The 51,271-nt window shown below is 39.0% G+C and overlaps 1 protein-coding gene and 1 pseudogene across 1 annotated transcript; both read left to right on the forward strand.

Annotated features, from left to right (window-relative positions):
- The first annotated feature begins 8,498 nt into the window (after window positions 1–8,498).
- Window positions 8,499–34,449, forward strand: LOC117430113 (alpha-1-syntrophin-like). Its single transcript, XM_059004147.1, has 8 exons — window positions 8,499–8,834; window positions 14,440–14,625; window positions 25,288–25,495; window positions 25,999–26,197; window positions 27,296–27,426; window positions 28,137–28,333; window positions 29,144–29,331; window positions 30,393–34,449. The coding sequence occupies exons 1-8, from the start codon at window positions 8,543–8,545 to the stop codon at window positions 30,483–30,485; spliced, it is 1,494 nt and encodes a 497-aa protein (XP_058860130.1). The 5' UTR covers window positions 8,499–8,542; the 3' UTR covers window positions 30,486–34,449.
- A 3,767-nt stretch (window positions 34,450–38,216) lies between these two features.
- On the forward strand, window positions 38,217–48,496 carry LOC117425873 (large neutral amino acids transporter small subunit 1-like; annotated as a pseudogene).
- Window positions 48,497–51,271: the final 2,775 nt, after the last annotated feature.

A 51,271-nucleotide genomic window follows, 5' to 3' on the forward strand; every position in this document is an offset into this window, starting at 1 on the left:
ATACCGCTTTGTAGTTCTCCACATACATAACGAAAAACTGACAAAAATTGAAAAATGTGACATTTTGAAACACGAAATGCTGTACTACTATTATGGCTTCCGGTAGACTTTTGAGATATAATTTTGTAGTTACTTTGATTACATGATGTTAAATAAAAGATATAAATTATGTTCATATCGTTTTTTTTTTTTTATTACGTCTCAATCATAAAATTCTAGGTGATGCAAAACATTTGGCCTTAGCTGTATGCATTACTATTTGTTTATTTATTTGATTTAAAAGTATGTTTTCAGGTTAGACCTCTTGAGATAAAAGTGCCAAAAGGCACAGGCACATGGAGAGACGTATGTCTTCACAGTAATCTGCATGTAAGTAAGCCATGTTTATAAAGCTTGAGCACCCATATGGAACATGACATATGGGCCTGAAATACAAGATAGTATGGCACTTATACATTGCATATATCACAACCTTTAATGCCAGACTGACACACATTTCATACAATATAAAAACACATGTGACAGCATTGAATACTGGAGATAGTTAATTCTGGCCATCATTATGGACAATGGCCAGAACTGGCCAGAAGAAGCCAGTTCATCTGCATTCAATATCATATTACAACATATTACAACGGATATGTAACATGGAAATAAAAAAAATCTGAAACAGGTGAAATTAAGTTAAATGATTGAAGTTTGTGCCTTCCAAGGGGAATCTTTTATAAGGGTTATCATTACAGCACCATGGAATTAAGCCCCAATATCTCACTTTGCCTTTTTCTATATGATTTATAATCATAACTCTCCAATTAATATTACTCCTAATTTATCATCTGTAAAATGTGTCTGGATTATCTGATGCTGGAGGTTTGTGATACGCATATCTTGTAGTATATGTCTCATAAAGTAAAATCACCCTTTCATATGTCATCTGAGTCTTATTTCAGGCAAAATATGTGCCATACATTTTATATAATATATGTCAGCAACCTACATTCGCTTTCCATGTGAGCTTTTTTTGTACAAGCAACTGCTTTAAAAGTTCAGACAGGAATGCTTTTCTGTTACCTCTGATTCCCACCAGTGACTGCATTCCTAAATACAATGATCCATTGAATAAGAATGACGATGTTGGATTGGGTCCAGCCCCTCACATGTTGTCCTTTGTGAACCGGATATGTGGATCCTCTGAGTAACCCTCATCACCCCCCGCGCGCACACACACACACACACACACACACACACACACACACACACACACACACACACACACACACACACACCCTTCCTATCTCCCCTGCCAGGCTGCCACCTGCTCTCCCAAGCTCAATGCACAGCTGTTGAGTTACAATAACAAATTAACACCCACTAACAGGGCCTATTACCTACCGGGCATGACGGAGTAAACCTATCACTGACTAATCAACACAGCCCTGCATGGCAGGCTCTGTGGCCTGAGCTCTGATCATCACTCATTCTGAGCCTCAGAAGCTGTCATTAACCCAGCTCTGCATCCCTGTTCATTACAAGAGGTGGAACGGGTGCAAAATGGATTTCCTTTTTTTCCCCACTGCGGTCCAACAGTCACCCAGGGCAAAAGTGTGTATGTGTCTTTGTCAGTGGTCAGTGAATATGCATTTATAAACAGTTATATAGGTGTGCAGTAAAAAGAGAATTTAGTTAGTTAAAAAAAAGGACTACACTCAATGCACTTTTAAAAAGTTATTATTAATAATATATATATGATAGACACAAAAGTGGCATTTAAAGACATTTAGAACTTTATTCTCAAAGCGTTTAAAACCAATAAAGTTACCAAACCACAAAAAAAAAACAACAACGTTGGTCTCATATATAGTGATACCTGAATAAACTGCTTACGAAAGAGAATTTGGAGCTGCTTAAGACTTTGTATTCAATTCTACTGAAAATATACATATGGTACTGGTTTAAACTGGTCTTAGCTGGTTATGCAGGGTTTTCACTTGATCACATCAAGAGGTTGCTACTGTACTAATCAAGGAAAGTAAATAATTCCTTGAACTGTTTTACAGTTACACTTAAAATATGTGTTAATGAAGTGGTTGTGTCCTGAGCTGTGTTTTCAGTAAACCTCTCTGGAATGCCCATCATGATGAGCTAAAGACAACATCATGCTGACTGTGGAATTTACTGTCACCGCAATTTGTCCTGAACACAAAAATGTCACAGTTCAATGATTTCCTCTATAACAATACCCTGACATGCACACATTATAATAGCACTTTTTTTTTTTGACAAACTAGCCAGTCATCACTGACATGTTGTTAAAGCTTTAAGTGAAAAAGGTAAAGGACTCCAGGTGTTTTTAACAAGCAATTCAATCAGGCTTTTATAATTGGATTTTTTAAATTTTTTTATGTGAATAGGAAAGTATCAAAATCCATGGCAATGCAAAGAACAGAGTACTGAAACTAAAGAAACTCCTGGTAGACAAGCAATTTGTCTTTTTCTGTAAAGTAGACTGTCGTCAAACCAAACCATTTGGGACTGGACCCTGTTAAGATCACTGATTCTCTCTGAGTACTGATCGCAATGTGTACTACTAAAAATGTCTTGTCTAGTCTTTGCTTTACGATTTTGATACCTATATTTCAGGGAAGACACAGAGACAGCTGTAAATGCTGTACATACTTTTCATAGATTTATGAGATAAAAGTTTGGTTTCTACAGCTTCTATCAGCATGCATTTGAGTGGTTCAGATTATAGGTCAATTCAGATGAACAGGGTTCAGATCTGCGATTCGTCTGCCACACCTGAAACAGAGACACACTAAAACATTTGTCTCCAGACTAAACACAAACATCCTGTAGTTTATTCAGGGTAATACATTGGTTCTGGTATCCCCACGGTCCTGTAAGTAAGCAAATTCCATTTTAACATAAACCAGCTGAAGTGGAACGGCTGTAGCCTCTGTCTTCAATAATTGTAGGCTTCCCTGTCCATTGGAATTAGATCAGTTGTAACTGGAAGCCCATAATTACTGCAGGGAGATGGAACCACTTTTTCAGGCATTTAGTTTAATCTCCAAGACCTATAAATCCAGAAACTTTATTAAACTAATAGGGTCTTTTACATGGTACTTTGCTGCTGAGTCATGGAATTGCAGATTATTTGTAAGACTAAACTATCAAGATCATGTTTCGTTTTCCACAAAGGAAGATATACATTTTGAAAAAATGCACGTAAATATGCTGAACAAACGATAAAAAGGTAAGCTCTTTTAAAACTACAAAATAATACACCATCTGGACCACCTAATTGAAGTGTGCTGAACACAATGCAACAAAGGGCAACCCTTAAAATGAAAACAATATTCTTTCAAAAACTATTTTGCAACAGAGGGGGTTCCAACGCGACAGACGTCTTGTTAAGTCTCGGGAGCCCCTGATGACAGCTGAGGAGCTCTCTCCAAAGGTTAATGTCATTACTACACCGGGGCAAGGGGAGACCCAGACAGACAGGGGAATAATAATTGACCAGATGGGTTGACTGGCCTGTTTGATCATGCAACCTCCCCCTCCATTCATCCCAACAAGCAAAGGTGCCGTAGGAGCAGCTGGCTAGGAGGTGGGGGGTTATTGGACGCATGGCAGGGTCATAGCTGGGAGCAGCCCTGGCTCGAGTCTCCCCCTGGCCCTGGAGAGCGAGGTGCAGAGGGGGGGACCACTTTCCATCTGACCGGGAAACAGGTGGGGATGGCTAACAGTCACAACGCTGCCACATGTTGCCTGGTCTAAGCCAGGCTGAGCCCAAGCAGGAAGCTGCAGTGAAGGGGGACTCTCAGACACACAGCCCATATGGCTTAGAGGAGAGCTCTGAGGGAGTTTGAAATTAATCACCAGACCTTCCCAACTGTCCCCTGTCTTGGGGGAATGGCCCCGATCTGGATGCATCTTGTAAGGGAAGCAATCAAAATCCCTTTTTTTTTATTAATTCGTACAGCCTCTTTAATTATTATGTTAGGACCAGATGGAATACATTTGTAGTTCTTTAGGTGCAGCTGTTATGAATTGGACAAGGATGGGGCTCTAAGTGCTACATTTACTAAGCATTTTGCCTTTTTTCCCCATTTTTTTTTTTTTATAACAAACTGCTTCAGAATAGATCATTGTTAAATACTGGAAACAAGGTTTAGGGATGCCCTGTCACTGGTTAGGAGTATTGTGCCCCACTTTTGTACATTCAGTTATTTTAATTTTTTTGTGTAATATTTTGGTGGAGCAAAAGCTCAGTAGACCTGCGCCCAATGTTTTTAATTGAATAGTGTGTGTGTGTACAATTACTTGCAGATATATATATGGAGTAGTGGTTAGGGCTCTGGACTCTTGACCGGAGGGTTGTGGGTTCAATCCCCAGTGGGGGACGCTGCTGTTGTACTCTTGAGTAAGGTATTTTACCTAGATTGCGCCAGTAAAAACCCAACTGTATAAATGGATAATTGTATGTAAAAATAATGTGATATCTTGTAACAATTGTAAGTCGCCCTGGATAAGGGTGTCTGCTAAGAAATAAATTATATATATATATATACTGTAATCTTCTTCTTGGCATCGTCATTAAAGTAGGCAGACCATTTTGATTTGAAACATTGCATTTCTCTTGTAATGCATAGTGATGGAAAGTATGGAACTACTTTTTCAGATAATGCTTTTTCTGTTGTGGCGTTTCCGTTCTCCAGTTGACTGAACTCCTTCATCCTATTGCTTTTAATTCCAGTTTGCTACATGCATCTTGTTTCCTGCTCACGCTATATTCTCTTCTGTATTTGGTTACATTTTAGTTTTGCTTTCCTGATCTGCAGAGATGTTTACAGCTGACATTGAGCAGGACCAGTCCTGTTTATTTCACAGAGGTCTAGTGGCTAGAGGACCTAAAGAGGGTGGCAGCTTGCATGCCTGCTGCTGAAACAACACAGCGCACAGGAGGCCAAATATGAGTTGTGCACCACAGTAACCCAGGACTTGCTTTTTAGGGAAAACATAATGTTTGCAATTTTAAATATTGATTACAAAAATGTACTAATTAGCCCGGGATAAGATTAAGTCAACATTAACTTTGTTTGCTATGCTTTCTAATGCTTGCAGTTTGCATTCATTGTACTGTCATCAGCAACCATGCTTTTTTTTTTTTACCATGCTTTACTATACTTACCTACGATTTATCTTGCTTGTATGTTTTACTGTGCAATTTGTATTTATTTATTTTTTTACTACACTACACTTATAAAGGACCTGGCAAGGATGGTGCAATCAAATGCTTTGAGCAGAAGATACCATCCTTTCAATACTAACCTGAGAGCCACCTGTCTGATTACAGCTATAACGCAGTCACTTTCCAGATTGAAAGGCCTGCTTTTTATACTCAGTCTGAGGAATGCATTGAAAAGAAAATAATGAAAGATGTTCATATTGATTCCTACAGCAGGGTGCAGTCTAATTTGGCATGATTTGTTTGCTGGTTTCTTTTCATGATTACCTAGATGGTGGTTTAGTACGCGCCCCGCTTTTCTTTTGAGTGGTAAACGGGACAATAGAAAACAGGATGATACATTGATGATTCCTTTGTGGTAATATATTGCACATTTTGCTTATGTCAATAAACAGGGGGAAAAGCCTTAACATGTGCAGTAAAGAAAGGGTTAATATTAAACTAATTTGATGATCTCAAGGGCAGGGCGGCAGAGCTGTGAGGCAAATCTCAGTACTAATATTGTAAAATGATAATTGGCACACTGTGCATTTACATATTAATCAAAAACGGTGATTAGCATTTTAGGAAAATGAGTTACCTGACACCTGTCAACCTGAAGGTCAATCACAGCAATACATGTTGTGCATATGCTGCCATCTAGTGGATATACTTAAAACCCCAAATCTGTGCAGACATTTTAATGGGTACAGCTTGGATACATCATTTGTTCAGTTCTAATTTAGAAACACGAAAATGATGCAAATCTAATAAAGGTATCCCACTGAAGAGATATTCAGAAAGTAGAGCTCTCTTTTTGTGTTAGTGTGAGTCGTGACATAATTCAAATAAAATATACCAACATATACATGCAGTGCAATCTGCTTTCTTCACCACAAACATACAAAAAAAAAATGAACCCACAACCGCAAAAACACATATTGGTTTTCTGTATGTTGACACTCTAGTGATTTAATAATACATAGAAACCCTAAAAATAAAGACCTTTTGCTGTAATATATCCGTGCGTATGGCTATTTCTTAATGTCTACAAAATTCTTAAAAAGCAGAGCAACAGCGCCCCCTTCTGATTTAAAAATAAGTAGCAACACGTCAAAGACCAAAGGCTCTGTAGAAATGATATTACACTGATCACAACGGCAACCTGCTGTGTTTATTTATTTAAAACCTGCCACTTAACCAGGCCTGTTAGTGGTCCGATTGTTAAACTGTACAAAAAAACAGTAAGGGTTTCCATTAAGGGCTAAATTGTATTTGGTATTAAAAAATGATTGCTGGTAAATCTGTAATCCTGTCCACATTTTAAACAATACTTGACAGCAGGTCTTAAGAATGCCATCCATTAGACAATACTGTTGCTAGATTCGTTCACAGGTGTTGTACAAGGACACACCACTGTCAAAAACACTAGCAAAAAGTAAAGGCACAAAAAATGTACTTCCCTCCTATTAGGTTTTATACGATTTTCACTGCCCTGTTTATCATTGAGCTAAGCACATAGTTCATTGCGGGGACTATAATGCCTGTGGGGAAACGTGCAAGACAATGTCAGTGGTGTAGCTTCATAGATGTTTCAAAGTTAATTAGAAATAAAAGCTGAACAAAACAGCAAGGGCTGGGTAAGGCATAATGAGGCTAATTAGACGCAGAAAATGTATTTTAAGGTTTAGTTCACATATTATAAAAATACTATCGTGCCATCCAAAAACGCTGGTTTCCTATAATATACTATGTGCTGCAATATACTATTGGAAATTATAGTGTTATATTATATATACACTACACCTGTATCAATACGATAGGTCGACTTCCCATTACCTGTTAAGTATTATCCATTTGGCTGAGTATAAAGGTGATGTAATAAACTGGCCAGCAGATGGTGGTAGAGATTTGAAATGCTATTAGTATTAGTCGGCTGCCAAATCCCACAACTAGAAAAGGTTTTCTAACATACAGATTTTAAATGTATTAATAGATATTGTTTGTATACCTATAACTAATAGTTTATATAACAACTAATAGTTTGAAGGCACCAGCCTTATACAAGTTTAATCATGATGATAAATTTGCACAGTCATTTTGTAGTTTAGCATGCTTTTCCATGGTAACCATAGTTTTTACCGTGAGTTATCACCATACTTCTCTATTATGCATTATTACATGTTTGCAGTGCTTTTACAATATCAGGTCAAGGCTTTGTTATACTGGTGTGTCCTTTTACAAAGAAACACTTCCCCTTTTCCACTTGCTGTAAGGCAGGTCCTATAGAGAGACAGGAGAAAGGGATACTCAGGGGTCCTGGGATTCTAAATATGGTCCAGCCACAGCCTACTATTTCACCTGCTGCACCACAGAATCTTTCCTAGGAGGGAAGTCTTCCTTTACTTCTCAGGAATCTGCTGTTCCTTACACAGCCTTCCTGTCTAAATCCATGCACTCAGACACACTACACCCAGGTTACAGTGCTCTGTAGCAGCCCATGCGATGCTTAAAAATCAAGGGGTCTGGAGGTCAAACTCCTTAACAGGGTTGGCCCCAATCAGCCTGTACTCAGTTCATTAAAGCTAACTCCTGTCATCTAATTGCCCCTTTTAAATTATGACTTAACGAGAATGATTATGTTACACACCCGCTCTCCCCTTCACTACAAAGTTTGTCCAACTGAAGCTAGACCTTTTTTTGGTTTGTCTGTTGTAACATTGTACCGTGTATTCGTTTATTGTGTTCTAAGTACTGTACTGGGGAATTATTGCAAATTCAAGCAAAAGGACAAACAATATTCCCTTTTAAAAATAATCGCACAATTCCATTATTTGGTCACTGAAACCTTGAGGCACCAGGATGGAGATCCATAGGCTACATACAACACACATTACCCACACACTACATAAACTTACCCACTTGTGTTCAAAACTGTGAACGCCCAATATTCTCAGTTCCCAACGATACTGCGTAACAATTATAAAGTTTTTAAAATAAATGTCACCTCTCAAGTTAGCCTTATGGTGGTTTCTAATTAAGGTCAAAGAAAGGAGTTAACAACAGCTTTATTAAAACTCATTTCTCAGGAAGGATGATCACCAGCCCCCCCCCCCCCCCCCCCCCCCCCCACAGCCAGAGAGAGAGAGAGAGAGAGAGAGAGAGAGAGAGAGAGAGAGAGAGAGAGAGAGAGAGAGAGAGAGAGAGAGAGAGGAGGGTCCGTGTCTCACTCTGGGCATGTCAGCCCCCCACCCCCATCTCCGTACAGCACTGGCACAAGAGTGCAGTTATTCCTGGAATGTGTTGAACATGGCTGCCGGGATGAAAGCGCAGAAGACAGGACTGTTGGAGCTCCGAACCTCCGTTGATCGCTGGATCAAGGTGCTTGCCTGTCTCACCGAGGAGACCCTGACTGTGAGTCCCGGGGACGGCGCGGTGGAGCCGGTCAACCACAGCCCCAGTCCTACCCTCGGTGGGAAGGTGAATGGAGAGTCCAATAACCCAAGTTCGAGCTCTCCAGTCCCCGAATCAATTACCAACATCAAGCGCACCGTACGAATCACCAAGCAAGATGTTGGAGGACTGGGAATCAGCATTAAAGGTATGGGTGGAAAAACTTTGCAAACGCACTTTTTATATTCAACTACGAAGAAGAAGAAAAAAACAACTTTTAAAGGACTATTGTAATGAATAAGCTTATTAACGGTACGTTTTTGTAACTTTTTTTTTTTTTTTTTAACTTATTTCTAAAGGCGAAAACATGTTTAAACGTTTAGGAAAGTGGGCAAATACATTATGACTGGGGTTGACAGCTGCAGCGCTCTGTATGAAAATACCATGCCAAAAATAATAACCTCTCTAAAGTTAATTTTACACAAAGGCAAGAAAAACACTAACTGAAAACCAGTGATATGTACCACAATCCCTGTCAGCGAATACATGTGTTGTGTATGTTAAACTTAAAGTCTGTGCCCCAAGGACAATTTTAAATCACCAGCTGAAATGTATCGATTGCTTCTGGCGACTGATCTCTACTGCTGAAAATTGAGCCGACAGTAGAAACCTTTAAAACGCATTTAACTCGCTTGGTGGTACCGCCGTGTTTTGAAGAATGTTAAATGTAGTTATTTTTCTTTTATTCTTGTTTAAGTTTTTTTGTCAGTAAATTGGCAGTCGATATATTGAGAGTTGATGACCCAGATTTTCAGTCTGGAAAACTTCTTCTGTCGGTTGTCGCCAGTGACAGTTCTCAAAATCGTGCCCGACCCCACTTCACACGGGGGTGGAAAATGTACGGCTGGTAGCTGAGACCGCTTGACCCCAATTAATAACAACGGCATGTAAAGTGCTAACCAAGCTGTATTTCACCGTGAAATGCAAACACAATTAAGCATCTAATCTAAACATTTAGATGTGAATATATATATATATATATATATATATATATATATATATATATATATATATATATATATATATATATATATATATATATAAACTAAGCGTTGTGAGGTGCTCGGGGCTCACTGCAGCTGCTTCAGTCCTTTTCACACTAGGCTCAGTGACATCCAAGTCATAGAACACTTAAGTTGGAGCACTCGCTGTTGGGGAGCACAGTGATTCTCTGTCCTCTATGTATTGATGGATTGTACAAAGACCAGTTAACAATAAAATCATTTGGTGCTGTAGCACTGTCCTGATGGATGTCCTATAGAATAACCAACAGTACAAAACGACTGTCATATAAAAGGTCATATAAGATTACCTTTTCTATATGTTGATTCCTTCAAAATCCCCTTAGGTTTTCTTTTATTCCATAAGACTTCAAGTGGAAACATTTGCCATCTTCAATGAACATGATTAAAGGGTGTACAAACCATCATACGGATCTGATTTTCCACTGTTATACATGAACTCTTTTAACCACAGATTGAAGCTTTCCATTTGACCATAAACATCTGACCTTAAACATTTCACATACATGTCCAGTAAAATGTTTGAGATGAGGTGGAGAGTACGAGTTCAGAGAAATGCTTCCTATGGTTCTTGCTGACAGCTATTCAGTGGGCAGGGGATTCTTTCAGCCCACCTTACATATAAAAAAGCAATGCTCTATATTCTCCACATCCACAGGGCATCTGGAAGATGTCTGCAGTGGGTGGTGCATGCCTCTGGGTAGCAATGCACAACTGAACAGCACATCCTCAAAGTATCCAAACCGGAAGCTATTTCAAAGAGTCGCCAACATCGGTCTGTTTAAAATTAAACATAAAAGCCGTTGGAGTCTTGAAGGACTACAAAAAACTCTCAGGCTCATGGTGTTGGGAAGATGATGTGAATGAGGCCAATATAAACTCTTTCAGAACTGGACTGTGATTTTAGCATCAGTGTGAATCTAGGTCTTCAGTTGTGAATGCTGATGGGCCAGGAGGTTAACAGATTTGAACAAGACTTGATTCCAGCAGAGGCATGGCTAGCATTGACGTAAGCCAGTAGAAATCACAAAGCTGGCTACATTTGCACAGGCTCTGCAATGCACAGCTGGAACTGAGTTGCGTCTGTTCAAAGCTGGAGTGGTTTCACTAAAAGTTTGATTCATTTCGTTCCCAGTTTTCTATGATCTTCATTTTTCTTAAAGTTATAAAAGTTTCACAAACAAAGCAATAAAACAGAAGTAACAGTACGTTCATATTATTCGGTAATTGCTGGTAATTACATTTTTCTAACTGATGTTGTTATTTGAAAATGTTCACAAGTTAGAATAGACCAGTTCATGGTACAAGCAGCTCTACAGCTTGTGGCTGTGATCAGTGAAGTGCCTGTGTAATCACTGCAGACTCTTCTAATGGGATTACACTGTTGCCTTATTCAGTACTCTCAGATTATCTGTTTGCCTTCCCAAGAAAGTATCTCAATCTGGCACTGAACACATGACAAAGTCTGAATCAAAGGACAGTGTAGGAGTTTGTTCTTCATTTTTCTTTTTCTTCTGATTTAGCGTTAAAAAAATCTTTCTTCACAAATCTCATGCAATAAAGGTTAGTGTCCCAAGCTGGGTAATTAACAAAAGGTTGAGGGGAATACCAATGCTGTCATGAGCTGAAATTATAGTTAAGATCCGCAAACTCGGTACCTGCCTTGAATTTCCAATCTTCTCCAAACTTTTATCTTAGATTACTATAAACCTTTAGGATTGCATTTAGGTATACTTCTTGTAATACGATAACAAATATTTTTAACCTCTCAGTCACTGTGTGATCATTACAGGATTGTGCATTCACTGTTTCTTGATAATCAGCTTGAATGGTGATGCTGGGACCAAATTTGAGATGCTTTAGTTCATTGATAAAAGTAGTTTATTTCTGTATTAGTAGCATTATTAAGCAGGACTTTGATTTTGTAATATTATTGTGTAAGCTATACAGTAGGTTGGTTTGAAGAAGCACACACAGTGGTAATCAGTCCAGTTAAGGGAAGTTGACTTACACTTTGGACCACAAACCACATGATATAAATATTTGCCTTATAAATGCATTTATTTTGGTTCCTGTTGTGGTTATGTTTTATTAAGTCCTCATAAACAGTCAGAAAAAAGCAACGGTTGTATAACAGGCTTATGCAAATAAAACATAAATAAAGAAACGTTTGGAATCTGGAGGTTAATGGTTTTGTAGAATGTTACCAAAATAACTGATGTGATGGGGTTTATGTTTAAGGACTGGTAACTGCCAGAACACTTAAAAAGAAAATAAAGAGGCCTAACATACTGTACATGATGTCAGAAAACGACAAAACCTAATGTCTAAAAGATGCCAGATGAACACAAATAGAAACTACCGGGGGGAGGGGGGAAGTGTCTGCCAGTGCCTTCACAAATGTTGACATGTGGCTCCTGTAACACAGCCAGTACTGGCCAGGGATGAAAGCTGTTAATGAGAGCGGATTGGGCTGGTTGTATTTATTTTAGTGAGTGCTCACTGGCACAGAGAGTGGAGTCTCACACTGGCGCCGACAGAGCTGCACCTGGCATGGAGCTGACGCTGGGAGAGACAAAGGTTAAAGGGCTGGGGAGTTATGATATTTCTAGAAGCATTGCCCAGTCCTATGAAAATAAACAAAATATAGTAAAACTGCTATTCCATGTTTGATTGACTTCTGTGCATGGCACTAGTATTAGTTCCATTGCTGGAGCTGTGAGCAGTTTTTATAGTGTCCTCTCTTTTTGGTTTACAAAAAAGCCCTGCTTTCAGCTGGCTCTTGAGTGGTGAATGTGATTTACTGTTGCTATCAATACATGTTCTGTCTTAGTCTCATTATGGTTTTTCACTTAAGAAAAAAGTACTCCTTTTGTGTGCTTCCCTGCTTGCGCCGGGGAAGGCAGCAGCAGGGCTGGTAGGTGACGTAACCACACATGAAGATATAAGCCCGATATACACTCCTTGCAAAGGAGCCGGCTGTTTTGTACAGCGATATCGGCGCTATGTTTTAGTGCGAGAGGTCCCGGGTTCGCGTCGGCCCTCCGCCTGTGTGTGGATTGCCTCGCCCTGTGTGATGCGCCTGCCTGCGTTAACCGGGATCGCTACTATATATATATATATATGTGTATATATCAGCGTGAGGCAATTATAGGTTAGATAAGAAGGGTCTCTCTGTCAACCTGTGTTTAATTGACTAGATTAATAATGGTCTTTTAAATATTGTGTATTCTACAGGTCAAATGTGGTGGTTTGGCTGGCAAAGACTGGCAATGTGGATGGCTAGGGGTTTAAAGGACCAGTTTGGATAACTTCCCTTTGGTAAAACACAACATTGTACTACACTCAAGTGCCCAGAATTCTATATGTAGACAATGACTACAGGGTGCATCAAGTGTACAAGGAGAACTGTCTTCCCAGTGAAAAAAAAAAGTTGAGGATGTTCTTCTAGCAAGGGAGACTGTTGTCTGGAAGTACAATCAACGTGTCCTCACTTTATAGCTAGTATATGACATGTGCTTTGGTTTTTCCATGATTTAAGGTCCTGCCCTGAGTTTGACTTCAGTAATTCAGTTGAGTGGCAGGCTGCTGTTGCTACGCTGTCAATGGACTCTTTACGATGTTTGTTTATCCAGTCTATACCGTCATGTTTTATTGCAGTAAAACAAGATTAGTAAACCCGATGAAAGTAAGTGACAGAGAGATTGCACAGGTCATATACTGCTTAATCACTATAGACTATAAAACATAAAGCTATAAATCAGTATAGAAAAATAAATATTGTAGTAAAACTAAAACCTGGGCTATTCACAGCCTCTGAATGATACTGTCAGAACAGTTACTACAATGAATTGCAATATGTAATTACATGACTTAGGGATATACAGAAATAGTTTTCAAATTCAGAGTTGGGAGTGGTGTAAGTGAAAGCGAAGCTGACCAAAATACATTTAAGGGTGGGGCCTTAATCGCAGAGTGGGGCAGCAGTGTGGAGTAGTGGTTGTGGGTTCAATCCCTGGTGGGGGACACTGCTGTTGTACCCTTGAGCAAGGAACTTTACCTAGATTGCTCCAGTAAAAACCCAACTGTATAAATGGGTAATTGTATGTAAAAATAATGTGATATCTGTATAATGTGAAATAATGTATAATGTGATATCTTGTAACAATTGTAAGTCGCCCTGGATAAGGGCGTCTGCTAAGAAATAAATAATAATAAAGAGTGCCTTATTGAGCAGGTTGCAAAAAAGTGAACTGTAGCGAATAAGCTTTTTTGCAGATACTGGTCTGAATGAAGTTGCTTACAGATCCCTGCATCTGTTTTGCATTTCCAGTGTAATCTTTCTAAATCCACAATTCTTACTTGATAAACATTTGTTTTTTTAACCCAAACAATTGAAGGAATTCTGTTAGCCTAATATAAAGCGCTGCTTTATTTGACACGTACCAGAAAATCTCACTTTTATTTCCATAATGAGTTCTTTTGAGCACCAATTAAACAACAAAGGCCTAATCACTGGTACTAGCAAGGGTAAATATAAGTAACTGTGTTTGAACATCCAGCTCTTGCTTAAAAAAACATGTGTGTGATTTAACAGGAAGCATGTGTCTGAGGGGACTCCATACTGACATATGTGCAGAAGGAAGTGAATTTCATTGGGTTTACTCAGAACGGTATATTACCAGGCCTCTCATATGCAAGGCTGACAGCAGTATTACAATGTCTTCCCAGGTGGGAAGGAGAACAAGATGCCCATCCTGATTTCGAAGATTTTCAAAGGGCTGGCGGCAGACCAGACAGAGGCGCTGTACGTGGGAGACGCCATCCTCTCTGTGAACAACTCTGACCTGCGGGAGGCCACCCACGATGAGGCTGTGCAGGCCCTAAAGAAGACGGGCAAGGAGGTCATCCTGGAAGGTAGGTACAGACCAACAACAACATACCGCTCAAGGAGGTCATCCTGCACTTCACAGGTGCAGTCAAGGGAGTTTTGACTCCAAAGAAATGTGGGGTATATTTTTTATATATATTTATACAACGTTGATTTAGCATCGAAGAACTTTCTTGTATCCTCCTGAGTGAATCCTTTTTTTTTGTAACGGATGAGTGGTGAGCACTCACAGCTCTGCCCAAAGGTTTTCCATCACCTGGTAGACTTAACTCATTTTGCTTCATAAAGTCGAATGAAACCTGCCGAATAATGTTAAGTTAACATATTGAATTACATACCGCTTTGTAGTTTTCTATATACTTAACGAAAAATGTGACATTTTGAAATCTAACATGATACTGCACAACTATTATGGCTTCCGGTAGTCTTTTGCAGTACCATTTTGTAGTTTATTTGATTACGTGATGTTAGATAACATATCTAAATTATGTTTTTTTCTGTGGCAAAACTTATAGCCATAGCTGAAGAATCTACTAAATCCACTGACAGAATAATTGGATGGATCGCACTGTTTCAAGTAATGCTGCATTGCTCAGCGGGTGCAGAGCTTGATTCTACACATTCAGCTGGTTAATTTAGGTTTCAATATACTTTATTTTTCATCCAAAACCCATTTCTGCAAACCACCATCCTCACCCTTTGCAAATCAAAATAAAGCTGTTAGCAGCGAGCAATCACAGCTGCACCACAACAGAGGAATCATCACAGAAATGCTACATGGCAAAATTACTATGGCTTCACATTATATATGAGTTGAGACGACAAACAATTGTGTCATCCATGAAGGATTCAAGGAGAACAAACAGCTTATGTGTTAGGCAAACCAGATTAGTCTCCTTAATTTAGAGCATGGCACTGTGTTTATGAACAGTAAAAACTGTTCCTTTATAAACAGAGGAAGTGTGTAATGTTCAAGCAAAAGGATGGTATTTTAGAAAAAAACAGACAGGCAGCAGTTTCTGGAGAGATAAAGGGTTTGACATCTGTTTCGAAATGTTTTAGACACTTTTGTTGGAAAAGGTCTTTATGAGAAAGCTTATGTTTACACATGTTATAAAACATATGCAAACGCAGCTTAATTTATATATACGGTTCATTCACCCACACTCACTGACTATCTGTAGTCGACTGTTCAAGTACTGGCGGAAGTGTTGTGAAAGGTGCTGTCAAAAGTACTTTTGTTGAAAGTGTTGATTGTGATACCTGCTTGCCAGCATGAACTCTCAGATACTCTATCACTGAGTCTCTATCAATGAGTCTCCACTGAGCCCCACATTCTTTTTGCTGCACATAGGACTTTAGGTGGGCCCCAATACTTCATGCACAGGGAGTGAACCTCTAGTATGGTGGCACTTCACCAAGTCAAGTTGTTATTCAATGTAAGCTTTTAGAAGCCTGGGTTATGTACACTTCAGCGCTGTCACAAAGTTGCTGAAGCATAGGGTCTCCCAGTTCTTTCAAGAGCTCCTCTTCTCAATTTGCACACAGTGCTTCTTAGTATGCATTCACAATGATCGCCCCTCCTGCTATATCATCGGTGCCTTTGTGAACTGCTCATGTCCCAGTGCTTCTGGCTCACTGGAGGAAAACAAGTTTGTAAAGCAGAGATTCCATTATTAACACAAGCATTTTGACGCAGATTAGACCATTATTCAGCTGCCTAAGTGAGTTGTGTTTGAATGCTGATAATTCGGTGTTTGTGGTGCTTAAAAGCTGTTGGTTTACTTTGGATTGCGTGGCACATTCTGGTTTAAATGAATCCCACGCTGTGTCTCCATTTTGAAAGATGGCTATGTGTAGTGACTAATACCTTACCTGTTGGCCAGAAGCTTTTCAAAACACAGCTGCCTAGAAGTATACTCCCCAGTGCAGAGCAATGGATGCTCAGCAGAAGCAGATCTGTTTTTATTACAAACGTGGTTGTACAACTGCAGTAAAAATCTTTACAAAGTAAAGGTGGAGTGTTTCAGTGTGGGTGGTCAGTCCAGTTGGTGTGCAGCAGGCACTGCTGTGCAGGGAGGTGCTGGAGCAAAATCAGCTGCACTTTTCCTAAGAGGCGTGTAATGTGATACACTGCTGTGGCAGCTAGTGATGTCATACCCGAAAGTCATGACAGAGGCAGTCATTGATCCAGAGCAGCCAGGCACTAATTAGTATAGAGGACAACAGCCTCAAATTCATATGGTATTTAATAGATTTTAAAACGATTTCATGTGAGTAATAGCTAAATAACTCATCATTTGTCTTTTTTTTTTCATTTTCTAGTTATGAGTTTAAAAACAACCACAGGGCACTGAGTGTAGTACTGAGCAGATATGTGGATTACTACAGTGGAATAGCTACTCTGTGTGGCCATTTACTTTGCACTGGTGCATACTATATATATATATATATATATATATATATATATATATATATATATTAGTGGTTGTCCACAGATTGCTCATACCCCTGTAAGACTGTTCTTATTCTGCCTGTGGCGTGCGACCTCAAAGGTGGGCGTTTCTCTTGGCCTGGTTCCATTCGGAATGTTTTAAAAGCCAGAACCCTCCTTTGTGAGCTCAGCCTAGGAGCTTGAACACCCACCTCTCTGGGCACGCAAGCCTGGTTACAAAATCACTGAGCAATAGCAACAGTGAGTAAAATACAGCCGTTTATGAGCCAGCACAGCCCATATTGCAGGCAGCTATACAAGCCAAATCATTTCAGCTAGTGCCTTCATCAGTGTAATCACCACAGAGCTGCTGAAATATTAAGTGTCATTGAAGCTGGACAGCAACTTGTAACAGCATGGGATTATGCTGAAAGGCTTTTGCGGTCATTCAATATACAGCTCCCTCTATGAGACTTACTGGGTCAAGGGTGGCCAGCATCGACATCATTTAACCCTGCAAGATATTTCTTTTCTAGTTGGAATGTTGAAATGCATTTCCAAATTACTATTTTGTTTAATATAATTCAGTAGGATACTGCATTTCTAGTTCTATTTTTATGTGGGCACTGCGGCCATAGGCCTACTGCCAAACTCATGCATCATAGGATATTTGAGCTTTCTCTATGGGGTGCTCATGGTTATTATGATTTACTTTCAGTGGTTTTCAATCAGAATTGAACACTGCTCAGCCGGGTTTACTGTCTGTCATTGAGACGCTGTGTAACAGGATACCGCTGCGGCCCAAGATGTTATTAGCAGTGACAGGAGAGACTCATCGACAGAAGCTGCAGTCTAAAGTGTCAAGCGCACATTTATTAAATACAAATAAACAGGCACAAGTGCCAAAATAAAAGGTTTAAACAAAACAACACAATAGAATAAGTGACTGTAGGCTGGGCATTCACTTTCACTACAGTCTTCCAAACACACAGAGTTCCAAACTCACCTACACAACAACCCCCAAACAAAGGATTTTGGCCTCCTTAAATACCATATGGCTGGAGCCTAATTAACCATGAAGCATTCAATTAAGGCTCCAGTCGCATTCTCACATGTATTATGGCAGGGGGATTTTAACCCCCTCCCTGCCAACCCTATATTCTCAACACATGCACACATTCACAATTTACATTTCACCCTGCCACACGCTGTAAAGAAGATGTTCGTTTTATATGGGTTCTAGTCTCAAAAAAAAAAAAAAAAATACATTTACTGAGTACTGGGCATGAAGACTATTAAACTGTGGCAGTCTGCAAAGCTACCACACAGACCAAAGAAACTCTTAATTACAGAACGTTGAATTTAAAAGTAATTTCTGTTCATTGTTACCATATGTCTCTTTCTAGAATAACCCAGTCCACTGAAAGACTAAACACGCTGGAAAAAAATAGTTTTCTGTAACCCGAAGGCTCTTTCATCAGTTAACATATTATTGTTGGAATCGCTTATGTTATATGCGATATGTTTTTTAATTATAATTACACCTGTGTAGATCGTGTTATGGCGTTGAATATTTGCATTGAATATTTTGACACTGTTGCATTTAAAAAGGTGTGATTGCATTCCGCTGTTCTCAATTTATTAATGCTCACACCTGTTACATTTACTCTTGTGTAATACACCCTACAAAATAAATAAACATTTCACTGCCATTAAGTAACATTTCTCTATTGCTCCTCAGTGGTTATAGCAATACGATCATTTAGATTTACTGCAATCCCACAGAAATGATGAAATCGCTGCTCAATAAAACAGCTTATCAGTAACACAGAAACTATTGCATGGTGTCTAAACTTCAATCAAACAGAAGATGTGAAGAAGAGCACCATGATAAGAATTTTTGCTATGCATTTACTTGTCGTTACTATACTTCTCTTTGCTTCACAAAGTCTATTCAATAGACCTTGACTATGGTTTATTAGCTTGTCACTACATTGGAGTGCATGGTCAGCAGTTTGGGCAAGGTGGTAGCCTCCTCCTTGTTACAGTGCTTGGAGTGACAAGACCATGTCATGTCTGACCTCTAACCTGTTTAGTCTTTCTGATTGTCACCAGGAACTCATTCATCAGTGGAGATCTTTGAGTGAAGATACAGCACATTAGGGTTGACTTTATCTGTCAGTGGTACCAGACAAAGGGTTAATGTTTCTGCTGTAATCCCTGTTGGCCTGAAGCTGTAGAAAACTAGGTATCATTCACAGGCAGCATGGCCGTGTCACGTTATTACCAGTGTGACACGTTTCTCAGCCTTGGAAGTACCACATATCCCTTGGGCAGTGACTTCAAATCCTAATGAGACAGGGAAGCTGGATCAAGAGAAACAGCCTCTGTTTTTTTCCCACAATTTGATCTTAAATGTAATGTTGCATTGTGGAGAATGCCATGAGATAGTTATGGAGTGTTTAACCATTCACAGTGACAGAAAGGGCAGGTATTTGTATTACTGACTGGCAATTGTTTGTTATTGCAATGAAGTGCTGGCAGATGCATGCTACAACTATTGAATCCAAGGTTATCATTTATATACTGTTACTAAAACCTAGGATTCAGAAAGCAAACATTACAACACTGAAGTAGTGTGTTAAGATAAAAATACATTGTAAAAATCCAGAGGGGGGAGTCTTCTCTGGCAAAATTGGGCTGTCGTCAAATAAGTTTTTAAAGATTGTTCATGGGAAAGAGAAGTAAAACCAGTCTCTGTTCCCAGGACATGGCAAGGAAAAATTGCTGGTCTGTCTCACCACCATGGTCTCAGCCTCACTCTGGTTGACCATAGAAGTCAGGTTGACCTACAGAATAGGAAGTAAATTGAAGCACATGTTTAAAACAAAAGTTTCCTTTAAAGTGGCACTCAGTCCATTGTCTGTCACCAACATTGAGAAGCAGGCTTTAAACAAGCAATCCTGCAGAAGACTCAAAATCGTGGCCGTGAATCCTTTTCTGGGACGTGCTTAGCAGCATTCACTTCAAAAGGGAATTGTTAAATGCTGTGAACTTGAAAATGACTGGTGCCGGGGACTGTGAAAAGGCTGTGTGTGTGTGTGTGTCTGTGTCTGTGTGCCTGACCTCTAATGCTGCTGATGTTTTACGGAAGGTTATGTGCCGTGGCAGAAAATTAGCTATTAAGGGAATAACCTTGAGCTGTGAATTGTGACGACTTCCCACTCCCTCTCCTCTCTCCCAGCCAGTACGTGGCAGCAGCCAAGCTTCAGTCACTGAAGCAACAGGTGGTTGCGTGCAACTATTTCACACCACATCCATCCACATGGCCTTGAGGGAAGGGACAAAGGGGAGACAGCCCGTGAGAGCAGATCTCTGAGAAAGACGGGGGATTCTGCCTGTCTGCCTGCCTGCCTGCCTGCCTCTGGGATTTGAGTCCCCAGTGGCCTAGTCTGTAACGGAACTCCACTTTCCCATGCCGTGGAATCTTCAGTACAAATGAGCTGAGACACAACTGTAAGACAGCCAAGATTTACAGTGGGGCTGCCACCTTCTAATTGAAAGCAATTTGGCCTCCTGGGTTTACCAACCCATTTGTTCTCATTTTCCCCCTGGTGGCAGTGACGTGCCTCTGTTCAATTCACTCCTCCTCTGTAGGCAGATAGTAATGTGAGCTGACGCAAACTAATGGCCCAATAAAACTTGTTTTTAAAAGTCAAGTAGACAAAGGCTAATACCTTCCTTGTTATGTTTCTTATATTTTACCTCAGTGTTTATTGTTATACTGGGTGGTCAGAGCTAACAGCTTTTTAGCATTTTAGTGCACTGTAACTCTAAATAAGACATTAATAAAAGCTTCTAGTTGAAAAGTTTTCTTTTTAGTATTTCTACCAAAGTAACTGTGCCTCATTCTTTTGGTGGTGTAATTTTCCACTGTATAACCCAGTTGCTTACCATTCCTTACTTTAATGCTTATTAAGCCTTCTCCATCTAAGCCCTTGCAGCTAAACCCCCCCTCTTCCCTAACCTCTGGGCAGTGGTTCGATGCAAGTGTAACACACACACACACAACAAATTCAATACATTCGTTTCTTATTATGTCAGGTCCTACTGGAACATTAATAGCAATGCCATTACGGTTTCATTATCTGTGTGTAGTTTGGAGGTAGTTACCAGAATGACGTTAATGAAGTATGCTCTGGCTGATGTTTTAAGTGAAAGTCAGCATGGGTTTGGCTGTGTTTGCCAAGTCTCTGGAGACGTGCCAGCTGAGAGCTGAGTCACATGTCCCAGTCAGCACTCCAGGGAGGGTGGTGCTTGTGGTCAATGCACGCCTCGGCACACTTTATGGGCTCTGTGGCTTGCTGTCTCCTGTGAGTGCTTCTGAGGTCTGGTCTTTCGTAATCAGCCATGCTGTTCTGTTTATTGATTTACTCACTCTGACTCTCTGTTGCTCTTCCAGTTTAATAATAAGGCCTTGGAGAAATAAAAGGTTTCACATTTCAGATTGTTAAGGGGTCTTGAAGTGGGAATCTTCCCACAGGTTTTAACCCCTGGTTGAACCGGCCTCCATGTTTTACATAGTTGTGTGTCCAGAACCAAACAACAGCAATACAATCCTATCAATCTGCAAAGACTACTGCAGCACCTTTTATACAAATTGAAGCATTAAAACATAGGAGCTGTGAGGAATGAGAAAAGCTGTTGACATCATCAAGGCGAGAGCCCCCTGTCTGTTATCTAATTGTTCTGTCTTTGGCATGCTTCAACACCACTAGGACGTTTTAGCAGTAGAACTCCACCCACTGGCAAAAACATTCTGAAAGCTCTATTAAATCTACAATGCCAGCTGAAAGGAACCCATGTGAACAGGCCAGTCCCCGTGCTGCAACAGGTGGAGAAGGGAAAGCCTTATGGTTGCAGTATAAACACAAAGCCAGTCATTGCCAAGAGAGGCAAGCAGAAGGGGGAGGGTATATGCCCCCCAAAAGAGGGAGTCCCAGATGGTAGAACAGACCACATAAGGAGAAAACATTTGATGAAAAATAAAAATATTGTATCGTGGTATATGAACTGTATTTTTCACTGAAAGACAATTACATAGATATTTTTTTGATCTGCAAGCATATTGTGGGTATAGCAGCTCTTTGCCTAGCCAGTGTGTGAAAAAAAGCATCTGTTTTGGTGCCATATATGTCTAATAATGTCTAAAAACTGTGGTGATAATGACATTTTTGGACAGTACAATGCAACGATACTACATAATTATGACCAGTCTTGATATACTGAAATACTATGGCAAAGTCACTGAATTTAAGATGCTACAGCTACAGTATTAGCATGTTAAGGGATATCCAAATAGAAAATCAGTACCATAACATAACACATCCCTCTTTGCAAGGTGTGTGTTCTAGTGGCTCACAGAGAATTAGTGAATGATCAAGTAGCTCAATCAAGCCCCAACCCCCCTGACCTCTTGCCCTAAACCATGACCGTCTTCTTTCAATGTCAGCCCTACCCACAACATGACAGCCAGCGAAATCCCTATTGAGCAGACACAACGACAGTCATTATAGGTCTTAAAGGAATGTCACTGATAAAGGACTTTAGAAGGAATTACTCTGGCTTTGAAATTGACAGAAGGACAAATTGTTCTACGAAATGCCAGCTAAATATTAGCTAGGCTTTGTTATATCACAAGTTTAAACCGGGTAAAGGAGCATGTCATTTTGTAAGAGGCCTGTGATGTAGTTGATTACTTTTAGCTGATAAAATGGCTTTTAACCTGCAGACAGGACACTGCTCTCAGCAGGTGTTTGAGGGTTGAGTATAAGAATAGAGGAACCGTGTTACAAGTGAGGCCGAGTCCCGTGGTTCCCATGGCGATGAGACATGTAGGGGGTCAACGGCAGGATGTTGTTTCTTTAACTTTGAACTGAGTATTGTTGTGTTTGTTAACTGAACCTGCAAAGCTAATTATTGTAACCACTTTGAATGCCAGCTTTCTTACTGAAGCGATCTGAACTGGGGTTAATAACAGTCTCTGCCATTTTCATGTAAAAATACAGTTTCATTCTTTTCTTCGAATGTACACCCTGCTTTAAATATCTGAGAGTTCTGAGAAGCAGCATGTGCAAGTTATTTATGGAAATAATTGTTACGTTTAGGACGTGTCACTGGGCTGTTTTCTTCTGACAAATCAAATCAAGTCAAGCATTTTAGTGAAGCCGCCCTGCATTATTGAGCACACACTGCAGATTACATTAAGAGTGTGTAGCGGGCTTGCGTTGGTTTGGCGCCGTGCCGAGAATGAGCTCAGGAACACTGCACAGACCTGCTTTCCTTCCCCACCGATAAGCTAGAGTAATTATAATACAGTTCAATCCAGCTCATTTTGGCTCTTTATTAAAATTGGCAGTCCGCTGAGTGAGACACATTTGGATTTTATTAAAAAAAAACATCTGTTTTGAGTTGACGCTGACTCCATGAATCTTTTTTCCCTTACCCTTTGATCCATTTTCAAAGCTAAAGGAAAAAAGAGCAGTCTGGGCAGGGCGTGGCCTTGTTATGAGGAACTATTAAATATAATAATGAGGTACGATACATCATCAGTTTGAGATCAATTATTATTAACCAGTGTACATGCTGCTGCTAGCAACTTGTGACTAAAGATCATAAAATCTCACAAGTACTGAGGTCGTGGCTTCTTGTACACTGGTACCTTTTTCACTTTTTTGCTCCTTTATTTAGTTTCTTTCTGGCTGGCATTTGGAGACCACAGAACTGAATTCTTCAGGTGAAATTTAGAGCTGAGTTTACTTTTTGTAAGTAATTTTGCTAAAGAGGAAAATAGTACAACTTCTTGCCATACATTTGCACATTAAATAATACCAGTGAAATACCACTTGATATTAAGAAAACAAGGTTTGTGTCTGCTGTATAAATCTAATTCAATACCCAAGAAATTCCAGCATTCTAAATTGTCTAAGTCTTATTTCTTGGAGGTAAAGGCATCCAAATGCACAATACATTTTAGAAAAGGAATAGATGAACCTTCTGGGGAAAACTAACCAAAACTGCTCAAATCTATCAACAAGCATTTTGTAACCTGGATCAGCATAGTATCCAGTTCTATACTACCATAGCATGTCCAAATTGTCAGATAACTCTGGAAGCTTAAACCCAAGTTGTATCTGTCTGTTGGTTGGCATGTCCAGTTAGCTGTGAAAGGTGAAAGGGCAGCATGCCGAGCCCTGCCCTTTTATAAAGCAGGGTTCGGATTAGCAGAGATCCTGTGAATCAACTGCAGAACGTATAGCTCTGCTGAACGGAAAGCTTCACCCTGACCGAGAGGAAATCAAAGAATAGTCCTAGTGGAGAAGACGAGCAGCAGTGGCTATTTGTGGCGTTGAGGAAGCCCTTAACCTGCGGCTGAGAGGCGCTTCACACATCCCCAGTGAAACTCAACCTGCCTGTTTGCTATCTGTGCTCCTGCCTATTAATAGACTGCTCCAAATCACTGCACTGCCATGCCGTTCCGTAGGGAGACACCCACCAGGGCTAGCAATAGTCTATGAACCGCTGAAATACAGAATAATCTAAAACATTATCATTACTATTATTATTCACGCTAAACATTGTTTTGTCTATAAATGTACCCTACAGTAGTTTTGTCCACATGATAATAGGATTTCACGTCACAAGTTTTCACTGAAGACAGCTATGGACAAAACCTGCATCAGCTAGAATTTTAGGATTAAGACATAATTAAAAAAAGAAAATTATGTGAACATAATTTAGATTTTTGTATTTAACATGATGTAATTTTAGTACAGTATTTTGTTTACGATTTCACAATGTCACATTTTTGTCAGTTTTTCGTTAAGTATAAGGAAAACTACAAAGCGGTATGTAATTCAATATGTTAACGTAACATTGTTCAGCAGGTTTCATTCAACTTTATGAAGTAAAATGTGTTAATTCTATAGGCTGATGCAAAACTTTTGGCCATAGCTGTACAATGCTTCTTCAAATGATGATACCACTCTACCACTTTAAGTAATTGACTGAGTTTTAAAGTTATACTATATCCAATACAATTGTTGGTTCCATACTCATTCACGGGTACAGTCTAGGGCTCTAAATAAATAAATGACACTGCCTGGCAGGACGTTGTGTTCCGGCATTGAACTTTCTGTTTCATACAGCACACACAATACTCAGAACAACACCCTTGTTTCATCTTGTTTTTCAGTGAAGTATATCAAGGAGATGTCCACGTACTTTAAGAACTCCTCCCCCGGTGCTTCGATCCCCTGGGACTCCCCCCCCTCCTCCCCCCACAGACAGGCGTCGTCGGACTTCCCCTCCCACTCCATGGTGGAACTCAAAGAGGGGAAGAGCATCTCGCTGAAAATGTGCCATGTAGTGAAGAGACAATGTCCACCCGACACAGAAAACAGGTACGCTTGGCAGCGCCCAGTCACTAACCCTGACCAATACAGTTACACAGCTAGTTTCTCAAGTTTATAAACAGGTACAAAGAAATACAAAACTATGAAGACAATGGGCCATGTTTTCAAAGCGATTACTCCAGTCTTTAAGTAACTCCTCCAAAAATAGGATTTAATCAAAGAATGAAGGAAACACTGAAAATAAGGCCCAGTATATTTTACCTTTTTACTACAGTCACTATGTTTATGGGCACCTGTACTAAGCGGTCTCTTGCTCTTACCAGCTAGTAATTCCAAAACCAGATTTTCTTTTTATACATGTGAAATGAGAAGAGCACCTTGATGACCAGGTAATCCAGCTTCAGTTTCTGAAGCTTACAATAACAAGATGTTTCTCAGCCTCTCTCTTTGAAATTGTTTCAGTACAGAGAACTATTTATCTGGTATGTTTCATAAACAGCTTTCAAGCTGAAGACACTTGTTGTAAAATGTTCCCCTTCCATCCATCCTAGGTATTTTGAGGTGACCTCCGCTGACAGACACTCCTCTTTGTTCCTCCGAGCGAAAGACCCTGCCATGGCCCAGTCCTGGTACACTGCCATCCAATCAGCTGCTAACACTCTCATACCCCGAGTGAAAGAGGAACTGAAGTCTCTGCAGGGGGAACCAGGGGGCAAAGAGATCAAACACCTCGGCTGGCTCATTGAACAGGTACCTGTTGACTAGGAAGCGCAGTGCAGCTGTCCCTTTTTAGCAGGCAGTAATGTACACGTTTCTTGTTCATTGGCAGCTATAATTTTTTAACATGGGACTACTGTATATAAGGCCTGTCCATAGTACTAGTATATATTTCCTCTGTTAAATAACATGTCTAAAAAGAACACTGTATTGGTTGTTATAAGTTGAACTGTTTTATATGCAAGTGGTATTCTGATTTTACTAAACTTTTACTTATTTAGAATACCTATTCTAGTTACATAAATCCAGTATACCATACAAAATACATTCCAAAGTTCAATATATTATTGAATTAATGTCTTTAGACATTTCAAAATCTTGGTGTTAGTTTTATATTCTGGCCTACATTTTAGGGTACATATGACAGCTTTGTTGCGTAGGTTGTGTGGTTGGTTTTCATGCAGTAGTAGTTTGTGTCTGTGGTTGTTTCTTTCAGGACATTCATCTTTTTGTTTGATAATTGCTCACTACAGCTTAGTTATTTTTCATATCCCTTTTATCTATAATTTTTAAAACTAATGCTGGGTCACTTCAATTTAACTTTAAGAATCCAATTATCTCCCATGAAACTGATTCTCTAGGCTTTGAACCACAACGTTATTGTGTCTCCTGAATAACAATCTCTGGTAACATGTTAAAGAAAAAGGCCCCAAATTCACATGACAAGAACATCATCTCAGTGGCTTATGCTTTCTGTGTGTGACCAGCATATACTAAAGTAGGGCAGTTCTGCACACTGTAGCACAGCAAGACATGTGGTGTGTGGCACAGGGGCAGCATGAGAAGCAAATACTAGTAGTGTAGGTGGGTAAAGAAGGTATCACCCGTGTCTTGTATGTTTATTAATTACGACCACCTTTGGTATCTTATGGTATTGACTTCTCCTCACAGTGCCCTGGTGCTACACAGCACATCCCTATTGAATATAATGATGCTTATCAGAACAACATTGTAACAGACTGCTCAGATAGCAAGGCATTTGATTTTTCACACATCGTTTGGGTCATATGAATCTAGACTATGCATTTCTATGGCTTTGTGAGAGTTTGGTTGTGTTTTTCTTCTCCTAAGCCTGCTGGGGGTGCAGAGAAGCCAGTGTTAGCCATCCTGACAGAGAAGGATCTGATCTTCTTCCACAGCTTACCTAAGAGCAGAGAGGCCTTGAGCCGTCCAGACCAGAGCCATCCGCTTATAGCAACCAGGTACAGCATCAGAGTGGTTAGCAGCCATGTGGAAGCTTTCAGAAAGAAATTCACAGGGACTTAAAGCATGTCGCTTATGTTTCACGACCCACAATGCAATTCAACAAGCCCGATCAGCCAGCCCTCCTGCCATTCAGTGGAGTCAATTCTTTAACCTTATTGTGAATGAATGCTACTGATGAACTGTAGTTAAGGTTTTACTGCAATGTTTATTTATTAACTGTTAATATCTACTTTATTAAGATGTGTTCCATAATTCTTTAATGGGTTTTCAGGAGAACTTTTAAAAAGGGGTTACATTTGTTTATAAGAATTTTAAAGAATTTACTATTCTAAATAGGTTACTATTTTACTTTGACCAAAACTACATTTTTGAACATGTTAGTAAGCTAGATGTTAACAGTTAATAAACAAAAAAATTAAATAAATGCACAATGGCTTAACCAGAATGAAACAACCATCGCTTCCTGCAGTGACTTAGAGGACAGATCTCAAACCCCAGTGCACAAGAGAGGCCATTTTGAAAAGAGCTTTGAAACAGACTTTAAAGTTCTAAGTGTAAAAGGTTGTCAGGATGTTAACAATGAAAAGTAAAATGACAGGCACGTTATTTAAACAGTTGTAGCAGCACATGGGGACGGTTAACGGTATATTTTTCGAAACCAGAATGAAACAACCATGTGTACTACCCTGTACCCCCTTCCCCACAGGCTGGTGCACTCAGGCCCTGGAAAGGGCTCCTCTTTGATGGACTCCGAGTTCTCGTTCGCCCTGCGCAGCGGTACTCAGCAGGGGGTGGAGACACACGTGTTCCACGTGGAGACGGCCAAGGAGCTGTCAGCTTGGACACGGCTGCTGGTGGACGGCTGCCACAGCGCCTCGGAGCTCATCCAGGAGGTCACTGCAGGTATGTGCTGATCTGCAAGCAGTGCATCAGCTACATGTTTATATCATTTCATTTCTTCATCCCTGTTTCATACCAACTAATGTATGTTATCTGTCACTGCCTATTCAGAGAATGTAGTGCTGATCTTATCAATCTACAAAGCAGCTGTGTCTACCACATCAGTACAATATTCTTAGAGTGGGTTTACATGCAAAAATATAGTAGCAACTATAGTAGCAAAAAGGTGCCCCAGCTGTAGAATCTCCAGATCTTTTAACTAGCTGTCCTTTAATGACTGTGGTTATACTGACATCTAGTGGCAGTTTGTGGAAGTCTGTTGGACAGGGCTGATTGAAGTAAGTCTTGCCTAGCTCAAATAAAATAAGATTTTGTGCTATTCAACTTTTATTTCCTATCCCAAAGGTCACTCTTAACTCACTTACATTCTGGTATAATGTGGTTAATTAACCCTTGAAATTGAATCATTAGAAATAGTCATCTTTTACCTTTTACTCTGACTTGAACTCAGACATGCCACATGATCGCCTCCCCCCATCCCAGCCCCTCATGACTTTAACAGCTGTAAAACTTGGTCGATGTAAGTTCCCACCGGAAACAAGATAGCGGGCTCTGCTTGTGAAACCGGAACTTCTTTAAGAGTGTTTAAGTCTAAGGTTAAAAAACGTTTTGAAACAAGAGACTAAAATCCTCTTTAAAAACACCCAAAGGTTTCACGAACACCGAACCTTGTTAAATGAATTTGAAGTTTGAGTTTCATGACTTCCTCTCTGGTGTGATGAATGGTGTCTAATCCCCCTCGCTGTGCCTCAGCCTGTACCTGGAAGGGGGAAGCCTGCATCCTGTCAGTGCACATCGAGAAGGGCTTCACCCTCTTCACGGAGGAGCCAGGCCTCAGCAAGACCCTCCTCTTCCACCAGCCCTTCGAGAAGCTCCGCATGTCCTCGGATGACGGCTCTCGAATCATCTTCCTGGACTTTGGGGGACCTGAGGGAGAAATTGTGAGTGTCTTGGTCCTAATTTTACCTTACAAGATTTATGCTGTTGAATAAACAGTAACGAGACAAAAGGATTTATTGCAGTTGACATACTGCTCGCTCAAGGTTGTTTCAGCCAGCCATCTTGATTTTGTTACTGGAGTTCCATATCCTTCACCTCTGTTCTGCGCTACACTAGCCCCTTCTGAGCTCACAGCATCTGTCCTTCCTAAAACCACACAAAAACAAGGAACTGTAAACTTTAATATCCAAAGCCTTGCAAGAAATGAAATAATCGAGCCTCCTGGTAACCTCAAGACCAGGAAATGGTTAATGATATGGGTTTTAATCTGGACATGTTCTATTGATCGATTAATCACACGTTTGCTAGTGGTGTGAAATTGTATTGAAAGACAATTACAAGTAATCACTTTTGAGCTGTAGTGCCTGTTTGCGTTTCCTTCAACCAAATGCCATGTCAAAGAAAAGATTAAAAATATGAATTTACATATGTTACTGTAAATTACCAGTTGCACTACAACCTAGAATACTGTATTTAACAGATCCATTTTTGGTATACCGTAAGCTTTCATGTTTCAGACAAACAAAGGTGACTTACGGAGTGCTATTTTATTTAGCTGAAGAGAAATGTAATTTATTGCAAGCTAGTTTATTTTAGTTAGCTGAGAAAAAGTATGATATAGCTGTTCATTTTCTGATACGTTGAATAAAAACAAAAATCAGCTTACTTGCATCTAAGATGATATGATAAACTTGTCAAGAAAGGAAAGCACCGATGAGCACATTTTGCAAGTTTCAGTCTTTTTGTCTTCATTTTGAGACATTGTATCGTATTCATTGTGAGATATTGTGAAATATCGGTCATACCTTCCAGTTTTCCTTTTGCCAAGGTCTTTAGAAGTCCCCTCCTCCATTTTACAAGATTTCTTTTTTTTGCACATAGTTTTTTGATACCGCACTCAGGTAGACAAGATTAATCGATCATTCATTGATAATAATAATAATAATAATAATAATAATAATAATAATAATAATAATAATTTGGGTTTTGTGATTCTTTACAGCAACTGGACCTTCATTCCTGTCCTAAAACCATGGTCTTCATCATCCACTCGTTCCTGTCTGCAAAGGTGACACGACTGGGCCTGCTTGCATAGGAGACGCCTCCCAGTCTGTGGAGGACAGACTCAGAGGAAACTCCGGCAAATCACTCGACTCTTTCATGCAGTATTCAGAAGCTTTGGTGCAGAGATGCTTCTCGGCTGGCAGTAAACCACCATTCGCCTTTCCATGCATTCTCTGGAGTTTCACCAGAGCAGCATTCACTCTACTGTTACTATGGAAGGGCCAAGAGCTAGTCTTTGGTTCACAGCAATAAAATACTCCCGTTATTTACTCCTATAGTTTGAAGGGATGTTAATTTTATAAAACTTGCAACCAAGCATCTGAGTAGCTTAGTATAAAGTCTCTAAAAGCTCTGTTTTTTTTTTCTGCCTTTCCCACTTTTCATTAACATGTTGTTTTTTGTGCCTTTTATGAAATAAGCAGTAAAGGAGTAAAACGATGTAAAATGAGTATAGGCCCCTAAATGCTGAGGTATGTCTGTTTTGATTAAAAGATACATTATATATATATATATATATAATGTATGTTGGTGCCAATCAGAAAAATACTACAGGTATACTTTTTTTTTTTTTATTCAGGCAGCAACTGGTGAGTTTGTTGGTGACCTGCTGTAGTTGGGAATTCAGGGAGAAACCTCAAAACCACTTGTTACATCAGCTTGATTCATTTCACTGTAGGCCTGAGTAATATATCTGCATATTGTGGCTAAACCACATCCACTATAACATTTATATTTAGCATTTTCATTTTACTGTGTCATTTTTTGGAGCATCTGGTGGTCACAAATTGTAACCATGGCAATGCATTTTACTGTACACATTATTATTGAATGTGGAATTTTACAGTCAAAGGGACATACAATGAAATGTTAGTTTCTGGAGCATATTCAGCTCTTGAGCCAATACAAGCATCTTAAAACCAGTACGGCGTCTCCATTTAGACAAGCCTCTCATTGCATACAGTACTGTGCAAAAGTTTTAGGCAGGTGTGAAAAAATGCTGTAAAGTAAGAATGCTTTCAAAAATAGACATGTTAATAGTTTATATTTATCAATTAACAAAATGCAAAGTGAGTGAACAGAAGAAAAATCTACATCAAATCCATATTTGGTGTGACCACCCTTTGCCTTCAAAACAGCATCAATTCTTCTAGGTACACTTGCACACAGTTTTTGAAGGAACTCGGCAGGTAGGTTGGCCCAAACATCTTGGAGAACTAACCACAGTTCTTCTGTGGATTTAGGCAGCCTCAGTTGCTTCTCTCTCTTCATGTAATCCCAGACAGACTCGATGATGTTGAGATCAGGGCTCTGTGGGGGCCATACCATCACTTCCAGGACTCCTTGTTCTTCTTTACGCTGAAGATAGTTCTTAATGACTTTCGCTGTATGTTTGGGGTCTTTGTCATGCTGCAGAATAAATTTGGGGCCAATCAGATGCCTCCCTGATGGTATTGCATGATGGATAAGTATCTGCCTGTACTTCTCAGCATTGAGGAGACCATTAATTCTGACCAAATCGCCAACTCCATTTGCAGAAATGCAGCCCCAAACTTGTAAGGAACCACCACCATGCTTCACTGTTGCCTGCAGACACTAATTCGTGTACCGCTCTCCAGCCCTTCGGCGAACAAACTGCCTTCTGCTACAGCCAAATATTTCAAATTTTGACTCATCAGTCCAGAGCACCTGCTGCCATTTTTCTGCACCCCAGTTCCTGTGTTTTCGTGCATAGTTGAGTCGCTTGGCCTTGTTTCCACGTCGGAGGTATGGCTTTTTGGCCGCAAGTCTTCCATGAAGTCCACTTCTGACCAGACTTCTCCGGACAGTAGATGGGTGTACCAGGGTCCCACTGTTTTCTGCCAATTCTGAGCTGGTGACACTGCTGGACATCTTCCGATTGCGAAGGGAACTAAGCATGATGTGTCTTTCATCTGCTGAAGTAAGTTTCCTTGGCCGACCACTGCGTCTACGGTCCTCAACATTGCCCATTTCTTTGTGCTTCATCAAAAGAGCTTGGACAGCACATCTGGAAACCCCTGTCTGCCTTGAAATTTCTGCCTGGGAGAGACCTTGCTGATGCAGTATAACTACCTTGTGTCTTGTTGCTGTGCTCAGTCTTGCCATGGTGTATGACTTTTGACAGTAAACTGTCTTCAGCAACCTCACCTAGCTGAGTTTGGCTGTTCCTCACCCAGTTTTATTCCTCCTACACAGCTGTTTCTGTTTCAGTTAATGATTGTGTTTCAACCTACATATTGAATTGATGATCATTAGCACCAGTTTGGTATAATTGTTTAATCAAACACCTGACTATATGCCTACAAAATCCCTGACTTTGTGCAAGTGTACCTAGAAGAATTGATGCTGTTTTGAAGGCAAAGGGTGGTCACACCAAATATGGATTTGATGTAGATTTTTCTTCTGTTCACTCACTTTGCATTTTGTTAATTGATAAATATAAACTATTAACATGTCTATTTTTGAAAGCATTCTTACTTTACAGTATTTTTTCACACCTGCCTAAAACTTTTGCACAGTATTGTACATCTTATGATAAACCGTTTCAACGGAAAGTGAATTGGATTATGATGTGTGTCCTGTCATGTAAAGCACCTTCAGTGTTGCTGATGAATTAGAAACCTCCAACCAGCTAATACGACATTTATCAGCTTTGCAGGGAAGAATTCTGCTTTCAAGGGCTATTTTTCAAATATTTTTAAAACCACTTAGCTGCTATTGGTGGATTATTGTCTTTTATAATAGGTCCTTAAGTGCCTTTTCACTCTATCTATTTGTTTGTTGGGTGGGGGACTGTGTTTTAAAATAAGTAGGCTTCCATTTAGATGTACTGTATTGGTTTTGTTGGCACAATAGCATATTTTCAACAGTATTTTAATTCAGAACGATATGATTCTGAAAATATCACTTGCCAAAAGAGACGACACGTGGATTGTAATACAGTACATACTTTTAAATCTGGTACGCATTGTAGCACGATGTAAAATTCCCCGTTAACGACCCAACAGCAAAATGAAATCAAAATGTTACCCATGCACAGAACTGCGTAGTCAGCACTCACATATCCGACCCTATAAAATTGTGACTTCAGTGACTGAGTGCACAGAACTGTGTACGTGTATCTGTAAAGGATATCCGAGTGCTGACTGTATACAGTATAAAACTTAAAATACTGGAGAACCGGATTAAATGTTTGTAATTCTATGTTATGTAATTAAAGATGAAAAGTTGTTGAGGAAGATGCAATCACCCCAGGTCTTGTCTTTTTTTGAAGCTGTCTGAAGTTTAATTAAAAAGCTCAAAAAGCAGGTTGAAATTTACTTTGTGTTCTGAAGCATGAAATAACAGTGAAGAGTGAAAAAGAACCTAAAAGACTGACCACTTACTTCAAAGAAGAATGATTTTGAATTGTATCGTTAAACGCAGTTCCTAATGAAATGCTTGATTATGTTCAGTCGTCTTTGTAAATGGCTATTAGTTCAAGGCCTCATTTTGTTCTGTTTGCACCAGAACAAAATTTCCCCCTGTTCTTTTGCTGCAAGAGAAAAAAAAGTGTCATGTTTATTATACAACCAGCAAAAAACAACTTGGAATAAAGCTGACAGTTCCTACCTGCATCTAAATAGTACTCCTTGTTGGAAAATAACTGGAGGCAAACTTTGTATTCAAGCAAACAGACAATTAGGACCTGTCATATTCAGAGATGTATCATTTAACATTGATATGCTGCAAAAATGTATTGCCCCTTTTCTATATTACAGTGTTGAAACTGGACTACCAACCTCCTTTAGAATACAAAGGCATTTCTATACAGTGTTAAAACAACACATATACATACATACATACTTACATATATGTTTAAAATGTTTTCATTCACAGAAACATGAAATTATTGTATATTCTAATTTAAAACAAAGTGTGCCTTGCAAGGTTGATTGTATATAAAAGTGTAATAAACATTGATTTGTTAACCTTTAGGTGTGCCTTGGGTTGTGTGCATTTGTTGTCATTGTAAAATTCTTATGATAATGTTTAATAATAACACTTTCCTAGTAGCACTGGTCTCTGTCTCCCTGCTGCAGACAGTCAGATGCACAGATTGTTTGTGAGCAGATAAACACTCCAGACACCACAGGCTGTTTGAAGTAGGGGAGACCGGGGACAGTTCATGTAACACCTTGAATTTCTCCAATCACAAGCAAGCTAGAGTGCCATCATGCACTGCGCACATGCTCAGTTCAGGTCTGTCTGCCTGTGGAAGAGAAGCCTTAAGATTGTATCTACAAAAATCGATTTTTGACCAAGTGGAGAACATTTTTCCCCCAATTTTTGTGATCTTTCCCTGTGTTATCCAGTTTATGGATCCAGGCTTTTAGCATTCTCATGCCTGAACTCTGTACTTAATAATTGACACAATTGATTTCTCTTAGTTTTGTTGTTTCTTGCTGGAGCATGAGGTTTAGTAATGGCTCCCTGGGTTGGGACCAGTTGTAACACGTGTTACAATTGACCCCATACACCATTAGCTGAACTATATTTGGGCACATGAATCATGCACTGAAGGAAACAAAATGTTCATATATCACAATTGTGACTCAGAGTGACATATCTGTCCTTGATAAGACCTATAATTTTAGGGATGTTAAAAGTTTTAAAAGTAGGACAACAACAACAAAAAATGCCTTATGTTTTTGAGTTAACTGAAAACATACATATTTGCTTCATGTGAAAATTGATCTTATTCAATAAGACATTCAATTCTTGAGTTAAATGAAAGGTGTTGTTGTTTATTTAATTATTCTTTGCAGAATGTTAAATCTGACCCCACCCCCCATTACAACTGACCCTGGCCATGGGGTCTATTGTAACATCGGACACCTTACATTTCAAGCTCTCTTGCCACATGTATATCAGCTCCTAAAACAGGATAACTATGGGGATTAGTAGAGGACAGATGTAAGTTGTTTGCATCAAAGTCTAGTCAAACGAACTCAAATCATTTGTGCGTAATGGAGAGAAAGGTAAAAAATGTTACAACTAACCCCGGTCTCCCTTACCTTTAACATTTTATGATTTAAACTTTTTAAAATGATGTCATGTTGGCCATTTTACAGTAATGCCTTTATTATACAAACATTGCTTATCCAAACAGCCCCCGGGTGGTCTGTCATGTTCTGTGCAATGCTTTTCTGGCCCAATTTTTTTTGTCTTGGGTAATGTAAGTTTTACTGTATATATATATATATATATATATATATATATATATATATATATATATATATATATATATATATATACTGGGTGTGTAAAATACATACAGTTAATGATATCTATTATCTATTCCCGTTATTTTCCAGCCTTGGCAGCTCTATCTCTCACTAATACTCAAAGCCTGTCTGATCTGATCTGATCTCTAGGATCTATTTACAGGAGATCTGGCAACATGTGAAACAGCACTGGAAAAACTCTAGTAGAAATGGGGTACAAGAGGGATAACACTTCAGATTAAAGGAAATGAATAGCCGTGTAGTTACATTGGAACGTGTTGTTTTTGCTTTGTTACCTGGACTTGCACATGTGTTTACAACAAGTAACATTTTTAAAGTATTTTAGTTTATTGTATGAAAACATTCAAAGAGACTGTCGAAACCTTTGTTTTGTTGTCAAGCTTGCTAGACAGTTGAAATTACTGATGGATATAGTGTCAAAATGACTATAGTGATTCACTAATTCACACATTTTGTGTTAGGCCATATTGACAGTATATATCATTGACCATGTAAGGATTCAAATACTGTATAGGTGGTCAATAAAAGGGGAAGGCAATGTTTTTGTTCATTAAAAAAATAAACTATTTGAATACCAGAAAGAAGGAATAACTGTCAGCGGTTTTGCAGTCCCTTTTGACCTTTCCAATCCAAGAGATAGGAGATAGTCTCCAGTAACCATGGAAACATAGCTTTGATTCAGTGCACATGGTTCTCAGTGACATCCCACAAACAGCATTTTTGGTTACTTGTTTATTCTTTCAGATTTACAATCCCACCGAAGAAATATCACCATAATATGAAGGACAAGGCAACCGTTTAAGATGATAGAGGCTTTACATTGAAAAACACGTTCAAAAATGGGCTTCCCATTGCATTCAATTCTCACATGATAGAAAAACGGGTGACAGTTGACAACATTTTCCAAAGTTTACCCTCCGTTCATCATCAGAACCCTGACCTTTTTAGATTGCTGGGACACAAGCCAGTCTGTCACTCTCTAAAATAAACATGCATCCTCCTTCTCCAAACTGCAACAGCAGGAGGTTATGAATGTCATTCGTTAGCTCTGCTGCAGGCCCGGAAACAAAACAGCATTGTAAAAGGAACAGGACCTCCTTTTTCACTTTCATCACACAGTAAATACAAATCTAATATTTGCAACTGCATGGATCCACTACACCTTTAAATTACAAATGCTTTCAGAGCAGGATATTATGGAGCCCACAGCACAAGTTGCAAAGATACAACACTAGAGGGCACCACATGATTTTAATATACTTTGGAAAGATGTTAAACCAGCCGAACTACAGGTGTGCCAGAGCTTCTCTGCCAGAAAAAGGTTGGTCAATTCTCTTAATTCTGCAAAATCAGGTATCTCCTTCCAGTGAGATCAGCCTGGAGATTGTAAAGTAAATAACAACAGTATCCATTGCCAGCATGGTCTTCACATCTTCCAAGAACAGATTTTGTATTTGGAGAAATGTTTTCCCAATAAATAGCTTTCATACAGTCATTGACAAAAAAAATAAAAAATAAATACAAATAAAAAATAATAATAATAATAATTGATTGACTAATTGTCCAGCCAATCAGGGCCCTCTCTCTCTCTCTCTCTCTCTCTCTCTCTCTCTCTCTCTCTCTCTCTCTCTCTCTCTTCAGACGTGGTATACTTCTGTACAGAGTTGAATGTGAGTCTAAGTTTATTTTTCAAATCTAAAACATAAACATTTTTGTTTCCTCTCAGAAGAAATCGTCCTGTTTGTGGAAAGCTGCCAGTAATGGCCTGGGTACTAATTTGTTTAAATTGACCTTTTTAAAAACACAGATTTATTTTAGGAACACAAATGGCAGTTGGTGATGATTTGAATACAGCAGATTTGCCAAACCGGTTGCCTGATGTAACTGCCAACAGATAAAGAAATATCAGTGAATAATTATACTAAATGACATGTACAAAATAGATTGAAATGTTTTAGCAATGTATGAGATGTAGGAGAATTACAGGTGTCTTTCCATCATTGTGAAGCAGCACATACACAGTGCAGATGCTGCATTAACAACTTTAAACCACATATAGCTATTGTTGACCAGAAAGAACATTGAAAGCAAAGCCAAACCAGAGCTACACCATATTTGGAAAGCAACCTTTCTACACACAGAATCTTAAAACATAAAGTCATACATAACCTGCACACCACCCCTATGTACCCCTACATGTAAAAGAGAAGACTCCTCATTGTACAATCCAACGATCCACATTCCACAACCGAACAGCGAATGGGTCAGTGTTGCCTGGGCCTGTTGAGTGGGAGTTACAGTATATGACACTATTCACATGAAACTTTTATTTACAACCATTGCAGGACCTTTTAAAAGCTTTTTTGCTCTATGTTATTGCTGTATGCTCTTCTAACGAGGCTATCTGTGTGCTGCACCTTTATGTAATTCTGCAATGAGTACAGAAGCTGCTCCACTGTGCAGCTCTCTTAAGAACGGAGAGAAGTGTTTGAGCTTATACAAGCTTGACATTACTCATTTACAGTATTGACAGCAGCACTTATTATAGAAATACTGTACAGATATAGGACATATCTTGCCGTTGTATGCTGCCGGTCTTTCTCAGTGCCTGTTGGAAGGTGTTTGTTGAGAACTCTTGAATCAGGAGTTGAGAAGCAACAGGATGTCGGAGCTGAAATCCAGAAGGAAGGAAAGGGAGAGCAAAGCTGAACCCTCTCCAGCACAAGGTGAGCTTAATGCCTCTTGACTTTCTGTCATATATTATCAGCGCTTCACCAAAATCAAAATGTACCATTATTTTTCAGCTAGTATTGATTTGTTTGTTAAAAACACACTATAACTCTGGTTGTGCTCTACTCTAGTTTTCAGAGTTTTTCTATAACTAAGCAAATGTATGAAAAAGAACATTTGCAGTATTATAAAGAAAAGGGTATGAACAACTTTAACTCTTCATAACTCTCATTTCACAGAGGATATGTATACTATATACAGTATGGTGAAATATAGACTATTATATTTTTTTATATTATACAAGTTTTGAACTGATTTCAAGACTATACTGTATGTCCAATTGTAAATGCCCTTTTCATTTATTTCCTTGTTCCCAGCAGAGTCAGAATAAATATATTAAAAGCGAGATCACCCAAAGGGGTCTGCATATAGTAGCTGTGCTGGAGGAGGCGTACCCTTTTCCTCTTAAAGCAGGCAATCCGAATAATTTAGAAATGATCCAATATGGTATCTGATTAGTTTGACAAATAAGATTGAGCAAAGGTCTTGTGAAATATGTATTTAAATCTTCTGAAAAGCATCAATATTGTGGTATCAGTTACTGCAGACTTGAATATCTGAACCACTCTCTGTCACTTATATGGATATGTGCTGTGGAGTAATTACAGAAGCTGCCCCGTTTGAGAGGTCAGAAATTAAAATCAAGAGGAGATTTTTCACAACTCATTTAACTGTTTTTAAGCCTGATTCCTTATTTCACCTGGCTTTTTAGTTTCTGCACCCTAGTTACCGTGACAACCACAGCAAGTAAGGGGTTATGGGTAACAGCAAAATCCTGAATAATGGGATGAAAAATGTCAATACCGCTCAATAAAAACAGTACCTAATTCCCTACAATATGATAGGAAAGCTACACACTATTAATACATTTTTCAGACTTAACTGAAGGGGAAAAGCCTGAGGGAGAACCCTGTAATGTGGACCAGGTGGAACTCAAACAGACCATCACGCTTCTCAGTGGGGTTGGCCTGATCATTGGAAGCATCATCGGATCAGGAATCTTCATCGCACCCACAGGGGTGGTGAAGCAGACTGGCTCTCCTGGGGCCTCCCTGATCATCTGGGCGATGTGCGGGCTATACTCCACGATGGGGGCCCTGTGCTACGCAGAGCTGGGCACCACTGTCACCAAGTCAGGGGGAGGACTATGCCTACATTCTGGAGGTGTACGGGGACCTGGCTGCTTTCCTCAAGCTCTGGGTGGAGATGCTCATTATCCGCCCCTCGTCGCAGTACGTCATCTCCCTGATCTTTGCCATGTACATCTTGAAGCCTTTCTTTCCTGTGTGCAATGTACCCGATAGTGCAGCCAAACTCATCGTCTCTGTCTGAGTAAGTCGTTATCTGTAGGGGTCTGTACCTGCTGCAAGTTAAGTATTTTTTTCTTTTGTGGCAGCGTTTAAAAACGCTGTGTTTTTGTGATTGTTTTTTTTTTTTTTACAATACCAATAAAAGTCTAAACGATAAATGTATTAAAAAGTGACATGTCACATTTCTGCAAGGGATATGGCCCTAAGAACTCTCTAGCTATGTTATAATGAAGAAATCTAATATTTAGCATTGTCTTGTTGTCAATAGAGAAATGTCATGTGATTACAGTATAGCACCACTAGTAAAGTTTAGATTTGGGTGCTTTTGTTTAATATTTTAAACAGGGATGACCCCTCATTCTTTTTTGTTTCAATAGAGTTGCTTACACTTGTGAACAGCATCAGCGTGAAAGCTGCAACAAAAGTCCAGGATGTGTTTACTGCAGCGAAGCTCCTCACTCTAGCCATTGTGATTGGCTTTGGCTTCGTACAGATCTCCTGAGATAAACCATTGTTTCACCATGGAACAGACTGATCATGCAATTGAGCCTCACACACTACATCCACTGCAAACTCTGAAGCTGTTTGTATCTCCTCTTTTAACAGTAACATTGAGGTTTCTTCTTTGGGAAAAAAGCAGGAGTCAGTACAAGACTGGAAAATATGGTCCATTGTATTTTACTCTACTTTGATCACAGATGACCTTGTAGTAGTTCTTAAATAAATAACAGACACACCATTGCTATAATTGAAAAGGAGTGACACACACACACACACACACACACATACACCTGTACAGACTAATTTGGGTCTCTCTGAATAGCATGGCGATATACAGATACCTTCTTTATTCTAGTGCTGCCACGGAATAAAAACTGTTTCAAACATCTCTCTCTCTCTCTCTCTCTCTCTCTCTCTCTCTCTCTCTCTCTCTCTCTCTCTCTCTCTCTCTCTCCTCTCCCTCTCTCTCTCTCTCTCTGTGTATCTGATACAGCCCCCCTCTGTTATAATTGCATGTCAGATTCTGTTGATCCGAGCTCCATTAAAACATGAACTTCTGGGCAGCAATCAAAACAGCTGGTTCCCAATGGCACTGTAACAGTTAGTGGTTGAGTGTATTACACAGTAGAGTGGATTAAAGTACCAGCTTACAACAGGAGGGCAATATAATGACAGGGAAGGAGAGCCTGTAGACATGGAAGATACAGGTATGAGAATTACATAGGGGAACCTTGTTCTAGCAATACCATAAAGGGAAGTGGAAGCAGACAAGCTGAGAAGCCCATCAGCCCCACAGTATACCAGATTCCTCCTCAGGATGGATCATTAAGTGAGGAGAACAGCTGTTTAAGGTTCAGCTGTTTTAAAGTTCCAACAGATATCATTTTGCTGTATGGAAGGAAAGAAGCACAGAGAAAGCAATGACAGTTACCAGCTGCGTGAATCAATATGACCACATGAACAGTTTGGTGGTTCTGAGTTTGAAATGACTTTCTTCTCATGACTGTGTCTATCTCACGCAATAATAACTCAATCAATTAAATTGTAACTTTATGAAGACGAGCTCTCTCAGGTTCATATCTGTATGCGTGAACCTTCTCATTTCCATTATATACTCTGCATAGTATGTGTTCAACTTGCAAGCATCCTAATTTGAATACAAATCTACAAGCCTGACTGCTTTCTAATATGTGAGCAGACTTGGTTTAATTGGCAGACCAGTAGCACAGATTTGTAAAGAACAATATTAGCAACAAGGCTTCTGTTCCATGCAATGCTGTCAAACATACATTAGGAAGTAATATAATTGGATGAATTCGTCATTTTAGGTGGAAGACTACAGGGTTTGTAAATGATAATTTGTGGGGGTTAGATAACATATCTATTTGTGCTTTTGTACATAGAGCACTTTATAAATAAGCTACATTTACACTACATCTTATTTGTACTGGTGAAAACATATTTTGTGTATATTACACTGCTTAAATAACTTCCACCTATAGAGATGCATGCAATATATACAAGTGCTAAAAATATAGATACATATAGCAGGATACCGGGGGGAAGAGTCTGTAACTTCTCATTGAAACAAGCCTGCTTGTTCTGTACAGTGGTTGGAATCTGTGTAAGTTACCAAGGTTGCCTTGTCCTGTTGACATCTGTGTTTGGAACACCGAGTCCTGCAGTAGATCTAATAGCTATATTAGATATGCTGCATTCTAGGAGTGAATACAACTGCTACATGACAGCACTGTTTACAATAAATAAATATTATTAAAGCAGAGCATGTTTTGGCACAGCTATCTGCAACACTGATTGCTGTTATTTATAGAAAAGTGCTTTTATCAGCCCATCTAACAGGAAAGTGTTGGATTTCTGAAACATTGGCAGCAGATCCATAAACTGCATATGCACTGATAATAAACCACAGACATGACTGTATTTTGCATATACTGTATAGTATATCTTCTGTTTTTATAAGCAATGCCTGTACCTGCCTCATAGAGGCCACACAGCTTCTCACCTAGGCAAAGTGGAGTCTAATGCCTTCATCAGTGTTCCCACTTAGCCATGTATTTTCAGTCTTTAATTTAAACTAAAACAACTGTTTAATTTTACAAAATTGGAACCAAGCAGCTGAGTAATATAATTCAAGGTCTCTTGAGCAATTTCAAGTTGTTTGTCTCCCATTTTTATTAACACTGAATTTTCCCCTTTCAAATTTTGAAAATACCGTATTCCCATTAGATCTGTACAGCATCACTATTTATTTGAAATATGTATACATTGTAGTTCCTTTTGATCTTGTTAGAAGGTGTGTAATAAATATCAAAGTAGGACAAATGCAAACCTACGTGTCCTTCTTAAAAAATGGTTTTCTTCCTTCACAATTGCAAAGCTAGGTCAAGGATGCTTGATCCCAGGGAACTGTACAAGAGCGGTATGTGATGGTTTTTGCAAGCCCTCCAATAATAATACTAGGCAACACTTTTGTGCAAGAATTTTCTTCTAAGTTCTTTGTTATGCAGTGCTATGATTGCTTTGTGGGAATCAATAGCACCTGACAGATGAAAAAGAGACTCTTTTTATTACACTACAATGTATACTTTACAACTCCCAATTGTTGTGCATGAGTTTTGGGACTTGGTTAAAGTGAGTAAAGTTGTTGCCTTGGCTTATAACATATCTTATTTTCCTGAACTAGCTACCCTCAGCTAAGGTAGCAGGAGATGGTATTAACAAACCGACTCTTACTGTGTCTCTTTCATTATTTGTAGCAGTATGCTCATTGGATAGTTGTACCTGGGTAAAAACACACTCAAATTATTAACCACTACAAGTTAAAAAAAATATATTTAAAAAATAAAACAAAACATGAAGCTAACAGCAGTAGGAAATTACTAGTTCAGTAAGCAGCAGAACAATCGCAGACAAAAATAATGGTGTTTATCAGCATGTCCCATCTATACCTAGAGCATCCAAATCATCTCAGTGCACTTATCAGACGGGTTCCCATAGCAACCGAGCACAGAGCTTGTCAGCAGCAGAGGGCTATGCTGTATCCGTAAGCAGAAAATTGTCAATCAGCAGCTCAGATCCTGTTTTGACTGAATGATATTGTGCAAAATATTAGATTTGGAAATAGAAGAGCATTTACATCAGAAACAATCACAACTGTGCACAGCTATCAGGACATGACAAGGGAGATTGCTTTCTTCTTTGTGCAATTGCACTTTCTTCCCTTAAAGGTTTCCTTTTGTGTTTGTGTGCACGCAGAATCACATTCAAAACACTAGAAAGCCTGATGTTCCAAAGGGTATTTAGTTAAATAAATTACAGGTTGCAGTAGTCGGCTTTAAGAATCGATACCAAGATCTTCTGCGAGACATGGCTTTTCATTCAGAGAAAAGTAAATGTTGTTACATTGTCTGGAATCTGTATGATAAACTCAAGGTCTAACGTCTTGGCTGCAGGAATCCGTTCCAGCACCAGTCGTTTTCTAATGGGCCATATTTTGAATCAAGTGCAAAGGCAAAGGCAATTTTGTCTGAGAAATAAAACAATTGTAACAATATAAAATAGCAAGCCACATCTTAGTTGCATGAAAGTGCAGTTTCAAGCAATTCCTCAATAAAATAAAATGCCATGCTTGGTTTTCATTAACACTTTACTTGACTAGTAACGTTTATTACTGTAAAAAGTCTACTACTAATATGTTAACAGATATTACAGATATTATGGTGCATTTTAATGGTAACTTCATATTTTATCAACTGTAAAAAGTAACTGTTGTCTTTATAATGACTTTCAACAAATTTAAGCTCAGTTCACTGACATTGACTAACCTGTAGCTAACATTTTTAACATGTTGTTTCTTGCTAGTTTTGTAACCTTAACTGGTGTAACATTTTCTAGTGTAAGATAAAATGCATGCAATACAAGGTGGTGTAGCCAACTTTAAGAATCCATGCCTAATGATTGTCAAAAACCCAGTGGCACCACATTCAGAATGGTTCTGTACTTGAGGGCAATACAGCAGCATAGATAGAATGGTCACACATTGCAGTACAAGAGTACCATATCAGTACCTGTGTGAAACATTTCTAATGGCATCCCAATGTTTTTCACCTCTGTAAGAGGATTACCCTCTCAGTTTTTTTCAATGGGTTTCATGCTGTTCTGGTGGAGGCTGCTCAGAGTTCTCTCTCTTTCTTCCTGTAGGAGATGTTCCTTACCTGCAGCTTGATGCGGTGTTTCAAGGCAGCGAAACAGGGGTGGATCACATTGTTCTTGCTCTCTACAGTGGACTGTTTGCCTACGGAGGCTGGTAAACCATTTTAGTTCAGCTAAAAGCAATGACTCCATGCAATCATCTTGAAAGCATTTAGTAAAGGCAGGATTGATGTTTGCTTGTGCTCCAGTCCTGTTGTATCAGAGTAGAATAACGGGATTATATTGGGAATAACCAGCACCTGTTGCAAGTATGGCAAGCTGGATGAACAAAGATTTATATAGATATAGATATTTCAAGATAAAGCAAAATACAATTACTAGTTGACAGAAGAAAACATTGTATACAGTAGGTATGGTTTAACTACCTTTATTAAACTTTGTACTTTTCTTAATTGTTTTTAGGAATTCTTTAAACTATGTAACAGAAGAAATGATCAATCTTGAAAGGTAAATGTTTTTTTTTTTTTCTTTACTGTAAACACAGTGTTCAGTATTGGTTTAACCCTATATTGCCAAATGTTGCTATCAGTCAACGTGCTATTGTTGTCTGAACCTCAGAACTTTTAACACATTCACTGCAGATTGACAATAATGCATCACATTGTCTTGTATTTTATTCTTTTACAGAAACCTGCCCCTGGCTATCATGATTTCCATGCCTGTAGTTACAGGAGTCTATGTACTGACTAACCTGGCTTACTTCACCACTGTTTCTCCCCAGGAGATGATAGAGTCTGAGGCAGTGGCTGTGGTAAGGCTTCAAAAGCACAGAACACAAGTTTCTACATTGTGAAACAAACACCCACACCCAGACGTAAATAGTATGCCTTCTTAAAAGTAAGATGTTTTTAGCCAGGATTAAATAGAAAAGGATGTGTACCCTTACTAAGGACCTTCTGCTTCTGCTTAGTACTAGGTGTAGATCTGTCCGGTGTATCTCCCTACATGGCTCAGGTTAATATGCCTGCTCACTGCCTGCATTAATTGTCTGTATTTATTCCATGCCATCCTTTGGCACTTTCCATTTTCCCCCTATCAGTCAATGGTGACTTCCAAAATCACATGCTGTATTGCACTGTTGTTTTTCCCAATAGTTATTGCAGTCTAGGATACACATGCTAGGACTAGTCTGTTCACACTCTCATGTACCTTTCAAAAGGCTTACTGCTCAGTCCTTATATACTTCCCAGTTGATCATATGATACATCACATTGGTCACCTCCTTGGCGTAATATTACCTTGAGATATGCAAGCTTTATTACTTAATAAAGTGTATACCTGTTTTATTGAGGGAGTTGTAGGCTTGCACGCATCTGCTGAACACAGAAGATGGATGTTAATGAAGGTTTTTGTATCTATTTGCATGTAGGTGTTTGGTCAGTACCATTTGGGGGTGGTCTCGTGGCTCCTTCCAGTCTTTGTGGGCTTGTCTTGCTTTGGTGCTGTAAATGGATCCCTCTTTACATCAGCTCGGTGAGAAAGTGTTAGTATATACTCATATACTCAACTTCAGCTCAACACACTTTATTTAAAGACGGGTTTGGTAATCATGAGACCTTGTCTGTTTATAAAGGTGGAGTTTGGTGTATATTCTTGTGATTCAAAACACATTCTAGCCTTGCCTTCACAGATACGTTTGATAAATACCATCGGAATACATTACGAAAGCAGTTTATTTCCCATTAGCAGTCTACAGCAATGGCGACACAGTGGAATTGGAACAAATATTAGTCTGAATTACCTTGCCAATGAAAGCCATTAAGTAAGGCCAGAAAGAAATACTGCCCATTGTTTTTAGCAGACTGCAGGTCCATCACTTTGCCATTTCCTTCTTGTTATTTTAGGTTTTGACAGCTGATTACTGAAGCAGCACTATTACCATGTATTACAACATATTTTTGTTTTGTGTCATTTTTTTTCGGTAGGTTATTTTTTGCTGGTGGTCGAGAGGGTCACTTGCCTGCTGCATTGGGGCTGGTTCACAAAGACCTCTTCACCCCATTGCCATCACTCATCTTCACTGTAAGCAACACTGTACTGCCTCTGTAAAAAAGCTTATCTAATGCTGTATGTTAAACTAAGAGACCCAAACCAGTGGTATTCAGACAATGTAATACCTTATCATAAGCTTTCCAATGGAAATGCATGTGTTATATGTTTGTAAATCAGTACTTTTATTTTTATCATTACATTGAAACACTCAGGACCCTATTCTGAATCAAATGTCTTTTGCAACTGCTTTAAATACTTTAAATAGATATTGATGCAAAAACTGTCTGTTAGAGTTAAGTTTTACTTTTAGTAAAATTTTGGATCACTTAAGATAGAGAGTAAAGATTAAAAATATGACGCAGCGCTTTCCAACTGCTCTTGACCGTTCTCTTCTGCACTTGTTCTTTCCACAGTGTGTCTTATCAATGCTGTATGCCTGCTCTAAAGACATCTTCTCTGCTATACACTTCTTCAGCTTCTTTAACTGACTCTGCATGGGGATGGCCATCGCTGGAATGTTGTGGCTGCGCTGGAGGGAGCCCACATTGAGACAGCCAATCAAGGTAATGGAAATGCGCTGGCTTATAAAAACTAAAAATGAGTAGCTAAAAAAAGTGCATGAAGGATTTTAAAAACAATAAAAGCTGATTATTAGTTGCAATAACAGCCAATGATAATAAAATGTTATTAAACGTGCAACTAAGACAATATACCTTTTAACACAATGTGTTGTCATAAATATTATGGTAACACTTTAGTTTATAGATCTATTATTTAGTGGTATATATATATATATATATATATATATATATATATATATATATATATATATATATATATATATATATCATGTCATATTATATATATATATATATATATATATATATATATATATATATATATATATTCTATGTTATTATTCTAGTCATGTTTATAGATTATATATCTGTAATGGATATGTAATGGATCTTCTTGCAGTAGCTGAGTTAATAATACTGACATCAGAGTAAGACCTGCACTTACCTTTCGAATGCAGAGCTTGCTCTTTAGTTGTCTTTGGTCTGTGAGGTTATAGGTTCACGTCCAGCCCTTGCCTCTCCATTCTATTCAATGGGCTGAGATGCCAATTCATTACAGATACCTGTAAGTATAGTGTTACTAACATGATATTGTGATAACCTGTTAACAGCAGCTTATTACACACGTATAGACACTTATGGATCATTAGACTAAAGTGTACCAGGGATGTGGTCTGATAACTGCCCTGTTTGTTCTCAGATGAACGTTATGCTCCCTGTGCTATTTTTGCTTGGCTGCATCTTCATGATTGTTGTGTCATTCTGGGCTGCTCCCGTCGAGTGTCTGATTGGAGGAGGGATCATTTTAACTGGGATTCCTTTTTACTTCCTGGGTTACAAGTGGAAGAAACCTCAATCTCTGGAAAAGGCCATCTGTACGTATCAAATTCATTAGGGAAGTGTGTTGTCTTGTAGTAGCGCTGCTTCAAATTTTAAAATCATTTTAAAATAAACGAAGGAGCGATGCAAACCTTATCTTTCCCATGTCACAGCTAAATCTACAATCTTCTGTCAAATGCTGTGTATGTCTGTTCCTGAGGAGAAGACAACAACCGACTAGAGAATATCACACAAAGAAAAATAGACGGAAATTATGTTGAGTGTCTTAAATATTCTGATGAATGACTTCCTTACAAATAAGCCTGTAGTGTGTTATCTGTAGTACTGAATCTGCATTGAATCTGAAATGTGCCTATACTGTAAAAGTATTCATTTTGAAGGCAAGCTATACCTATAACCTATTTCCTAGGATACCTGGAAAACCTTTTCTCCAGCAATACAAGCATACATACATACTTATTTTGTCATAGTCATTTTGTTCTTTCATGCCTTCAGAAGTTGATGTGATTCAGAGCTTCTTTACTGTTTATTATTATTAGTGTTAATTAAAGAGAAACCAAACAAACTACACAGACCCAGTTAACTCTTCTTGGGCCTAAAAGGAATAAGGCCTAAAACCATTCACTTTAGGCTCTTCTTTGCTCTTTTTAGTCTTCAAATCATCATATCTTTCAGTGTCCCAGAAGACTTTTACAAATCAATTAACACGTTATATGTGCTTAATAGATTCTGTTAATAAGCTAAAGCAAGTTCTAATAAACAGCAGTGTAGCATTTTTGACATTCAATCAAATTTACAGTTGGGTAAAATCTCATATACAGAATGCTTGATCTAGACATCCTGTTCTATACACATTTTTAATCTGACAGGCATATTGAGTCACTTGGTAATAAGGTAATATTGAAAATGTTTATACTATAATGACTTGGTCTCATGTTATATGTTCTGGCACTGTACCCGTTTTACTGAACTAAATTGGTGTATTATATTCTAAAGCAGCCATAGCGATCTTGGAGTGCCATCTTGGAACCTATCATTGCTTAGTCCTTGATAGCCTAAATTGGTTACCATGATGTGGCAGGCATGACTTGTTATTGGCTTATGACCGTGGGTCGCTCTGGTAGATTTGCTCTGTATCTACTTTTTATTGCCTTTTATTATGCTTCCTTGGATCAAATCTCAGCTTTAATTAATATATTGTGCTCTAAAACCACATCTGTTATATTATTATTATTATTATTATTATTATTATTATTATTATTATTATTATTATTATTAATTAGTCATTTAGCAGATGCTTTTATCCAAAGTGACTTACAGAGACTAGGGGGTGAGCTGTGCTTCATCAACAACTGCTGCTGCAGAGTCACTTACGACAGGATCTTGGTTTTACGTCTCATCTGAAGGATGTGGTCTGATAACTGTACATTAAGATAATTTAACAAGTGGGATATGCATTACCCAGGCACAAGGTTGGATGACAATGTGTACCAAGTCCCATTCTGTCCCGTTGCTTGTGGGAGGTATTTCATATAGAGAAGAGTGTTGTTACTTTTTGATGACACATTTTGAAGTTTAGTAAAATATTATTTCTCTACAGAACTGGAATAGCACAGCTGTCTTAACTAATTCTTGTTTTTAAGAATTGTCATTTTCTGTGTCTGTCATCACAATTCCACACTGGTGCGGTGTAGTATTTTTTAAACCCACTAGGGGCAGCGTGTTGCAGGGGGACAGGTTAATGATTACACTCAGGTATGCTAGCTGTACTCCAGGATGTGATGACTGAAAGAGAAAAGTGCACACGACACAATTCGAACTAAAATAATTCATGAATTGCTCTTTCAGGGAAGAACAGCTTATATGCAACAGTTCATAAAACAACCTGATTTTAAAAAAGATCTGTAAAAGCCTAATATAAATATCATAGGCTTAGCGATGGGTCTTTGCAAACTGCGCTTGAAATAACAGTTACTCCAGGCGACACTTCTACTGCCTGGGTCTTCACAGCTGAAGTGAGTGTTAAGCCGCAATTTTACAGCTTGCTAGACCTCTCCCGTAGCTTTTCAATACATTTCAGCAGGGACTTGAACTGTTCACTGAGCTATGTAGGAATGGTATATAAGCACATGCTGCACAGCCAAGTGGATGCAGTTGTTTTACAGCCCTATGCTACGCTTCAGGTGTTTGGCACCACCAAGAAGTGTAGAAGCTGCGGAGGAGACTGTGGAGGGTCACGCCATCTAAAGCTCTTAACAGTGCTCACTTCTGTACCTTTTTTTTTCCAAAGTCATCCAAAATTCATTGCTCTTTTCTTTTTTCTCTCAAGCGCAGATGTCACTGTCCGAATCACTCTTAACAAAAAAGCTCCCACTGGGTGGCATCAGTTCTGTACATAAGGCTCAGCATACACCTTTCCTTTCTACTGCTTTCAAGCTGCATTTCAGCTTGAGATTTCATCTGTTCTCACGCCTCCTAGTCTGCAATATCAGCCTGCTCTGCAAAACCTGAAAATAAACAGCGAACAAGATAATGCAGCTGAGCAAATCGCTATCGCTACAGAGCAAGGCTATTGTAGTGCAGTAGCAAGCTGGGAATGTGGGTGAAGGGTCCTTGTTTCTGACATGCCTGGGATTGAACCTTGACATGCTTTCAAAGGGTCCAGCCTGTTATCTTTACTTAAGAAAGCAAAGGGGGAAATACACATTGGACCTGACCACCAGAACCTGTATGTGATATCTGAAACACTCGCAAGGAGAACAAAGGGCTGTTATCACGATTGTACTTTTGGCATCCCCTGATGCTAGTCTCCAAATATACCATCCTGCCCTGAATATTGTGGCTACTAGATATTGCTGAACGGTTCCTTTTTAACCAATGCAGTAGAGCTCCAGAAGAAATCTTATCTACTAGCCTTCATGTTGAATACAGTACACTGTTGGGCATTCTGTTTAAAAATGTTTTTTGGCATATTTTTTGTGCTCAGTTACTGTTTAACCAAAACAAACAATGGTCTGTTTACTGTATTCATGTGTTCATACCACTTTTATTCTTATTTGCATTTCTATAAGTTTCTTTTCATGAAGGCAATATATTGGTCACGCTCACATGACTACGTTATCTAAAACAAACAATAATATTATTTCTTTTTAAATTTAAACTTGACAACTTCCAACACCAAAAATGAAAAAGGATCCTCAACAATATGAAAATGTTTGATAATTCAAAGCTCTAGAAAAATGAGTGCTGGGAATATTTGAACGAATA

Source organism: Acipenser ruthenus, chromosome 29 (assembly GCF_902713425.1).
Source record: "Acipenser ruthenus chromosome 29, fAciRut3.2 maternal haplotype, whole genome shotgun sequence".
NCBI lineage: Eukaryota > Metazoa > Chordata > Actinopteri > Acipenseriformes > Acipenseridae > Acipenser > Acipenser ruthenus.

Coding starts and splice junctions, on each gene's coding strand:
- LOC117430113 (XM_059004147.1), top strand. CDS start 8,543: ATGGCTGCCGGGATGAAAGCGCAGAAGACAGGACTGTTGGAGCTCCGA. Junction 25,496..25,998: donor CCACCCGACACAGAAAACAG/GTACGCTTGGCA, acceptor CATCCATCCTAG/GTATTTTGAGGTGACCTCCG. Junction 26,198..27,295: donor TCGGCTGGCTCATTGAACAG/GTACCTGTTGAC, acceptor TCTTCTCCTAAG/CCTGCTGGGGGTGCAGAGAA.